This window comes from Ranitomeya imitator, chromosome 2, assembly GCF_032444005.1.
Source record: "Ranitomeya imitator isolate aRanImi1 chromosome 2, aRanImi1.pri, whole genome shotgun sequence".
In the NCBI taxonomy this organism is placed as follows: Eukaryota; Metazoa; Chordata; class Amphibia; order Anura; family Dendrobatidae; genus Ranitomeya; species Ranitomeya imitator.
Window position 1 is genome coordinate 828,838,913 of NC_091283.1, and position 72,089 is coordinate 828,911,001.

General features: G+C 46.9%; 1 protein-coding gene across 1 annotated transcript; it reads right to left on the reverse strand.

Annotated features, from left to right (window-relative positions):
• Positions 1–16,110: 16,110 nt before the first annotated feature.
• On the reverse strand, positions 16,111–46,217 carry PPRC1 (PPARG related coactivator 1). The gene is made up of 14 exons (XM_069754050.1): positions 46,068–46,217; positions 39,403–39,552; positions 38,913–39,062; positions 38,634–38,714; positions 35,790–38,472; positions 35,097–35,150; positions 34,542–34,599; positions 33,924–33,991; positions 30,453–31,257; positions 19,032–19,211; positions 18,845–18,902; positions 18,292–18,413; positions 17,267–17,418; positions 16,111–16,547 (listed from the first exon to the last, which is right to left on the reverse strand). The coding sequence occupies exons 1-14, from the start codon at positions 46,146–46,148 to the stop codon at positions 16,444–16,446; spliced, it is 4,746 nt and encodes a 1,581-aa protein (XP_069610151.1). The 5' UTR covers positions 46,149–46,217; the 3' UTR covers positions 16,111–16,443.
• Positions 46,218–72,089: the final 25,872 nt, after the last annotated feature.

Here is a 72,089-nt window from a genome sequence, read left to right on the forward strand (position 1 = left end):
TAAAAATAGTCTCAGAGGGGCAGACGCCAATAGGAGAATATGGTGTTCCATTTTTATCTGAGCTATCCGGATTGTTAGAACACCTCTTGTCTTCATCCTTCTAAGATAAGACTCCAGTTAATGAGGGGAGAAGGGGAGACTCAGAGGAGGCTGAAATGGCTCCAAAAAATGTGATCAGAGAATGGATCGCAAAAAGATGGAGGATCGGGTGATACAACGACTGCAGTGATTTTAGTGAGCGAGAAAATGGATGTTGACCTCAGAATTGGGATCTGCCTTTATCAAAGCCATCATGGTTCCCAGAAATCCACAAGGACAGGCAGAGTGAAATTGTGAAGTTTTGCTGAAGTATGTTGACCACTTGCCTTCTGGAGGTCAATTTTTTTTTAGTAGGAAAACCTTTACTGAAAGACTCTCACTCAAAAGAAATTATTTGGGAAGGCGAGAGGAGTCTGGGCAATAGATTATCTGGCTGAAGGAGACAGTTTTTAGTGGACTCTGATGGTTGGAAACCATACTGTTCTCAAGAAGTCCATACAGTAGTGACAGACCCCTTGTAGAGGTGCTTAACCTACATGATGGGATGAACCGACGGGTGCCAATAAGAGGATAGAACAGAAATATTGTTGCATAAGAATTACATTCCTCTGTACTAGTGTAAGGGTTAATCATAGTTTACTGTAGTGTTGAAGATTTGTGATGCAATATATGATCTGGCTATTAGAGGGCAGCGGAGCAAGGCCTGAGTTAGACCACTGGGGTTTTAGCAGTTGGTGAGCGCTTGGGGAGAGCAGAAGAAGAGACCAGAGGGAAGTGGAGCTGCGGTTCCTTGGCGAAAGTCTGAATAAAGTGGCGCAAATCTGGATCTGTTGTTGGTGACACTGGGACGCATTGTTCGGCTTGACATGAGCCAACTTGGAGAGAACAACGAAGTACGCAACATTTTGGGCTAGACCATGAGAAACCACATTTCTAAGGACTTAGGGAAGCACTGCGTTGGAGAGATCGACATTCCCTAAGATCTTCAAAATGGCTTTTCTGATTATTCGAGACTCAGCCCAGCAAGGACCCTTTTACTGTACTTCAGTCTCAGTACATACCAGTACTATTTTACATCTGAATATATATGCGCATACATAAACAGCCTTATATAGGTTTAGTTAAGGTACCGTCACACTAGACGATATCGCTAGCGATCCGTGACGTTGCAGCGTCCTGGCTAGCGATATCGTCCAGTGTGACACGCAGCAGCGATCAGGCCCCTGCTGTGCTGTCGCTGGTCGGGGAAGAAAGTCCAGAACTTTATTTGGTCGCTGGACTCCCCGTAGACATCGCTGAATCGGCGTGTGTGACACCGATTCAGCGATGTCTTCACTGGTAACCAGGGTAAACATCGGGTAACTAAGCGCAGGGCCACGCTTAGTAACCCGATGTTTACCCTGGTTACCATCCTAAAAGTAAAAAAAACCAAACACTACATACTTACATTCCGGTGTCTGTCCTCCAGCGCTGTGCTCTGCACTCCTCCTGCTCTGGCTGTGAGCGTCGGTCAGCCGGAAAGCAGAGCGGTGACGTCACCGCTCTGCTTTCCGGCCGCTGTGCTCACACAGACAGTACAGGAGGAGAGCAGAGCACAGCGCTGGAGGACAGACGGCTGTAGGTAAGTATGTAGTGTTTGTTTTTTTTTACTTTTAGGATGGTAACCAGGGTAAACATCGGGTTACTAAGCGCGGCCCTGCGCTTAGTTACCCGATGTTTACCCTGGTTACCGGCATCGTTGGTCGCTGGAGAGCGGTCTGTGTGACAGCTCTCCAGCGACCAAACAGCGACACTGCAGCGATCCGGATCGTTGTCGGTATCGCTGCAGCGTCACTAAGTGTGACGGTACCTTTAGAGATGGCACCCTAAAGGGCCAAAAATAAGAGATTCCAGTGAAACGTGGACGAGGGACGGCCACAGGACGAGCAGTACAGCAACAATTAGTGGACAAGCACAAAGATTACCTAATATAGTATAAATATTTACTAACCAGTTTAGAAAAACAAAGGAAGGGATGGTAGGAAAACAGCGTATAAGTAACAAATACAATAACAGCAGTTCCTCTCAATAATACTGACAGAGTATAGGCAGATACACTTAAACAGAATTAACAGTTATATGTTAGCAAAATACAACACGATTAACACTTTCTATGCATAAATCAGTAAAATGACAGTGCTGTTATGGGACTTTAGTAATCGCCTATTCAGAGCCGTTTTTAAAATATCTCTTATAGAAGAGGCCTTTTTTCCTAACTAACTAGACCTATATAAGGCTATTTATATATGTGCATATATATTCAGATGTAAGATGTACCAATATGTCCTGAGACTGAAGTACAGTAGAAGGGTCCTTGCTGCGTTGACTCCCGAATAATCAGAAACGCCATTTTGAATCTCTTAGGGAATGCCGATCTCTCTAACGCAGGGCTTCCCTATGTCCTGTGTACTTGGTTGTCCTCATCGAGTCGCCTCATGTCAAGCCGAACAACTCATTCCAGAGTCACCAACAACAGATCCAGAGTCACACCGCCCTATCCGGACTTTCTCAGAGGATCCAAAGCTTCACTTACACCCCAGAATCTCCTTCGACTCCTCCCAACCGTCCACCAGCCGCCAAAAACCCCCGTCCTCCAACTCTGGCCTCTCGCCACTGCTCTCTACTGTCCAGATAATGGATGACATCACAAATCTCCAACAAACAGTAAATTGTCATTAACCCTTACATTCCACCCCACTAACAATTTGATGTCCCAGCAAAAACAGCACCAACCGAGATCTGGCCCCACTTAAAGTCGTTTTGGAGGGACACCCACTAAGGCATGCTCTGACCTACACAAGCCAAGCAGAGTCCAAGGACTCTAGAGGCCCCTCAGCTTCACACTTTACAGATGAGCCTGTGAATTATTGTCAGTCTGGGCCAAGACCTGTGCTCCATTGAGGTGTTCTCTGGACTTCTAAGTCATGGCCCAGACGAGCGCTATTATTTGTTCCTGGCCCCCCTGCTCCTGGGCCAGCACTGCTCCCAATCTGTGAAGCCTTCTGTCCCTATATAGAATGAATGGACAATCATATTGAGCATATGCCAAAACTGGGGCATTGGTCAAGGCTTCTTTCAGCTGATCGAGGTCTTGTTCTTGCGAGGCAGTGGGCCAATTTGTTGGGCCTTTTGTGGTCTCCTTCAGTAACTTGTGAAGAGGCTTGGCTATCTTAGCGAAGTTTGTAATGAAAGATTGTTAATATCCGGTTAGTCCCACAAAGGCTCACAGCTCTCAAAGAGTCCGTGATGGAAGCCAGTTCCTTACAGCTTCTACTTTGCTTCCAGCCGGGCTGACACCATGTGTCCTAGATATTCAATTTCTGTCTGAAACAGATGACACTTTCAGGGCTTTAACTTCAGACCGTGGGCCTGTAGATGGGTCAGCACTTGTCCACTTCGAAGGTGGATGCATGAAGGATGATGTTGTCCAGATAGATCAATATGGATTCAAAATTCAGCTCTCCCAACAGTGCTAACCGCTGAAATGTCCCATGTGCATCGGCGAGCATGAAAGGAATTCTATTGAACTTGTACGGTCCCATTGGTAAAATGAACGCTGTCTGGGGCTTGTCAGATCTGAGGTGGAGAAATACATGGCCTGTCGAAGTGTCATCAGGGACTCTTCTGTTGTGAATTCCGCTCTTGGGCTCCCTCCGGTGGTTGTAAGTGGCACTTTTGTGAGTTCTGCTCTTGGGCCCCCTCCGGTGGTTTTAAGTGGTATGGCTGCTCCTTGGATTTAGCAGTCAGCAGCTGCTTCCACTGATTGTCTATTCTGCTCGGCTATTTAGCCTGGCTCTTTCCTTCAGCTTGTGCCACTTGTCAATGGTTCCTGGTTGGATTCACATCTCTTTGGATTTCCCTGTTATCCTGACCAGTTCAGCAAAGCTAAGTCCTTGCTTGCTCTTTTCTGTCCACAGATGGTGGACTTATCCGTTCTGTGCTTTCTATGTTTGTCCAGCTTGTCAGTATGAATTAATTCAGTTAAGCTGGAAGCTCTGGGAAGCAGATTTACCCTCCACACCTTTAGTCAGGTGTGGAGATTTTTTTGTAAACTCTGCGTGGATATTTTGTAGTGTTTTATACTGACCGCACAGTATTCCATCCTGTCCTATCTATCTAGCTAGACTGGCCTCCTGTGCTCATCCTGGTTTCATTCTGTGTATGTCTTTTCCCTCTCCACTCACAGTCATTACTTGTGGGGGGCTATCTATTCTTTGGGGATTTTCTCTGAGGCAAGATAGTTTTCCTGTTTCTATCTTTAAGGGTAGTTAGCTCTTAGGCTGTGACGAGGTGCCTAGGGAGTGTCCGGAGCATCCCACGGCTACTTCTAGTGTTGTGTTGAGCTTAGGGACTGCGGTCAGTACAGTTACCACTTTCTTCAGAGCTCGTCCCATGTTGCTCCTAAACCACCAGATCATAACACTCTTCCACTCTAGGCAAAGGCTCAGCATCTCGTACGGTTACACTATGCAACTTGCGATAGTTGACACAGAATCTCAAGCTTCCATCCTTCTTTCAGATGAGCACCATCGGTGCGGCCCATGGACTCTGACTCTCCCGCACTACTATACTCAGCATCTGTGATAGCATGGCTTTTATTTCCTGGTGCAGATTAGGGTGAATTTGTCGATATCGCTTATGTATCGGAGGTGTGTCTCCCATCGAAATCTCGTGTTCAGTGCGGGTTGTACATCCAAAATTATCTTTATTTATGGAGAAAGCAGCTTGAAACGCCCACAACAGGTCTATCAGCTGAATTTGTTCAGAGGAGACCTGACTGGTGTCCAGTTGTATTATTTCTAGCATCTTCCGGCCATTCCACTTTGGAGTCAGCTCTGTCGTTAGAGCTTCGGACACTGTAACAGTCCACAGTTCCTGATCCTCAGCAATCAGGGCCAGTTGGACTTATCTCCTCCATACACTTTCAAATCCGCAATTTTCTGACTGCATGAAGCATAACAGGAGACTCATGTACATTGGCAAACCAGACGGCCACTTGTCCTTCCACCACAATTGCCATAGTGCGTGCGATCATCAGATCTTGTCCGGTTCCTGTTGACTTCTGGGGCTAAATAATCACGTCTATTCCATTGAGTCTTTGGTGGCTTCCCACATCTGTACAATCTGCTCCTGACAAGGAGAGAAAATAATTTCACACCCTGGTGGGGAGGTCGCAATCCCCACCACTTCATCTTCGGGAACACTGTAGTGAATCCTACATACCCAGCTAAGGGTACCGTCACACTATAACATTTCGATCGCTACGACGGTACGATTCGTGACGTTCCAGCGATATCGTTACGATATCGCTGTGTCTGACACGCAGCAGCGATCAGGGATCCTGCTGAGAATCGCACGTCGTAGCAGATCGTATGGAACTTTCTTTCATCGCTGGATCTCCCGCTGTCATCGCTAGATCGGTGTGTGTGACACCGATCTAGCGATCTAGCGATGCGATCCAGCGATGCGTTCGCTTGTAACCAGGGTAAACATCGGGTAACTAAGCGCAGGACCGCGCTTAGTTACCCGATGTTTACCCTGGTTACAAGCGTTAAACTAAAAAAAAACAAACAGCACATACTTACATTCTGGTGTCCGTCAGGTCCCTTGCCGTCTCTGCTTCCCGCACTGTGACTGCCGGCCGTAAAGTGAAAGCAGAGCACAGCGGCTGTGCTTTCACTTTCACTTTACGGCCGGCAGTCACTGAGTGCGGGAAGCAGACTGCAAGGGACCTGACGGACACCAGAATGTAAGTATGTGCTGTTTGTTTTTTTTTAGTTTAACGCTTGTAACCAGGGTAAACATCGGGTAACTAAGCGCGGTCCTGCGCTTAGTTACCCGATGTTTACCCTGGTTACCCAGGGACTTCGGCATCGTTGGTCGCTGGAGAGCTGTCTGTGTGACAGCTCCCCAGCGACCACACTACGATTTACCTACGATCACGGCCAGGTCATATCGCTGGTCGTGATCGTAGGTAAATCGTATAGTGTGACGGTACCCTAAGTCTCTGGAACACCTTCTGTGCAGGCCGATGTTTGGTGGCTCTATGCCGGTATCCCGGGCCATTTTTGTGGAACATCAACTGGTCTAGATCACGCAGGTATTTGTTCCTAATATAATTGAGGTTCCTGACCATGAATCCCCATGGACTAGAATGACCCCTTTTTAACCCACATCAGGTCTCCAACCTTCACGCACATCTAAACTATCCCATGGACTGGAATCTTCATCTGGTTAATGGACATCAGCTTAATCAGTTTTCCTAGGTCGGCTTTGATAAAGTGAACGAAGCGGGTCTCAAAGTACTCCAGTGGCATTGCGAAGACTTCAGCTCCTGTATCTACTAAGCCATGCACGGTCTTGTTTTCAATCAGTACATCCGTCACTGGACTTCATGACCCCATATTCTTAGGATTTCAGGCCCTACCTACATGGGCCACTTAACAGGCATGAGACCTTCTTAGCTAGTCCACTTGCTGGGTCAGTTCCTGAATTGCGGTTCTCATCTCAGCCAAAGAGTCGGACTGCTGATTTTCAGCCTGGACTCTCTGTCCTCTGGGGCCCTACATCTGTACAGTTCTGTAGCCCAAATTATCCTCCCCTGCGTGAGCCATAGCTTCTGTGGCAACCTGGGCAAACTGAAGTGTCTCTTTTGCCCATATCTGATGCTGCATTGTCCATCTCAGGGATGAATCCATCAGTCCCTGAACAAACTGTTCTTTCAAGATGGTGTCAGGAACGGTGAAAATAAAGATTTCAACTTTTCATTTTCTTGGCAGGGCTTTAACATTCTCTGGAAAGCATTTATATACTGGGAGATGCTTTTGTCTTCTTGCTGACACCAATTAAAGAAGCGCTTCCAGAGGCTCTCTCCGTAAGCCTCCTGTAATGTGGCCACAATGTCTTCTAGAGTTTCTCATGTTGACGTGGTACGCCACGTCACCATTTCCCGAGCTTCTCCCTCTAGCGCTTGCAGTGTGATGTCAGAGTGCAGCTCCTCAGCTAGGTTGTAAAGTCTGTATGTACTTTGCATACAATTGTCCCATTCTTCGATTGGCATGTTATCGCCATCAAATTTTGCACGTTGTCTCAGTATGGACCCTGCTGACAAGCTCAGGCCCGAAGCGTTTAGAGGGGGCGGTCTACGGGCAGATCTATGATCTATGGGCAGTTAATCTAGCTACTGTTCTTGAAACTCCGGTGGTGCCTAATCCACATACTCTCTTGTCCCAGATACCTCAGGATGCTGCTTGGTTCACAATCATCGACCTTGCCAATGCCTTCTTCAGCATTCCATTACACCCAGATTGCCAGTTTTTGTTTGCATTCACTTATCAGGGATGACAATTGATGCGGACAGTTATGCCACAAGGGGCCCAAAACAGTCGCAATCAGTTTGCAAAAAATGTGGGCGAGTGTATTTTACCCTGGCAGTTAGATCACCCCTATGTCACGCTGCTTCAGTACGTGGATGATCTTTTGTTGTGTGCACGAACAGAGCAGGAAGCCATTGCTGCCACTGTTAGCCTCCTCAAGGATCTGGCAGATCTGAACTGTCGGGTTTCGGCCTCGAAACTTCAGTTCTGCCTTGGTCAAGTGATATTTTTGGGTCAATGTCTCCTTCAGTGTGTCAGACACCTCACAAAAGAAAGAAAAAGAGCTGTCAGCTCCCTTCCTTTTCCGAAAGATGAGACTGAACTCAAGCGTTTTCTTGGACTATGTACTTATTGTCGTCAGTGGATCCTGGACGCATCCCACATAATGCAACCTCTCTACAATATACCCATAGTCCACAATATTACTTATAGTCACTTCGATATACATAAACACATATCCTGGTGTGGTGTCCCATACCAGAAAAGAAGTGAAAGAAAAAGAAATTGTTTTTTTAAAATAACAGAATAAATTTTATTACATAATTTAATAACATAATACAACAATAAAATAAATGAAAAGAAAAAAAAGGAAAAAGGAAAACGGGGGAGTGGTGGAAAAACACCAGACTACCACGGGAGAAAATAGCACCGAGGTCCAGTGCTCCTGGGAGAAATTAGGAGCAAAAATATAAGAGCTATGTAGCAATATAAAACAACACAGCCAAAATGGTTATATGTAGTAAGCTGATGGATTATATCAGGTGATATAGCTTTTAAATCATAATAACTGCAGCCAACTGTGACAGGTACTGAATATAGAGGGTACTTAGTAGAATATAAATCCCCCAGAGGAATGTACTGACTATCTAAGGGTACCGTCACACTATACGATTTACCTACGATCACGACCAGCGATATGACCTGGCCGTGATCATAGGTAAATCGTAGTGTGGTCGCTGGGGAGCTGTCACACAGACAACTCTCCAGCGACCAACGATGCCGAGGTCCCTGGGTAACCAGGGTAAACATCGGGTAACTAAGCGCAGGACCGCGCTTAGTTACCCGATGTTTACCCTGGTTACAAGCGTTAAACTAAAAAAAAACAAACAGCACATACTTACATTCTGGTGTCCGTCAGGTCCCTTGCAGTCTCTGCTTCCCGCACTCATTGACTGCCGGCCGTAAAATGAAAGTGAAAGCACAGCCGCTGTGCTCTGCTTTCACTTTACGGCCGGCAGTCACTGAGTGCGGGAAGCAGAGACGGCAAGGGACCTGACGGACACCAGAATGTAAGTATGTGCTGTTTTTTTTTTTTTAGTTTAACGCTTGTAACCAGGGTAAACATCGGGTAACTAAGCGCGGTCCTGCGCTTAGTTACCCGATGTTTACCCTGGTTACAAGCGAACGCATCGCTGGATCGCATCGCTAGATCGCTAGATCGGTGTCACACACACCGATCTAGCGATGACAGCGGGAGATCCAGCGATGAAAGAAAGTTCCATACGATCTGCTACGACGTACGATTCTCAGCAGGATCCCTGATCGCTGCTGCGTGTCAGACACAGCGATATCGTAACGATATCGCTGGAACGTCACGAATCGTACCGTCGTAGCGATCGAAATGTTATAGTGTGACGGTACCCTAAGAGAGTCAAATAACTAAATATATTAAATATAAGGGCTAACAATGAAAGGCTGATAAGCCAGAGAATGCAACAAGAGTTGCTAATACACCTGGTGTGTGTGCTGAGCACTCACTTTATGCCTACAATGTAATGTGCCCGATGTGGAGGAGATTCCAAAAGGGGAAGTGATGGTTACCTGTAGTGTGGCTGCTTTGTCAATGGAAGGCTGGCTGTGCCGAATGCAGGATGACCGGTGCTATGGTCCCGAGCCAGACAAGCGCCGTTTCGCACAAGCTTCTTCAAATGGGGCGTGTGGAGGAATAGTAAGGCATATCGGATTATATATCGCCGCTGTGTGATTAAACTGGAAGCATTCTAACGGAGTTTGACCTTGCCAATGCCTTCTTCAGCATTCCATTACACCCAGATTGCCAGTTTTTGTTTGCATTCACTTATCAGGGATGACAATTGACGCGGACAGTTATGCCACAAGGGGCCCAAAACAGTCCCAATCAGTTTGCAAAAAATGTGGGCGAGTGTATTTTACCCTGGCAGTTAGATCACCCCTATGTCACGCTGCTTCAGTACGTGGATGATCTTTTGTTGTGTGCACGAACAGAGCAGGAAGCCATTGCTGCCACTGTTAGCCTCCTCAAGGATCTGGCAGATCTGAACTGTCGGGTTTCGGCCTCGAAACTTCAGTTCTGCCTTGGTCAAGTGATATTTTTGGGTCAATGTCTCCTTCAGTGTGTCAGACACCTCACAAAAGAAAGAAAAAGAGCTGTCAGCTCCCTTCCTTTTCCGAAAGATGAGACTGAACTCAAGCGTTTTCTTGGACTATGTACTTATTGTCGTCAGTGGATCCTGGACGCATCCCACATAATGCAACCTCTCTACAATGCCCTGAAAGACGGTATAATGAACAATAAGGAAAGATCACCGGTTTGTATGGAATGCCTTTATCGTGCCTTGTCTGAATTAAAGCGGCTTATTGCTTCCGCCCCTGCCTTGGGCATCCCGGACTATACTCGACCGTTCCATTTGTATGTGTCTGAGAATGAAGGACACGCAGTAGGCATACTCACACAGTCGCATGGCAATAGGCAATGACCAGTGGGCTATTATTTGGCCCGCCTCGACCCCATGGCCCGAACATCACCAAGTTGCATGAGGGCAGTTCACGCCACTCACTCGTTGCTTAACAAGACTGCAGACATAATTCTTGGACATGAACCGCACATTTTTGCCCCCCGCATGATATTACGGCAATACTGACACTCCAACAGCCAAGACATTTGATTGTACAACGACACTTGCGGCTGCAGTGTTCACTCCTTTTGCCTGAATACGTCAAGTTGCATCGCTGTACTACAATCAACCCCGCTACTTTACTGCCGGTCCCCAAGAAAGATGGCAGTGATGAGGATTACGTCCAACATGACTGTTTCCAACTCCTGACTGAAGAGACAGCTACTCCATCAAATGTCAGCGAAAATCCATTTCCAAAACCTGATCTGGTGTTATACACGGGTGGTTCAAGATATGCTGATGAGTTTGGTTTGGTGATTCCACACCGGAAACGCTGTTACTACGGAAGACACTGTAGTGCACGCAGCTGCACTCCCTCCCTCCCTGTCAGCACAAGAAGAACTTCAGGCTCTGGCTACTGCATGTATTTTGGCCAAGGACAGGCAGGCTAATACAGTATATACACGGATTCACAGTATGCATTTGGTATTGCTCATGATTTCGGAGCCCTATGGGCCAATCGAGGGTTTATTACTACCGCCGGGACTCCAGTGAAGAATGCTGAAGCTGTTAAAACCCTCATGGACTCAATCAAATTACCTACCCAGGTGGCCATTATCAAAGTTAAGGCGCACGGTCCTAGGAACAGTCCACAGACTGTTGGTAACGACTTTGCGGATATGCAAGCAAAAGCTGCTGCTCTCCTACTCGTTGAACAGACCATAGCGGCTATGGTGACCATACACTCTCAGCTTAAACAGTTACAAGAAACACTGACTCTACAGGAACCTGATGATCCACGACAGACTGAAGTTTTCTGCCGGACCCCGCGAGACCCCTTAATGACGATGCAGAGAATGTCCCCAAAGGAAGTGAAGCAGTGGAAGCCTGATGGAGCACGTATGGACAAGGGTCTCTGAAAAAAGGACCAACTTGTGTGTCTCCCTAAGCGGATGTACCCTGCTATTGCCACATGGGCACATATGCCCACACATTGAGGAAAAAACCAGGCCCTAGTCCTGGTACAAAAATTCTACTGGGCTCCAGGTATTTCTACAGTCCTGACAGCACTTAATCGTGCATGTAAAATCTGTCAGACCTGCAATCCCGGTCAACTTCAACGTGTACCCCGAAGCACCTTGCTAAGCCCAACTATCCTTTCCAAAGGCTCCAGGTGGACCACATCACGTTGCCTAAGTCTGGAAGGTATGAATATTGTCTGGTGGTTGTCAACATGTTCTCCAGTTGGTCGGAAGCATTCCCCATTACCAACATGACTGCAAAAACTACAGCAAGGAAACTGGTGATGGAAGTTATATGCAGATATGGTGTTCCAGAAGTCGTTGAAATTGACCAAGGCCCGGCCTTTTCTTCTCATGTGTATCAGGTTCTGACAATGCTTGGATCCACTGTAGCCCTCCATACTCCGTACCATCCACAATCCAGTGGGAAAGTTGAGAGGCTGAATGGCACACTGAAGGGACAATTGACCAAAATGATGCAGGAGACTACGGCTCCATGGCCAGAGCTCCCACCTATTGTACTGTACCACATTCATACTACCCCTATTGCAAAACATGGCCTGCCCCTATATGAGATATTGTTTGGTGCCAGGCCCTCAGTTGCAAATTTCCAGCCTCCGCAGTTGTCAGAGGAAACTGACCGTGCTGTTCAAAGTTATTCAGCTTTGTAAAAATCTTGCTAACACCCATGCTCTAGTTACTTCCTCCCTTCCAGATTCAGCAGAAACCGACACTTGTTACAACTTGAATCCTGATGATTTTGTGGTCGTGAAAATTCATGTCAGAAAACACGGACTAGAACCCTTGTTTGACGGTCCCTACCAAGTCCTCCTTATCACTCCTATGTCAGTGAAACTGGAAGGAAGGCCGACGTGGATCCACGCATCGCACTGCAAGCTGGTCAAACAGACTAGTAGCAAATAAGGGGACATGATGATGTTTTTTTCCCTTCAGGGAGACCACACGTAGTAAAGATGGGTATAGCCAATAAAATTGTCAGTTCTATTTTCATTTACCCTACGATTACACAAATGTGGGATAAATTGGTTAGGGCCACAGACTATCTAGATGGTCAAATTTGGGATATATACTTAATACTACTGTTGCTGTCCAAAACCAACTCATCATAGTCACTAATCAACATACTGTAGTACTGGACTACTTAACAGCAGCACAGGGTGGTATGTGTCAGGCTATTGGACCCGCTTGCTGTCATTATATAGATCCCAATAGCACTATGAAGTTAAAGTTAGAGGACATTCAAAGACTCAAAGATCAATATGATAAAGACAATGACCGTAATAAGGACAGTTGGTGGGCAGACACCTTAATCCAGCCAATTGGTTTAAAGGGACACTGTCACCTGAATTTGGAGGGAACAATCTTCAGCCATGGAGGTGGGGTTTTTGGGTGTTTGATTCACCCTTTCCTTACCCGCTGGCTGCAATATTGAAGTTCATTCTCTGTCCTCCGTAGTAGATGCCTGCACAAGGCAATCTTGCCTTGCGCAGGCGTGTACTATGGAGGACAGAGAATGAACTTCAACCTAATATTGCAGCCAGCGGGTAAGGAAAGGGTGAATCAAACACCCAAAAACCCCGCCTCCATGGCTGAAGATTGTTCCCTCCAAATTCAGGTGACAGTGTCCCTTTAAGGGACTTGGGGGCTGGATAGCTGGAATCTTGCAAAGTTTGTAACACATCGCTGCCTTTATCCCTGTCATGTATGTAATACTAAAACTCGTTGTCACCCCTGCTCTTCTCTACACTGATTTCACAAAGTTACCTGATGAAGATGTTGAAGCCAAGAGCATGGCTACCTTCAAAAGACCTCCTCCACCGTCATCAAAAATTGTTATCCGTATATTGTAGCATACAGGGGGGATGGGTGCGCCTCAACAGCCATGGCTGGTAACATGGCACCAGTCATGTGAAGACCGTACCCCTCGAGCTTATAGCTTGGGATAGTACCTCTGACGCTGCATGTTAGTTAACAAAATGTATCTAGGGTGGGAATGTGAAGGGTTAAACTAAGAAAAATTAAAGGCGGCTTCATTTTGTGCTTTACGACTCCATCTTGCTGTTTTGACAAATTCTATTACTAGGCTAAAGTTCATAGTTATGAGACCTTGATTGTTCTAGTTTGAACAAGAGCATGAGACTGAACGTGTATTGACCTTGACGTACAGGCTGTTCTTGCATTCTTATAGGTCAAGTGTTGCAAGTGTGATTTTATACTATTGGTTGAAGTGCAACTTGCTAACATTATGAAAAGTGCTGAGAGATCTGCTCGATCCTCCCAGAGACACACGTCTCCGTCTGGTCATTTTCAGTTGCCGGCAACGCTCTGTGGATCAATTTGAAAATCAGAGTCAACTGTGAAGGGTCACTCCAGATCCTCCCTCAACATGACCACATCAGGAGATGCGTCTTCCAAGAAATCCGCTACCTTCAGATTAGTTGGGAGTCTTGCTAGTAGTTGGTCTCTTGGACACTTGTTCCTAATCTGGCAGTCAAGTTGAAACATAGGAAACATACAAGGCTTCTACAACAATTCACTATCATAACCATACATATGGTATTAAAGCCAGATTACTTGGATGTGCAGGACACACTGCAAAGACCATAGCACCACAGACGGAAACACAGTGTACTAGTCCCAAATGATAAAATATAAATTTTATTAGATATCCATAGAAATACAAAAGGTCAATGACAGCAGAGGCTAAAATTGGCAACCACATCTAGACTGCCTAATGGAGAACAGAGTGGCACAGACATCCCAGTCCTCATGATTACATCTAGTATATTGCCCCAATAGGAATGTCAGTTAATGTATAAAAAAAGAACAATAGAGCATCTACCTGACATTCAAAGAGTATACACAGCAAAAAATATCAGCGGGACATATGTATAACATAACATACCAGGTGGTAGTGATTGATGAGGGCTGCACGCCATCCCCACCCTCCCGACGCACGTTTCGGTTCAACCTTCCTCAAGGGAGGCGTCAGTCAAGTTGGTAGAACGACAAGTGGAGATCTTTCTGTGCATGTGGCCGCTGCTAGTGATGAGTAAAGTTGAGCGAATTTGTTCGGTTGCCGAATCTGAATTTGCTACATTCGTGCCATATTGGTTCCCTATTCGTGCCTAATGTATGTTTGTGGATCGGTTCCGAACATATTCGGTAATTCCTACTCCCATGGATTCTAATGACGTTCGGCTGTTCGACGAATATTCCAAAAACAATATTCGCTGCCGATCATATTTGGAACTGAATCCACACAAATTCGCTCAACTCTAGTGATGAGCGAGCACCCTTGGGAGTTATCAGGGTATCTTAGAAGTGCTCGTATATTATGTTCGAGTCCCTGCGGCTGCATAATTCGCTGCCGTTACACAGTCTGAACACATGTGGCGTTTGCCTTTATGTTAGGGAATTGCCACACATGTTGAGGCTGTATAACAGCAGCAGGAACTCAAACATAATATATATGGACACCCGAGATACTCGGATAACACCAGAGCATGCTTGGATAAGGGTTAGGGTGAAGGGGCAAGGGCCACTTCTATATGCTCAGTGCATAAATTATAATATTCATGGCTTCACATCCTGTGATCTGGATTCCCCGACACAAACTCAAACTTCAATGTTAATCGGCAGCAGCTTTATCTATGAGCTACAGCCCACAATAATGTAGAAAGGAGAATTTAGTAATCTCGAGCTGTATTGCAGGTAGAGAATCCAGAAGCAGATTATGTGTCCCATAGAGATACATGGTATATAAGTGTATATCTATGGTCCCTGAGGTGAAGAAAAAAAAAAAACTCTGATTTCTTTTTTCCCTTAGTTAAATAATAAAAAGCAATTTTTTGGGGGGGTGACGTCTCCCCTGTAATTGAACTCACAACTTTTAACATTACAGGCAGGAACTAAAGCAACCGAGCCACAGGCTCTGGTGGGGTAAAGGGGAAAACTGTGTACTTGATCTGTATTGCAGGCTCTGACTCTATAGGCAGATTATACTGATAGAAATAAACTGCATGTACTTGTATTCTAGATTGAATAAAAGTTTTTTTTTTTTTAAATTACTAAAAAATATTTAGAACCACTTAAAAAGGAGATTTTTGTGTACTCACCGTAAAATCCTTTTCTCCGAGCCAATCATTTTTAATGAGCTTTTTCTTTTTAAATAATTAAAATCACAAATCAAATAACACGGACTTATTTGATGTCCCTGTAATCATAACGACCCGCACAACAGCGCTCAGATTATTTACGGGAATCTGTAAATTACACAATTGATATTTTTTTCCCCTCTATTGAAAAGGGAAACCAGAGTCTGTGTTCACACGTTGCGTAAAATGTTGGATAATTTTTTTCCTGCATGTGTCTGCACCACACAACGCAATAACAATCTATTCTGATTATTGCGCGTTTGCTGGATTTCTTTTAATTGTATTCCCCCTTTTTCAATGTGTTTATGGTGCAGATCTGAATTTGCGTCTTTAATGCCTTATAAACACTGCAGAAAAGATTTGGTTTTGCCCTTAAAAATACAGCAGCTTTTTTTTTTCCATTTTTTTTTTTTTTTTTTTACAGAAGTCTAAAGGCACTATTAAGCCTTTCATATTAAGAAGAGTTATGTTGAACATATTGTTTCAGCCCTCCACAAAAATGAACCTGAATCGCCTGCTGCTGCTATATTCCCAAAAATCACGCCGTCCTCCCCGCACCTAAATGACGACACAAGGACTCCACTGTACGTTATATGTTTATTAGCGATCTGCATAGTGATTCCTCATCAGATCTGGGCAGTGCACACTAAGCGCCAGTTAAATAGGTTAGAAAACCAAAAAAAAAAAAAACAAGTATCAATTCTAAAATAAAATAAAAAATTGTCTTTAAACTTTTTTTTTTTTGATTATTTTTTTTTAATTTAATTAAAAATGAAAAAATAATCCAGCACTTGTCTCCCCCTCCTCTCTGGGATGTTGGGAGTCTCGTGCTCGTATTTAGTGAATGGCCTTCTCTCCAGTGTTTGAGGTAACTTCGTTATACATGATTCTTCTGTACTGACGTCCGGGCGTGGCGTTACCTCCGGTGATTCTTTTGGGCTTGTTTTAATAAGGTATCGAAATCTAAAGATTCATATTTGCTTCTAGCCGGAGTCGGATCAAAGTCGTCACGGTTCGAATCTGCAAAGAAAAAAAAGAAAAAAAATTATGGTAATTGACATTTGACTTCCTGGCTCAATAACGACCCATCGGGTTTCTGATATCGTATCATGGGCAACCAAATGGAGAACGGTTTGAATCGCTTAAAACGCCGAGGTCGCCGATCGTCACAGAATCCCGGTTAAGCTGCTACGACCAGAGCGAGCGCCGATACCGGCGAGTGTCTGCTGTGTTGATTATCCAGCACCCACCAAGGATGGAAAAGGCTCTAAACTTCTTCCGTACATAGACAGCAAGTGTCAGAAGAGGGTGGACGATGGGCACAGGAGGTGCCATGTGACACCCTCTTCCCCAGCTTACGAGCCCTTTAGCAGCTGCACGGCCTGAACTGAGGCTTAAGGGTACTCCAGTCCAAAAATTATCTACTCACTGGATAGGTGATAATTTTTGGATCACCAGAAGAATTGCAATTCCTCCTGACATCATCATCCACAAGTCCCCAGTTTGGGAATTATTACCTATCCAGTGATCAATTTTGGAAACAGGACTACCATGCCCAATACACATGCGAATACGAATGTGCACAAGTCTTGTTGTGCCCCAGCACAGATGAGCTGAGGAAGCGAGGAGCAAAAAAACTCAAATAGAGGTTGTTTTCTGATCACACTGCATTGCAAGGCTGGAATGCAGACATTGCTCGGGGTTTGTGTCCGTCACACCACCAGTAAGAAGGTACTTACCAAGATCAGCATAATTACTTTTACAAAATTGTCTTCTGCCTCCAAAGCAGAGATCGAAAGGCAACTCGTCTGGAAGGCGCAATTTATGGCCATTTTCTATAGCAGCAAAGGCTTCCCTGGTGCAGCGGTACGTCACAAAGCCATAGTTATCACTGGGGGAGAAAAAGAAGAATGCAGATTAATAGAGAGGTAACCAGAGCGCAGGTGGAGCAATGTGTCACACACAGCGTTGTGTGGCTTCTGGAGAAGTGCGCAATTTCTTGGGTTGTCTCCTAGAGTGCACCTTCGGTGGAGGCCGGATGTTGGGCCTTACATGGTTAACAGGGTGGACAAATCCTTCATTAACTCAAGCTGCCGAGACCCTCAGTAATTAGCACAGGAAAATGGCTGGGAGCTTGTAGACTGGAAACGGGGAAGATGGCGGAAGATTGGCAGGAGGTCAGCCATCATAAAGCCACATGAGCTGGTCCATTATGGCGGCTGAGCTCCTGCAGATATTCCGCCATCGTCACTGCTTCGCCATGTAGCAAGTCAGATTAAAAAGCTTTCCTCCCATCGCTGCTGTTGGAAGCAGCTTCTGGCTGTGTAAGGGTCTATTTACAAGGCATCTTTTTCAGTGGATTCCCCCTGGAACCCAACTAAAAAAGTGCTTAAAATAACAGCAATGAGAGTGAACAGCAATGTCACTTGCAGAGCACATGATCGGTCACTTTTTTTTTTTGGAAGCCGCCACTATATTATACACCGCCGGCATTTTCCTGATGAGTCTTCCTATAGTAAAAACAGTGCGGATCGCCTAATGACCTAAATGACCTAAATGACGTCATGTGCACAAATCCCAGCAGAGCGAATGAATCTGGTCCACACACTGGCATATTTGTGTCATACGGCAGAATTCCAGGAATTGGCAAGGAACCACGACATGGAGCCGCAGAGCCATGTGAAAAGCTGTACTGCCCATTATTAAAAGGTGAAAGGGTCTTACACTTTCCGGCTTCCACACCTGCTTCATACTCATCACTTACCCCTCCTCTCTGAAGTGGATGGTGCACTCCTCTATCTCCCCGAAAACAGAGAAGCGGCGACTCAGCTCCGATCTTGTCATGAGACTGTTGATTTTGCCAATGTACACGACCCTCCGCTCCTCCTGAAAAGTCAGATGCAGTCATAGTAACAGCAGATAATGCACACAACCATGATCATCATAAACAGCCGCGACGCGAGAGGGGGGCGCAAGAGCGACGCGAGAGGGGGCGCAAGAGCGACGCGAGAGGGGGCGCAAGAGCGACGCGAGAGGGGGCGCAAGAGCGACGCGAGAGGGGGCGCAAGAGCGACGCGAGAGGGGGCGCAAGAGCGACGCGAGAGGGGGCGCAAGAGCGACGCGAGAGGGGGCGCAAGAGCGACGCGAGAGGGGGCGCAAGAGCGACGCGAGAGGGGGCGCAAGAGCGACGCGAGAGGGGGCGCAAGAGCGACGCGAGAGGGCGCGCAAGAGCGACGCATCTGCAGAAAAAATTTTAAATCTCAATGTACAACAGTCTCACGGGGTCGATGACGAAGGCGCTGGCTGGAAGTACTTACTATGGCTCGCTCCTTGTGAAATATCTTCCTCCTGTTATAACTTTCTCTGGATTCGCACCTGTCAAACAGACGTCACATTAAAAATGGCAGAAATAGGAAAAAATAGGAAAAAAACAAAACAAAAAAACACTACAGCCCACATGTACAACCAAACTGTGCCGCTGCCATATGCAGCACATACATTTACCTCCGACTTCGGCCCCTACATCTGCGCCCGTAGGGTGATCTGGATCGTGACCGAGATCGACTGGAAGAAGGAGTGCATGACCGGGATGAACATGACGAAGATCTCGAGGAGCCGCTAGTGCCATAACTAGATCTGGAGGAGGAGCGAGACCTGCGCCTGCTTCTGGATCTGTACCTGGAGCTTTGAAAAAGAAGAAACAGAACATAAAGCTGCGTGCAACACCGAGGAGAGCGGCCATGACTGTATAACCAGGCGCATACATCCTGCCACTATATTCCACTGGGGAGAGTTTAGACTCTTAACTCTTTATGAAACGATAGAAAGTTTCAGCAGTTTCCTTATAATCAGAGGCCGGATTACAATGACTGTTAACACCTCTGTACACAGTGAATTGATGAAGGTTCGACCACTGTGACTTTCAGTTACCATAGAAACGAGGCCACCAAATGCCCCCGTCAGAATGCAGTGGTGGTCCCGCATGCATGCCACCACCACTTCATTTATTGGTAATAGGCTACTCGGAAAAAGAGGAGTCTGTTATGTTATGATGGTTGCATCTCAATCATCCTCGGCGTCTGATGTGTCAGAGCAGTGGGCGTGATGACGTCATTACAGCGCGTCCACTGTACTGAGATGTGAGGCTGCACAGGAGACCGGAGCATCGGGTGGAACGAGGAGGGGCGAGTATTGTATTTATTTCAAAATCAGTGATTGGTGGCTGTAATACAGTATGGAGGACCATGGGGGCACATTATACTGTCTGGAGGACCATAGGGGGACGCATTATACTGTACCGAGGACCATTGGGGGGCCGACGCATTATACTGTACCAAGGACCATGGGGGGCCGACGCATTATAGCGTACCACGGACCATGCGGGATGCATTATAGCGTACCGAGGATCATGGGGGCTGACATATTATAGCGTACAGAGGACCATGGGGGACGAATTATAGCGTACCGAGGACCATGCGGGAGCCATTATAGCGTACAGAGGACAATGGGGGACGCATTATAGCGTACTGACGATTATGCGGGACACATAGTGTACCGAGGACCATGCGGGACGCATTATAGTGTACAGAGGACATAGGGGACACATTATAGCGTACCAAGAATCATATGGAGCCCATTATACTATATACTGTGCGATGGGCTGTAAGGGTTCTATTATACTGTTTGGAGGGCCAGTGTGGCCATTAAACAGTGTGGAGAGGTTTAGGACCAATATATTGTATGTAAACCCATTATACTGCATGGAGGGCTGTGTTGGGGTCACCATACTTTGCCTTGGGAGTTGTGGTGGGGTACAGTAGGTTCATTATACTGTGCATGTGGGGTTCACCATGGGGGTATCATTGTGTTTGGGGGGCCCTTTTTTTGGCATCATACTTTATGTGGGCAATGAAAGAGGAATTTAGGACTTCAGCAGGAGGAAGTTTTTTTGTGTCAACCAGCCAATTATTTAATTTGTTGTTATTTTCTTATTAGTTATTTTTTCATGGCAGTTAGAACTTCTGCTATGGGGCCTTTTGATTTTTATGTATGCACCTGGGTAATAGACTACAAATAAGACGCTGTAGTCTGATCCTGCAGTCACATTTATTTCCATTTGTCTCCTATTGTAATGTACGTTTTGTAGATTATTTAGAAGTGCTGCTGGACATATAGGAGAGATGATGACTGCCAAATCAGACTACAAACAGTTCCTCTGTAGTCTGTTACCATGGAGACGTAGACTGTTAGGGAGAAGTAGACAAAACTATAGGAAATCGGTTTGCAGGGGTTCAGGGTTCGCATGACAATCACTGGGAGAGAGTGCAGTCACCGCAGGAGAGCACAGGTGATATTTTAAAAGGGGGAAATACACGAATTGATAAGCGGTGGTCCCGAGTGGTAGACGAACACTTTGAATCCCTTTGGCTGCAGCTTTATTCTCCCTCCCCTGGCCAAGGGCCGAGTCTCCCGCTGCTGCTTCCCGATGTTTGTTGCTGTCTGCAGGCAATCACTGAGCTCAGGAGCTTTGCCCAAGCTGATGGATTGGCTGCAGCGATGTTGACGTGACATCAGCACTACAGACAATAACAGACACAAGGAGCAGCGGTGGAGACTAAGAAATGGACCTTGGGAGGGGGGAAAAAAAAACAATCTGCAGTGGGAGAGTGTTTTTTTTCTGAAACTGGGGAAGTTATTAAATATACATATCAATGTGAAGAAAAAAAGACCCAAACATAAGAACGTAAAAATATGCAGAAAAGATGAAGACAAATGATAAAATACAAAGGGGAGAAAAAATAAACCAAATTTAAAAACAACACTTAACCGAAAATGATAATACTTGACAGAACAATTTTCACATTTTAGGAATAAAGAAGTAAATCCCCAAGAAAAAAACAAAATAAAATTTTATAGAGACCAAAAGTAACAAAAAAAAATAAGTCACCACATGTGGAAAATTATTAACTCCTTTCCAACGTCAGGTGTACATTTACGCCGATGTCGGACTCCCTCCTTTTGATGTGGCTCCAGCAGTGAGTTCACATCTTTCGTGGCACATGTCAGCCGTTTTGAACAGCTGACATGTGCCCAATACAGCCACAAGTAGAACCGCGATCCACCCGTGGCTATTAACCCGTTAAATGCCACTGACAAACTGACAGCGTCATTTAATGCACGCTTCCAGCCATCGGGCCGGAAATCCGCTTATTTGTGACCCACGGGTCACCAATGGGTTGGCATGACAACCTGAGGTCTCCTGGAGATCTCTATGATTGTCACTGCTGCATTGCTATGAGTGCCACCTAGTGGTCAGCACTCATACCAAGTCAGCAAATCTGCTAGATACAGTTGATCTGATCATCGCCTCAATGTAGCAGAGCCAATTGGGTTAAGGCAGCTTCTAGTCTCCCATGAAAACTATTGAAGCCTGCCAAAAGTTAAAAAAAAATATATATATATTTATATTAAAGTGCACCTATTTTAATTTTCCTTTTTTTTTTATTTTATCATTGGAAACCATTAGATTGCTGGTTGGGAGAGCTTTGCACAATCTGTAAGGTAACATTTGATGGTGTGTGTGTGTGTATATATGTGTGTGTGTGTATATATGTGTGTGTGTGTGTGTGTGTGTGTGTGTGTGTGTGTGTGTGTGTGTGTGTGTGTGTGTGTGTGTGTGTATTTTTTTTTAAATACTACCCCCCCGTCTTGACCTGTAATCTGTTGGCAATCCTGCGTTGGAAGAGGACAGGGCTGAGATCTGCCCCTTGAGAGAACTAAGGGCGAGACCCAAGTCAAAGCCCGTTTGTAAGAACTCGAGAATGGAAGGGATGGAAAAATGTAGGAGAACGTCCTCAGTCGCTATGCCATGAAAAGAAAGCCTTCCAAGTGCGATGATAGATACGCATAGACGTAGGCTTTCTAGCGCTGATCATGGTAGCTATGACTTCTGGAGAGAAATCTGCCTGGGTTAGGACCCAGGACTCAACGGTCATGCCGTCAAACACAGGGCCTCTGAGTTCTGGTGGTAAAAGGGGCCTTGAGATAGCAGATCTGCACGATTCGGTAATCGCCAGGGAACGTCGGCAACTAGTTGAACTAGTTCCACGTACCACGCCCGGCACGGCCAATCTGGCGCAATCAGGATTACCGGTACCCTCTCCGCTCTGATTTTCTTGATGACTCTCAGCAGGAGAGGAAGCGGGGGAAATATATACGGAAGCCGAAAACATTGCCACGAGAGTACAAGAGCGTCTGTCCCGATGGCTGCCGGATCGTGGGACCGAGCCATGAAGTCGGGAACCTTGGAATTCAGCCGTGAGGCCATCAGATCCACGTCCGGGGTTCCCCAACGACAGCAGATCTGGTGGAAGATCTCCGGATGGAGAGACAACTCCCCGGAGTCGAGGCATTGCCGACTGAGGAAGTCTGCCTCCCAATTGTCCACTCCCGGGATGTGAACCGTAGAGACCATTGAGCGGTTTCCCTCGGCCCATCGGAGGATGTGGCCTACCTCTGTCATGGCCGCCCTGCTGAGGGTTCCCCTTGGCGGTTGATGCATGCCACTGCAGTGTCGTTGTCGGACTGAATCCTGATTAGGCGACCTGCTAGGAAGGGATAGAACTGGAGAAGTGCCAGCTTGATCGCCCGGATTTCCAAGATGTTGATTGGAAGGCGTGATTCCTGGGGGGACCAGTGGCACTGAGCAGTGTGATGAAGGAACACCGCTCCCCAGCCTAGAAGACTGGCATCTGTCATCACAACCAGCCAGTGTAGTGGAAGAAAAGACTTCCCTTGATTCAGGGAGGATTTCAATGTCCACCACCTGAGAGACTGTCTGACTCGCTGGGGAAGGAGGAACCGACGGTCTAGGGAGAACGGGTTCCTGTCCCAAACAGCAAAGAGGGCATGCTGTAGAGGACGGAGACAGTTGGGCAAATGGAACCGCCTCCATAGCTGCTACCATCCTGCCGAGGACTCTCATACTGAAGCTCAGAGTGAGAGCGAGGCTGAGAGAGCTTCTGAGCTTCTCGCTGTAAGGCTGCCGTCACACTATCAGTATTTGGTCAGTATTTTACATCAGTATTTGTAGCCAAAACCAGGAGTGGGTGATAAATGCAGAAGTGGTGCATATGTTTCTGTTATACTTTTCCTCCATTTGTTCCATTCCTGGTTTTGGCTTACAAATACTGATGTAAACTACTGACCAAATACTGCTAGAGTGACGGCAGCCTAAGAGTGAGATCTTTTCCGGGGGAAGAAGAACCAACCCCCGGGACGAGCCAAGTATCATACCTAGAAAGGAAATTCGCTGGGCCGGTACTGGGGAAGATTTTTTTAAGTTTATCTTCCAACCAAGCGAGAAAGGGTATCTATTGTGATGGCCACGGCTTTCTTGCAGGAGCGGAAAGAGGGGCCTTTGATGAGGATATCGTCTAAATACGAGAGCGCCACCATTCCTCGGGTGTGGAGTATGGCCACGGCAGCCGCCATGACCTTGGTGAATACCCTGGGAGCGGTGGCGAGGCCGAAGGGCAGAGCAACGAATTGGAAGTAATCTTCCTGAACTGCGAAGCGAAGAAACCTTTGGTGAGAAGGTAAAATAGGAATATGGAGGTACGCGTTCTGGATGTCTATAGACGCCAGGAACTCGCCTTTTTCCATGAAGGCGATGACAGAACGAAGCGATTCCATCTGGAACCGTCGTACCCTGACGAACTTGTTCAGTAGTTTTAGGTCCAGTATGGGCCGTACTGTACCGTCCTTCTTTGGAACAATGAAAAGGTTTGAATAGAAACCTTGAAACCTTTCGCTTTGAGGGACCGGAATAATAACTCCGTCTTTTCTCAGAGAGCTTATAGCTTTGAAGAACTCTGATGCTTTTGCCCTGGGAGAAGACAGGAAAAAACGGTTTGGAGGACGAGATAAGAGATCTATCTTGTATCCGGAGGATGCTAGATCGCGGACCCACTCGTCGTGAACGACCGAGAGCCACGCAGCACTGAAGGAAAGCAGGCGGCCGTCTACTTTGAGGGTGTCCCCCGGATACCGCAGGGAGTCATTGTGTGGAAGGTCTGCCCGTTCTGGCGCCTCTGGATCCCGGCTGCCTTGGCCTTCTTCTCCATGAAGGGGAAGGCTTAAACGAGGCCTGTGAACCTCTGTCTCCACGTTGTGCCCTGCCGGAATCGGGAGATGTGGAAGTAGAGGGCCAGTTTGAGTTGATATGAAAAAATAAATAAATAAATAAATCGGGACCGAGCCTGCGGTTGCGGGTTCCGAAAGGGCCAGAGGGTCTCTGTTGTGGAAGAAATTTACTCTTCCCTCCAGTGGCGTCAGAAATTAACTGGACGAGCTTTTCGCCAAAAAGGCGACCTCTCTGATATGGGAGAGGAGTCAATGACTTTTTGGAAGTGGAATCCGCACGCCAGTCCCTGAGCCATATGGACCTCCGGATGGTAATGGCATTTGCTGCTTTTGAGAAGCACAGTCGGTGGCATCCAGGGACGCGGTCACTACAAAATCTCCAGCTCTGGCTATCGGAGTAGCGAGGTCTGCTATCTCGGGGGGAAGATTGGTATCCAGTACTGCTGAAGACAAGACGTCAGCCCAGTGGGTCATAGCCTTAGCCATCCACGTAGCGGCAAAAGATGGAAAGAGTGCTGCCGCTGAGGCTTCAAAGGCTGAACGCGCCATATTGTCGATCTGACGATCGGTTGGGTTTTTAATAGAGGCGCCCTCCGAGGAGGATAAAACAGATTTCGTAGCCAGGCGCGATACCGGAGGATCTACTGGGGGAGATTGTGACCAATCTTTTCTTAGATCCAGAGCAAAGGGATATTTGGACTCCATGGGCTTCTGCCCTGTGAATCGTTTATCTGGACGGATTTTGTGAGATTCAACAATTTGCTTAAACTCGGGATGAGTGGCGAACACTCTGTGAGCTCGCTTGGTCCTCTTAAAGGACACGGCATGATCCGTTTTAGATAAAGGTTCCTCCTCAAGTCTCAAAGCCTTATTCACTGACTCAATTAGAGAGTCGAGAGTCTCCTGATCGTGATGATATTCCTGATCTAGGGACATGTCAGAATCGTCCTCAAACAAGTTCTCTACTGGCCCCAATGGAAGGGGAGCGAGAAATGGAGCTCTCAGAACCCGATACCGGGTGATGGTCTGGGGATATGGCACGAGTCCTTTTCCTGGAAGAGCGAGAGCTCCTTGGCAAGGTACGGCCCATGGAGTACGAGGGGTTCTGACCATTGGAAGCGTCATCCGTATTAGTGCCCTGGTTAGAGGAAGGGTCTTGGAACGAGTCTAACGCTTTTGCCAGGGATGCCATAGACCGGGAAAGGGAGGTCACCCACTCAGGGGGCCCAGGCTCACTGGGTTCAGTATTAGCAGCAGGTGGTTCCTGAGCCGTCACCAGTTCACAAGCTGTGCATAATGCAGTATTGTGACCCCGGGGTAGAGATACCTTACAAGTGGTACATGCAGCGAAAAATACAGTGTGGGTTTTCCCAGATTTTTTTGAGACACTTTGGTTGAGACATAGTAAAGCCTGGAGGAAAGCGCTTACTAGCAGGGGAAGGGTTAAGCTATGTGTCTGCAGCTTACCCAGGTCCTGTGTCTTGAGTCCCCAGGGCAGGTCTGCAGTGTAGGCAGAGAAAAACGCTAGTCCTGAGGGCTGTGATCGGAAATGCTGGAGCAGTGCTGCAGCATCAGGGCTGTGGGTGTCCCAAGATGGCCGCCGAGACCAGGAAGTGGGAGCTCATCACAGGGAACGAGAAGCGCCAGGAAAAGTGGATGGAGCCACCTGCCGGTGGGCGTGGCCAAAACGCCAGCCTGTATTGAGGGAAAAAAAAAATTTCCCTTCTTCTGCGGCCTGCAGCGCCGCGACCGCTATTAGCGCCATCATTAGCTGCACTCCTTTGTGGGGTTACCGCACCACGGACACAGGCTTAAGGAGCCGGCCTCCCATACCCCGGGGACCAGGACCCCCCCTTGCGCCTCGGCCCCGCAGGTGTACTCACGGTAGATGCGGTGGGCCGGTGCTCAATCCACCGTCGCTATAGTCAGGGAGGGGGTGGAGAGCTTCTGCCACCTTGCATAATCCGCTATATCAGTGGTGATGCAGTGGGGGGCTGCACAGACGCCATATATATCATGTCCGGCTATGCACCTGGCTCCAGGAGAGGTAGATGGAGGGCTACTCCATGTGGTCGCCTGCTATGGAGGGGGGAGATCGGAACGCGAAGGAACCGTCACCCGTAATATGAGCTCAGGGTTGGCATCCAACGTTGCAGGAAAGGATACAGGAGGAACGCTCCACGTTCTTGCCTGTTGATGGTTCGGGCGAGATCGGAACCTAGAAAAGAACCGTCACCCCCATTCGCTCAGTTAAGGAAAAATAGAATAAAAAGTAAAAAGCTAAAATAAAAACTGGTTCACCGAGAGCCAGCAGGAGGGTGTATACTGCAAGGGGAGGAGCCGAGAGCCAGCAGGAGGGTGTATACTGCAGGGGAGGAGCCGAGAGCCAGCAGGAGGTGTATACTGCAGGGGAGGAGCCGAGAGCCAGCAGGAGGGTGTATACTGCAGGGGAGGAGCCGAGAGCCAGCAGGAGGTGTATACTGCAGGGGAGGAGCCGAGAGCCAGCAGGAGGGTGTATACTGCAGGGGAGGAGCCGAGAGCCAGCAGGAGGTGTATACTGCAGGGGAGGAGCCGAGAGCCAGCAGGAGGGTGTACACTGCAGTGGAGGAGCTGAGAGCCAGCAGGAGGGTGTATACTGCAGGGGAGGAGCTGAGAGCCAGCAGGAGGGTGTATACTGCAGGGGAGGAGCCGAGAGCCAGCAGGAGGGTGTATACTGCAGGGGAGGAGCTGAGAGCCAGCAGGAGGGTGTATACTGCAGGGGAGGAGCTATTCTTTCTGTATTACTTAGTGTCCTCCTAGTGGCAGCAGCATAACACCCATGGTCCTGTGTCCCCCAATGAGGCGTAGGAGAAAGATAAAAGTTGCATCCAGATTTTAAAAAATGCGGTGTGTTTGTCACTGTGCACTCTCTAATAACCAGAAGCCCAGCGCTTTGTTTCACAGCCGAACCAGTCTCCCAGTAAGACCCTGATCTCTGGTCTCTACAGACTGGCAAAGTGAGTGAACAATTAGCCAGCGCAGTCAGCACTTATCCGGGCGCCACGTTGTGTTTTGACACCTCTGCTGCACACGCGGCTTTAATGTGATCATCAGCCAGATACGGTGTCAAAACAACCGACTTGTATCTCAGCAGCACATTAGAAGGGTTTCCCCACATTCTGCAGATAAAGCTCATTCATGCCTTTTCCAGATCTCTGCTTGCAGTCAGTGAACGGAGACCTGTATTGTTTTACCGCTAGAGAGCTTTTGTTTCGAGTGAGACGTGCTCCACGCGGCCAGGACGAGGTCTCCTGGAAGTAAAGCCATGAAGGCACAGATAGACAAGAGCAAAGATCTTGAAAATTGCTATTTGATGCCGACCTAAATGCATGAAGATTTCACCTTGGACCTGTAGGCGGCAGTCATCAGTGCGGTACAAGATGCTGGAACCAAACCTATAACCACAGGCGGCAAATGGCGGGATCAAAGTAGACAACCTCTTAATTACAACGATATGAGGAATATGTATTTTTTGGCTAAAACAATTTTGCAATAGGGTTTCATTAAAAATTGTGTACTACTTTGACTTGTATGTCCCTACACACCCCTGCCCATCCCCCTACGCACCCCCGCTGCCCATCCCCTACGCACCCCCCCGCCCATCCCCTACGCACCCCCTGCCCACCCAACAAGTGTGGGATGATCTTCTGATGGTCTATGACAAGTTGTTGAGAATTGACTCACACGTCCGGATCCATCGGCAGCAATCTGTGGCCATTGGACGGGAGCAATGAGATCTACCACTTTACCTGACATCAGAGACTCTTCTTTTGATTAGCCAGCCTGGAATGACGCACATGATGTTACAACAGGCCAACTAATCAAAAGAAGAGCCGCAGACTGCGTCACAGAAGAGGCGGTACTTGCGACTCCATTGTTTGGTACCAACATCTGCGAGTCCTATCTCTCTTCTCCTGAACTATCCTTAAGCTCATTTACAGTGGGGCAAAAAAGTATTTAGTCAGTCAGCAATAGTGCAAGTTCCACCACTTAAAAAGATGAGAGGCGTCTGTAATTTACATCATAGGTAGACCTCAACTATGGGAGACAAACTGAGAAAAAAAAATCCAGAAAATCACATTGTCTGTTTTTTTAACATTTTATTTGCATATTATGGTGGAAAATAAGTATTTGGTCAGAAACAAAATTTCATCTCAATACTTTGTAATATATCCTTTGTTGGCAATGACAGAGGTCAAACGTTTTCTGTAAGTCTTCACAAGGTTTCCACACACTGTTGTTGGTATATTGGCCCATTCCTCCATGCAGATCTCCTCTAGAGCAGTGATGTTTTTGGCTTTTCGCTTGGCAACACGGACTTTCAACTCCCTCCAAAGATTTTCTATAGGGTTGAGATCTGGAGACTGGCTAGGCCACTCCAGGACCTTGAAATGCTTCTTAAGAAGCCACTCCTTCGTTGCCCTGGCGGTGTGCTTTGGATCATTGTCATGTTGAAAGACCCAGCCACGTTTCATCTTCAATGCCCTTGCTGATGGAAGGAGGTTTGCACTCAAAATCTCACGATACATGGCCCCATTCATTCTTTCATGTACCCGGATCAGTCGTCCTGGCCCCTTTGCAGAGAAACAGCCCCAAAGCATGATGTTTCCACCACCATGCTTTACAGTAGGTATGGTGTTTGATGGATGCAACTCAGTATTCTTTTTCCTCCAAACACGACAAGTTGTGTTTCTACCAAACAGTTCCAGTTTGGTTTCATCAGACCATAGGACATTCTCCCAAAACTCCTCTGGATCATCCAAATGCTCTCTAGCAAACTTCAGACGGGCCCGGACATGTACTGGCTTAAGCAGTGGGACACATCTGGCACTGCAGGATCTGAGTCCATGGTGGCGTAGTGTGTTACTTATGGTAGGCCTTGTTACATTGGTCCCAGCTCTCTGCAGTTCATTCACTAGGTCCCCCCGCGTGGTTCTGGGATTTTTGCTCACCGTTCTTGTGATCATTCTGACCCCACGGGGTGGGATTTTGCATGGAGCCCCAGATCGAGGGAGATTATCAGTGGTCTTGTATGTCTTCCATTTTCTAAGCTGGTTGGCTATTGCAGATTCAGTCTTCCCAGCCTGGTGCAGGGCTACAATTTTGTTTCTGGTGTCCTTTGACAGCTCTTTGGTCTTCACCATAGTGGAGTTTGGAGTCAGACTGTTTGAGGGTGTGCACAGGTGTCTTTTTATACTGATAACAAGTTTAAACAGGTGCCATTACTACAGGTAATGAGTGGAGGAAAGAGGAGACTCTTAAAGAAGAAGTTACAGGTCTGTGAGAGCCAGAAATCTTGATTGTTTGTTTCTGACCAAATACTTCTTTTCCACCATAATATGCAAAAAAAAATGATAAAAAAACAGACAATGTGATTTTCTGGATTTTTTTTATCTCAGTTTGTCTCCCATAGTTGAGGTCTACCTATGATGTAAATTACAGACGCCTCTCATCTTTTTAAGTAGTGGAACTTGCACTATTGCTGACTGACTAAATACTTTTTTGCCCCACTGTATGACCGGTTACAAGTTGAACTTTGATGTGGTCACAAAAGAGCTATAAAGATAACTGTGATAAAGCGAGATAACAGTTAGGCAGTCCCTGCCGTCTGCTATGTACAGTGATAAATAAAGGATGTAGAAACCCAAGTTTGAAAATTCCTAATGAAATCCTTGGATGAAAATGCTTTCCAGCCAATACATGCAAGTCAAAAAAGTAAAAGCCCCTAGAAAAGAAACTTACGTTCTTCTCCGCTTTGATGCAGGTGACCCTGACCGAGACCTTGAGGACGAGGATGAGGATCTTGAGCCTGAGCGACTGCCGCTAGACCGATCTCTCCAGGATTTTTGGGGACTGGGGGAACCCTTGTATTTCCTATAGCAGCGCAGAGCCCTCCGTGCCGAGGCGTCTCCTCTTTTCACATCAGTTCTACTCTCTCCGTTTTCACTACGACAAGGCGAGGAGTCCGGAGACATTAATACTGAAGCTGGTGCACTGGCAACTGCCGATTCGGCCACAACATTAGTCCTGTGGTCCAGGGGGTCTGTGCTAGCTTTTTGTATGCTACCACAAGGTGCAATTGATTTGCTGGGGCCACAGGTGGTGCTTTGGTGGGTGACGGCTGAAGGTGCACTTGGTATAGCAGGCGGCTTTGGGCAAGCTTTGTGCTGCTGCCGTTTGGCGAATTGCACTATGGGTTTTATGGTGATATTTGGATGGTGCTTGACGTTCCAGCGAGAGCCTTCTTCGCAGGGGGCAGGTGGCGGAGCAGTGGTGGCCTTGTTCTCTGCCTCCGGGCTCGGCAAGATGCAGTAATCGTGGTCACCAGAGGCCACGTGGACAGGAGGCACGGCGACAGCGGGTGAAGAGACAACACTGCGGCTTTTTAAGCGGCTTTGTGGCAATGGCTTTGGCTCGATGAGTTTTGCCGTTTTCAGAGGTGAACAAGTCTTTTCCTGGCCATGCAAAGTCCTGGACTTGCCAATACTGGGCCCAGTAACCACGGACTTCCAGAGCTGATGCGGTGGAGTTGCAGGAGGGGTAAGACCTTTAAGAAAAAAAAAAGTTTTTTTTTTTTTATTTAACAACCTGTTACACCTCCTAGAGGAGACCTATAAGAATGCAAAATTTACTGAAGACAGTCAAACATTTCACAGCTTAGATATACATCAGCGTATCATCGAAACTCCCATAACGCAGATCTTCAGCAGCATGATAATCATGGCAGTACAGGGGGCCGCGGGAGATCTGCTTAAGGGGAACCTGTCACCAGGTTTGGCCATTAAGTGGAAAGACCTCCACCTTTTAGGGCGGATAAACAACATTCTATAATGCTGTATATCTGCCCTCAACCTGACCTGAAAGTGTTTTTATTATACTCACCTGCGGGGTGGTCCAGTTCGAGGGGTGTCGCTATTCTTGAGAGGACGCGTCTCTACGTTATCCAATCTGCCTGGCATCGCGCTCCTGTGCAGGCGGTTTTCTCTGCACTATTGAGGGTAGAGTAAAGCAGAGGTCCCCAACTCCAGTCCTCAAGGCCCACCAACAGGTCATGTTTTCAGGATTTCCTTTGCATTGCACAGGTGATGCAATTATTACCTGGGCAAGACTAAGGAAATCCTGAAAACATGACATGTTGGTGGGCCTTGAGGACTGGAGTTGGGGACCTCTGGAGTAAAGTATTGCAGTGAGCAGGCGCCGGGAAAGATCAAAGAGCCCCGGCGCAGTCACACTACAGTACTTTACTCTGCCCTGGTCAGCGCAGACAAGCACACCTGCCCAGGAGCACGATACAGGGGTACACGGTGTGGCTGATGTATGTAGGGAGGCATCATCCACACCAAGCAAAGAAGATGGGAGGCGCAGGACCAAGAGCGACATCCCTCGGACCGGACCGCCCTGCAGACGTGTATAGAGTAGGTCTTCTCTTTCAGGTCAGGTGGGGTTTATATACAGCATTATAGAATGCTGTATATCAGGCCTGAAAGGTGGAAGCTCTATCTCATATTGGCCAAAACCTGGTGACAGGTTCCCTTTCAACTTGTACCTAGCGAGTTCCCCATAGTGGTGGCTGTATACATCAGTATGCAGTGAGCTCCCCCTACTGGCGGCTGTATAAATCTGTATGCAGTGAGCTCCCCCTACTGGCGGCTGTATAAATCTGTATGCAGTGAGCTCCCCCTAATGGCAGCTGTATAAATCTGTATGCAGTGAGCTCCCCCTAATGGTGGCTGCATAAATCTGTATGCAGTGAGCTCCCCCTACTGGCGGCTGTATAAATCTGTATGCAGTGAGCTCCCCCTACTGGCGGCTGTATAAATCTGTATGCAGTGAGCTCCCCCTACTGGCGGCTGTATAAATCTGTATGCAGTGAGCTTCCCCTAATGGCAGCTGTATAAATCTGTATGCAGTGAGCTCCCCCTAATGGTGGCTGCATAAATCTGTATGCAGTGAGCTCCCCCTACTGGCGGCTGTATAAATCTGTATGCAGTGAGCTCCCTTTAGTGGTGGCTGTATAAATCTGTATGCAGTAAGCTCCCCCTAGTGCCAGCTGTATAAATCTGTATGCAGTGAGCTCCCCCTAATGGTGGCTGCATAAATCTGTATGCAGTGAGCTCCCCCTACTGGCGGCTGTATAAATCTGTATGCAGTGAGCTCCCCCTAATGGTGGCTGCATAAATCTGTATGCAGTGAGCTCCCCCTACTGGCGGCTGTATAAATCTGTATCCAGTGAGCTCCCTTTAGTGGTGGCTGTATAAATCTGTATGCAGTAAGCTCCCCCTAGTGCCAGCTGTATACATCTGTATGCAGTGAGCTCCCCCTAATGTTGGCTGCATACATCTGTATGTAGTGAGCTCCCCCCTACTGGCGGCTGTATAAATCTGTATGCAGTGAGCTCCCCCTACTGGCGGCTGTATAAATCTGTATGCAGTGAGCTCCCCCTAATGTTGGCTGCATACATCTGTATGTAGTGAGCTTCCCCCTACTGGCGGCTGTATAAATCTGTATGCAGTGAGCTCCCCCTAATGGTGGCTGTATAAATGTGTATGCAGTGAGCTCCCCCTAATGGTGGCTGTATACATCTGTATGCAGTGAGCTCCCCCTAGTGGCGGCTGTATAAATCTGTATGCAGTGAGCTCCCCCTAATGGTGGCTGTATACATCTCTATACAGTGAGCTCCCTTTAGTGGTGGCTGTATAAATCTGTATGCAGTGAGCTCCCCCTAGTGGCGGCTGTATACATCTGTATGCAGTGAGCTCCCCCTAATGGTGGCTGTATAAATGTGTATGCAGTGAGCTCCCCCTAATGGCGGCTGTATACATCTGTATGCAGTGAGCTCCCCCTAATGGTGGCTGTATACATCTGTATGCAGTGAGCTCCCCCTAATGGTGGCTGTATAAATGTGTATGCAGTGAGCTCCCCCTAATGGTGGCTGTATACATCTCTATACAGTGAGCTCCCTTTAGTGGTGGCTGTATAAATCCGTATGCAGTGAGCTCCCCCTAGTGGCGGCTGTACAGATAAATATGGAGTGAGATACAGCGACTGATAGCTGCAGGCAGACACAATTATAGGATTTAATAGAATGACTGAGTGAAGAGCAGCTGCACAATCAGGAGTGTGACATTACGAGAGCCTTCACCAGAGCTGATCAGCATCATTCGTGTATTTACCGGAGGTGCAAGGTCTATACGTGCGATAGCAGCTACTCACCAGCTGTGTTCAACAACTCCGGTGCCAACTGTTTCTCATGAACTTTCTTCTCCAATGTTTTCCCGCTCCTGCCAAAGAAACAAAAACGCATCACAATGACAATCACCACTACCCAAAATACTCCCAACAAGGACCTTCAAACCAGAACGTGAGGCTTAAGAATGTCGGAAATGAATGTAGCAGAGTTCTCAGACCTCCATCTAAAGTACATGGGGCGCCAAGCTTTAGCAAGATGCCGGGGTGAAGGAAGGATCGGGCTGTTGGGCGATATGTCTGATCCTTTGCTCTTATGGGTAGTGAACCGTACCTCTCTGCACTGAGCCAACACGAAGCTCACAGATAGAGTGCACAGCCAGACAGACTATCCTGTTACTGCTACGCAGAGCGTAAAGGGTTATTACGGCACGGCTCACGTCCACACGGAGAGTAACTTCTGCAGATACCTGCTGACCGTGCACACGTCCCGGCAATGTTGTGAGCAATGAAAAAGTGAGCGGCACCAGAATTGCCGCTGAAAATTGGCTCTGATTGCTGCCAAATAAAAATATTTTTTGGGGGGATATTATGCAGAAACGTCTGCACGCTCGGCCGCAGCTGTAGGGTAACTCCTCTACTTACCCCGAGTTTCCTACAGCCAATCTATCAGGACTCCGAGGGAGCCGCTCCTCCTCTTTAGCTGCAAAGAACCAAATGTGTTAAACTTCTGTAATCAGGACGAGGGTGAGATCGACAGGTCACAAACACAACAAGAACGGAAGATATAAAAGACTACAGCCCGGAACTGGCAGTGCGCCGCTCATCATCGCTGCCAGGACCTATTCTAGGGACTGACCCTGCAGCAGGAAAAACAAGGATTCTGCAAATGTTTTATTAAAATCAGAAGATTCAACACAAATACATTCTTTTTTTTTTCTTAGTAATCTCAAATACTCAAATGGGATGGTATCCACTTGTGCGCCGCAGACTAGGGCTAGGCTGTCATTGTTTGGACATGTCTCCGTTTTACAACCTGATCCCATTAAGTGTTTACCGCAGAGCAAGCCAACCCCAATAAAAGGAGCTGCTCCAGACCAAGCACATTCTCCCCGAGACAAAGGGACGGCACAGCTCCTGTGTGTCAGCGGCAGGGAACCGTCAATAAGTGAAAAGTAAAAAACATGGACCCCTGCTTACCTTCAGACTTCTCAAACTGCTCCAGCAAGCTGGTGAGATCCGTCGCTTCAATGCCTGGAAGAAATAAGAAAGTCAATTCCCATCCATTCGTAGCAGCCTTAGGTAACACTTTACCATTTTCTTCCCACACGACCTTTCATAATTTTTTTTGTGCAATAATTTTGTTTTGTTTTTATCCTCCCCTTTATCCTAGAGCCAAGTCAGACCCTGATGGATACTGGTGACTTATTCTAAGAATATTCTGTTCCCAGAAATCCCCTTAAAGTATCAGTTATAGATGCAGAGAGCTTTTATCATCCTGTAGCATACAGAGCTAGAACTTGGCAAAATGAGCATAAAACTGCATAAGGCACAACTCAAGACCACTACTCAGATGCGCTCCTCGGGGGAGGGGTTATAAAATAGAGATGAGCCAATCAATTAACAAGGCACAGGTCACATTGATAGGACTTTAGTCCAGCGGCCACAGACTGTCACCCTGCCGACATCCTTGGCGCCTCTTCTCTGATTAGTAAGCTTGGCATGATGCCATGTATCACAATGATGGCGCAGAGGATTCTGATAGACAAGGTCGCTTGACCCGGGTCCTGGGAATCGATTGGCGCATTTCTATAAACCACTACATTTCAGGATTTTATTGCCTACTGATCAACGCAAAACCCTTAAAAGTGACGGTGCACCCCAACTTCTTACCCGATTCACAAGTAAAGCTTTTCTCTGGCTCCTTCGGGTCAGATTGGACTGTAGTTTGGAAGCTTTCCTCAGACGTACAGACGGGTCCAGCACGAGGGAGAACGCCAGGCTCTGCAGCTACTGATGCCACCTTATCTTGGGCACCACCCCTTTCTGTGGCTGGAATCTTCTCAATTTTTGTCTTCACGACCTTTGAAGAAACATCTCGTAGGGAAACCGTTTTTTCTTGTGTGGGTAGTATGTTTACGACCTGCATCCTAACATTTGCAGGAACCGTCTGCTTTGGCTGCTCTGGTTTCAACTCCGATACAGACGGTGGCACCTGAATTCCTGGTTGCGCATTGGCAATGTTGGCATTGGGCTTTATTTGGAAGCCTAATTTTTGGGCTTTCTTCAAAATTTCCATTATTTTAAAGACCATTTGGTTGGTAGATTTCATATCGGGAATCAGAATATTTTCCTTCTTGGGTTCTGGGACGAGCACATTTTGGGATTTCTTAGCAGCTTTCATGGAAACCGAGGACGCATCAGACTTTGGGCATTCAGGTTTTGCACCATTTTTGGTCTCTTTTGGCCCTACAAGGTTTTCCGCCTTCATCACTGGTATCTGGTAAGTCTGGGGTCTGCCATCTACAGCTGGGACTGCACGTTCCTTCCTTCCTTCTGGAACTGGTAGCACATGGAGACTGGGTGCACCAAAGGGAACAGACTTTTCAGAAGAGATAAAGGACTGACTTTCAGGTATCGCTTGTACCATTTGTGCATTAGGCCAATATGGTGTTGGTGGCCCTGGTACCCAACCAGTAGGATGCACTGGTGGCACCGCAATAGGTGGAGGTGGAAACGGAGGCCAACTCATGAGAGGTGGTGGTTGTACAGGCATAGTATTTGGATAATAAGGAACTGCAGCCAAGGGTGGCATGCCAGGGTAAAAAGAAGGATGCGGAGGGACTGTTGGCCACACGGGAGGATAAAATGGAGGTGGCAAGTTAGGCTGGGGAGTTATTGCCGGTGGAGCAACATATGTACCAGCTGGACGTGGCACCTCATTTAAGTGGTGGACTTCTTGACTCGTCATAGGTGCAGGAACAGAGGCTAAACTTATTGGACATTCCTGTCCAGAATTGCTAACTTTTTTTGGAGGACATGGTTTCTCTTCTACTGATTGTTTCTTTGATTGTCCAGGTACAATTAAGCAAGGTAGTTCTGCCAACTCTGTCGGGGGCTCGGGGACAGTTGGCCATTTGCTACACGACAGGTTTTCATTTTCTCGGGCAGGATTCGGTTGACGGTGCTGAAGTCGTTTTCTATATTCACTTAAACTCAGCGACTTGGGCTTTGCTTCCTTCATCTGCAAGGAATCACCATCTTGAGCGTCTTCAACCTTCGAGGCTCCAGATTCTTCTCCAATGCAGATATCAGAAGAGACCAAAACGTCTTTGACATTATCCGTATCAGACTGTAAAATTTCAACCGTGGTGACAGGCTCTGAAGTCTCAGCAGAACCAGGATTCTCAATTTTGGGGGTTTGCTCTAAATCTTTGCCAACATTTATTGCACTCTTTGCTTGTTCGCTTTCTTTAGAAACAGCCTTTACTTTTCCGACTGCGACTTTTTTCTCGGCGTTGTAAGCGTCCATGCTTGCACGGGTTCTCACCTTAGCACGGCCGGTCTTGGAGGAGCGGAGCTCCATCTGGGACTCCTTTTTAATCTGGTCTAATGTCTTAACCAAAAAGTCAGATTCCTGCAGAGAGGGGTTGGTTGGACGGCTCGTCGATGGTTGGGCGATGCTTTGCACCGTTACCGGTTCTGGTGCTTCTGGAGGTTTGTCTTCAGCGACAATCTTCGTTTTACTTTTTGACTTTGATTTAGAAGGTTTCTTAGCTCTGCCAGTTCTCCTCACCTTCTGCGGCAGCTCTTCATGAGCAACTATGGGTGCAGCGATAACGGGTGCACTATTATTTTTACCGTCTGAAACCACTTCCTCCGAGTTACGGGAGTCGTCATCATCCGGAGACTTATTAACCATTACGTCAGTCGCTGGAGGTTGAGGGGGTGAATCTCCTAATTTAGACACAACTGTAGCCTCCGTCAGTTCTTGATGGACCCCATCCGCTTCTTTTATGGAATCACTCACTTTTCCATCACTCATTTCTAACTCTGGGACGTCCTTCTCCGACGAGGACAGGTGATTAGGTAGATTTTCCATCTCAACATCCATTCCCGTCATTCCATCTAAAGATTCCGGACATAAGTCTGCCGGCGGCTCCACCACTACCGGGACTTTTATACATTCCCCTTGTTCGGACACAATCTCAAGAAACACTGCATCCTGTAGGTTTTCGTCATCTTCTGACTCTAGGCACATGGTCATGGCAGGTAGGCAGTAAGGATGCATGTACTTAACCAATTCGGTGAGGGCAATTGTTTCTGTATTTATGATACACGGCGTTCCCTGCATTAGGATCTGGTCGGTATCTCTGTCATTATCGTCATGTGTTAGTAAATTGGGGCTTTTATTAGTAACACACAGCAGTTCTTCATCCTCTCCGTCACTTCGTTGGTGGATTTCCTCCGCTTCGGCCCTTCGCGGTAAGCATGCTATCAAGCTTTTAAGTCGGGTGCGTCTCTTTGGTGTGGAGCAGATTGTATCTGGAAACAGTTCCCAGTTTGGCCCAGAAATCTGTAATGAAGCATGAATATCATGAAGACACTTGTCCCGGAAACGGAGCCTCTGCAGGGGGTTGTGCAGCCCCCTTCTCCTCCGCCTTAACGTTATGCATGGAAAGGCAGATGAATCAAAGGGGCTGCACAACCTCTTAAAGAAATGGTAATTTTACTCACTTTGCTGGGAGTAGCTCTTCGCTGGCCATCCAGGGTGAACATGTCGTGATCAGGGGGTGTGCGCGACAAAGCAAACAACTTCTGCCACAAAAGAAGAAAACAGATGCGAGCTTCTAAAAACAGGTAACAGCATTTCCTGCAGACACCCCCCCCCCCCCATACACATGCACGGTCAATTCATCTGAGCATGCATATCAGTGCTGGAAAAAAAGAAATAAGCTGCTGCAGGACACCGGCTATACTTGCTCAAAACCCAAATCTGTCTACATCTGGACTTACAACACCGCCGTCTCGATCCTTCGGTGACACCAGCAGCTCTGCATCCGGAATGGAGTCAAACGGCGACATATTTTCGTCATCTGCATTGTCCAGGATTTCTGTTAGAGCCGTCAAAAGTGACAATTCGTTTTCATCGTTGTAAAGACCTTTCTGTTGGAGAGGGGGGGGGGGGGGGGGGGAGGAGAAAAATAAAATTAAATGGGATGAAAAAAAAAAAAAAAAGAGCAAAACCATGATTGTGGCGCCATATCTGTTCAAAAGGTTGAATGTAGTTAGTATTGCAGGTGGGTGCTGTGGTCATGCTTTTACCGGAGGTATGACCACAAGTCTAGGGGAAGCTAGGTCCTGCCACAAAGGCATCAGTATTAGGGCGGATAGACCAGGGCTGTGGAGTCGGAGTCCATTTTGGTGGAGTCGGTGTTAGAGGTTTACCGACTCCACAGCCCTGGGATAGACAATGCGGGGAGGTGAGAGCCCCTGCGCCTCGTACCTCGGTCTGTGCAGCAGGATCGTCAATGATGGAAATGATCGAGTTGTCGATGTAGCCTTGGAACGTTCCCAGGATCCCTCCTGCGTCCAGGGATGATAGTGTGAGGTCAGAGAGGACATCACAGGTCTCGTCTTCGTCCAGGTCGTGACACTGCAAAACAAAAGGACATGTGAAACACCGCCAGGAACAAGAAGGCTCTAATAACTGCAAGCCGCTTTCAGGCGGGGGGCTATATGGCGACTTTGGCCAATACACATGTCGTGGGGTCATAGAACGCTCTAACATTGTAGTATATCCTTGCACTGTGAGTATACGCATGTCACTGATTATATAGGAAAGGAGGGAGAGAAGAATAGATATGCAAATGGAAGAAAATATAACAATTTGAAAAAAAAAAAAACATTAAAATATAAATTTATATACCTGACCAAAAATAATTATTGGGATAAAGACAGAATAATCTGAAGCCCAAAATTAACTCCGATTTACTAATGGGATATATTTTAGCTTGTGTAATTAAAGACAGCATTATATTTTACATTAGCACCGAGCATATGAATCCCTACAATGGTTGATGGGAATAATGGTATATAACAATATAGTGAATAATCCAGTGCAGTGTCCTATCCTATCAGTAATACAGCTGGATCTATTGTATTAGTAGTTAATTTGCAACATTTGGCCGACTATGTTGCAACTGTAGTATTTACAAGTGAAATACATGGATTAGAGGTTATGTAGCTTTGTTAATCCCCTTTGTGATGTGTTCAGTCCATACAATAGTATGAGGAGATAAACACTGAATAGTTAGTACTCCTTAGTATTCACAGTCTCTGAAGAAATGCATACAAAAGCTGCTAGAGCCAAACACAGAGAGTGAACTAAACAATCAAATAATATATTCTCTCGCCGTGTTATCAGGCAAACTGTGGTGTGATCTGCAGGTACATGACCAGTTACCATGTTGCCCATTTGTGATCTGAAATGGACAAAACATTAGAATCTAGTAATCAACCTGAATTAAAGGGGTTGTGCAGGGCTTGCATAACCTTAACTAGGAGTGCAGACCCTGGCAATGATTGCAACCCATCGGCACCCACAATAGCGTCCCGGGGGCACCGATGAGCGCTCAGGGATTTAACGGTTAACGGCCACAGGAGGAGCTCTGCTCTAAGCTGTTGGTGCTTATAAACTCCCATGGAGGGGAGATGGGAGGAGCTAGCGGAACACAGACATTCCGCTACAAGTTTCCTATAGAATGTTCTGAGCACCGTCATCTCAGTAGTGGGAATGACCAGTCCAGGAGGAGAAAGAAGCAGATTTCTCAGATAAGAAAAGTTACAAAGTTTCTTATTTTCACGTTGACTACGGACGTAAAAAACCTAAAACGATGGTTGCTCTCTAAATATAGCCTGAAACGACGGACAATGATTATTTTCGGTCAACAGTTCAGTGTCGAGGATATTGTTTGTATTGTTTTTAGACAAGTTATGTCATTTTTAAGCAATCTCTACAATAGAAATAGAAAAGAAAGTGAAGGCAACAATTTAGTGGGAACGTCGGGCGACATGGACGCTCAAGATATAGCCCGAGGAGTGATTCTAACCAAAGCCTGACTCAGGGCGTCCTTAAAAACCAAGACAAGAAATACAGGTCTGACGGGAAGCCGGCGAGAGATACAGGAGTAGCAATCTGCTGCACTTTTCCTTTGTAACTCTATTGGTTAATCTCCCCCATGGACTCAATAGCCAAGCCAGCCCCCTTCTCTGTGAATGCATCATCCATGACAGTGAAAAAAAGGATGGTTTAGCTAGTCTACATGAGCACAACTGTGATGGGGACTGGATTGATCATATCAATAGCTGAGCCAGCCCCCTTTACAGCAATACGTCATCCAAAATGGGGAAGGGGGCTGGTTTAGCTATTGCACATGAGCACTGCCATGAAATAAAAACTGTCTGGGTAACTTCACAAGCCCACCCAGCCCTTTTCTTTGACAATTCATCATCCATTCCTGAGAAAGTAGCTAGTCTGGCTACTGTAAGAGAGCAGGGAGCCAGCCCCCTCAACTCACTGCTTTGGCCATGTACAGAAACCGAAACCTATGTATTTTTGTCAAGAACAGGACCAGGAGTGCTGCCGGACCTGAAATGAGAGAGACACTCGGCGCGGGATCCGACGTGACACTCGAAAGACTTAAGCCCAAAAGTGGAACATCTCTACGTAAGCAGCGAAAAAACCAACCTGACAAATAACATAAGAACGAGACGCTGATTCATTCACTGCACTGGCAGCAGTTCATTGTTTCATGTGAAGCAGTAAAACATTACACCAAGTGACTCGAAGCAATTATTACAGTGCCAAAGCGTGGGAAATTCGACTTAAAGGGGCTGCACTGTGTCATGCTTCATGTCTCCTGTGGTGGCGCTGCGGAGGAACTGAACACTTGCACAAGCTAGCGGGTGCAACTACAAGATCAGCAGCGGAAGGTGCGCCGCATTACACTGCCGGGATCGGAGATAGCTCTGATCTCTTCCATTAATTTCCACTCCACCCACAATAATAATAAATATATATATTTGCTCTGCCCGGTTCCGATGTCCTGCCCCCTCCTACATGGCATCCACCGCTCACTAGAAGTGAAGACCGCCAGGTCTGGCTGCATGAAAAACCAGACTAGGAAATAAGTTTTTCTTTTTTTTTTTGCTCAACTTTTAAAATAAGCAACAAATTATAAATACTCCAAAACGGTATCAACAAAACAAAAAATGAGTGGGTTTCACTATATGGTAAAAGCGCACTAAAACCTTAGAGTGCATTCATTAGGTGTCACTTTTTTTTAATAACATGTTAAGTATATAAAAAAATGCAAAAACTATTTTTTAAATTTTAATTTAAATAAATGCTAATAAATAAAACACATTAATTACCACAAACAGCAAAACTGCTAAATAAAATTGGCAGAAAAAAAAAAAAAAAAAAAAAACGCAACAACCCCGACCTTCCGGTAGTTCTGGCACGTCACTAATTAATTTCCATGTCAACATGGGGCAGCTCCACATGTGTCTGCAGCAGGGGGGATGTGTGCACATGGCGGGGTCCTCCCCACTCCACTAACACCAGACACAAAAATCCACACATCAGCAGTCTGGAGTGGACGCCACCCGCCCGATGCCGACACGTGGGACCCCGGCGTCTGCTATGCTACCATATGGAAGGAGCCGGCCGCGCCTGAACCTGCACGAGTCCTCCAGTACCTGTGTATATAAGGCTGCCCCCCGACCACCGCTGGAGGGGACAGGACACCGCACTCCAGAGCACCCCCCCCCCCCCACCACCATAACTCACAGGCAACACTGAACCATCAGTCCTTCACCTGCACCAACATTACAACTCTTAGCATGTCAGGCAGCAAGCTGGGAGTTGTAGTCCTCCGACAGTAAGAGAATATTGCTATAATGCACCAGGGTGGCCAAAGAAGTGACAGAGGAGAATTAAACTAAAATCAATGTCCCCCCCCCCCAAAAAAAAAAAACAGAAGCGTGCCAAATAATGACAAGACTGACCCCCGTGGGGGGAGTTGGAGCGGGGGCGGCGTTTGGGGGTCACCTACACGGCAGAGGGTGAGCACAACAACCGCACATCTTTCTGCCTCTTCCCATCACATTTCCCCAGGTACCAGACTGCTACAAATTTACAGGGAACAGGATGGCTGTGGGGGTGAAAGCTATTATAGGGAGGGAGGAGGGAGGTGCAGCTGCAGGTTATTACTAGTGCAGGATTGGAGGCAGCAGCATCAATAAGAAAAGTTATAAAATCATTATAGACTGGGATAAGAAGGCGGCCGGGGATTATTCCTTCAGTATTAGAGGCAGTTACAATTATTAATAGTTATAACGTTATTATACATGAGGGAGGTGCAGCTGCAGGTTATTACTAGGGCAGGATTAGAGGCAGCGTCATTAATAGGAACTTAATTAGAATTATCAGAGAATTACAGACCGAGGAGGTCCAGACAAATGATATACGGTATTACAGATGTGCAGAGATGATATACGGTATTACAGATGTGCAGAGATGATATACGGTATTACAGATGTGCAGAGATGATATACGGTATTACAGATGTGCAGAGATGATATACGGTATTACAGATGTGCAGAGATGATATACGGTATTACAGATGTGCAGAGATGATATACGGTATTACAGATGTGCAGAGATGATATACGGTATTACAGATGTGCAGAGATGATATACGGTATTACAGATGTGCAGAGATGATATACGGTATTACAGATGTGCAGAGATGATATACGGTATTACAGATGTGCAGAGATGATATACGGTATTACAGATGTGCAGAGATGATATACGATATTACAGATGTGCAAGAGGATATACGGTATTACAGATGTGCAAGAGGATATACGGTATTACAGATGTGCAAGAGGATATACGGTATTACAGATGGGGAAGAGGATATACGGTATTACAGATGGGGAAGAGGATATACGGTATTACAGATGGGGAAGAGGATATACGGTATTACAGATGGGGAAGAGGATATACGGTATTACAGATGGGGAAGAGGATATACGGTATTACAGATGGGGAAGAGGATATACGGTATTACAGATGGGGAAGAGGATATACGGTATTACAGATGGGGCAGATATTATACGGTATTACAGAGGGGGCAGATATTATACGGTATTACAGATGGGGCAGATATTATACGGTATTACAGATGGGGCAGATATTATACGGTATTACAGATGGGGCAGATATTATACGGTATTACAGATGGGGCAGATATTATACGGTATTACAGATGGGCAGATATACGGTATTACAGATGGGCAGATATTATACGGTATTACAGATGGGCAGATATACGGTATTACAGATGGGCAGATATTATACGGTATTACAGATGGGCAGATATAATACGGTATTACAGATGGGGCAGATATTATCCGGTATTACAGAAGTGCAGATATGTTATACGGTATTACAGATGGGGCAGATATTATACGGTATTACAGATGGGCAGATATTATACGGTATTACAGATGGGCAGATATACGGTATTACAGATGGGCAGATATACGGTATTACAGATGGGCAGATATTATACGGTATTACAGATGGGCAGATATTATACGGTATTACAGATGGGCAGATATACGGTATTACAGATGGGCAGATATAATACGGTATTACAGATGGGGCAGATATTATCCGGTATTACAGAAGTGCAGATATGTTATACGGTATTACAGATGGGGCAGAGATATTATACGGTATTACAGATGGGGCAGAGATATTATACGGTATTACAGATGGGGCAGAGATATTATACGGTATTACAGATGGGGCAGAGATATTATACGGTATTACAGATGGGGCAGAGATATTATACGGTATTACAGATGGGGCAGATATATTATACGGTATTACAGATGGGGCAGATATATTATACGGTATTACAGATGGGGCAGATATATTATACGGTATTACAGATGGGGCAGATATATTATACGGTATTACAGATGGGGCAGATATATTATACGGTATTACAGATGGGGCAGATATATTATACGGTATTACAGATGGGGCAGATATATTATACGGTATTACAGATGGGGCAGATATATTATACGGTATTACAGATGGGGCAGATATATTATACGGTATTACAGATGGGGCAGATATATTATACGGTATTACAGATGGGGCAGATATATTATACGGTATTACAGATGGGGCAGATATATTATACGGTATTACAGATGGGGCAGATATATTATACGGTATTACAGATGGGGCAGATATATTATACGGTATTACAGATGGGGCAGATATATTATACGGTATTACAGATGGGGCAGATATATTATACGGTATTACAGATGGGCAGATATATTATACAGTATAACAGATGTGTAGATATTATACGGTATTACAGATGGGGCAGATATATTATACGGTATTACAGATGGGGCAGATATATTATACGGTATTACAGATGGGGCAGATATATTATACGGTATTACAGATGGGCAGATATATTATACAGTATAACAGATGTGTAGATATTATACGGTATTACAGATGGGGCAGATATATTATACGGTATTACAGATGGGCAGATATATTATACAGTATAACAGATGTGTAGATATTATACGGTATTACAGATGGGGCAGATATATTATACGGTATTACAGATGGGGCAGATATATTATACGGTATTACAGATGGGGCAGATATACGGTATTACAGATGGGGCAGATATTATACGGTATTACAGATGTGGGCAGATATTCGGTTTTCCAGGTGTGCGGGGGCTGTTACACACAACACGTGGGGTCTCACACACATTACACGGGTATTACAGACTGCACGGGCCGTATATTCGGTGCACGTTGTGCCGGTCCCGGCTGTTCTCCTCGTGTCACGCCGCCTCCACGTGTTTCCCGGCCGCAGAGAGTCTGAGGAGCCGCGGTCAGAGCAGCGCCCCCCGCCGCCCGGCCCCGGCACACACGCGTCTCTCCCATCCACGTGTCATACACAGCGGCTCCTGCAGCGCCCGCACCTCTCACAGCGGCCGCCCCGGCTCCGGAGCAGCTCGGCCGGACGCCGCCTTCCCAGCACTGTACCTGGAGAGATCCTGCGGCGGTGAAGAGCTCCATTCCTCCGATGGTTAGCGTCCCGTCTCCGGCTCCCCACCGCGCCGCCATCTTGGCCCCACAGCTCCGCTCCTGAGCCGGCAGCAGCAGCAGCACGGCCGCCCTGGAACACGTGGTCCTTGCCGCATGGGAGGGGGCGGAGCCAGGAGTTAGTCACTGCCGGGAACAGAGCGGCTGGGAGGGGAGCGCCGCCATCTTGGTTGTGGCAGAGAATCTCCCAGAATGACGCAGGCGCAGCGGTCTGTGTGTGTTATAATAATGATAATAATCCCATAATGGTGCAGTGGAATTACTGGGAACAGCTACAACTGAACCAAAACATTGTCCTCATAAGAAGGACCTATAACCGCAACCACTGCTGTGCCCCCATAAGAGCAACCGCCACTGTGCCCACATAGGAGCAACCTATAAGAGGAACCGCTGCTGTGCCCCCATAAGAGCAACCGCCACTGTGCCCACATAGGAGCAACCTATAAGAGGAACCGCTTCTGTGCCCCCATAAGAGCAACCGCGACCCATAAGAGCAACCGGCGCAACCATAGGAGCGACCGTGACCCATAAGAGCAGACACCACTGTGCCCCCATAGGAGCGACCTAAAACAGCAACCGCCTCTGTGCCCCCATTGGAGCAAACCAATAAGAGGAACCGCTGGTGTGCCCCCATAAGAGTAACCGCGACCAGAGCCGGACTGGCCATTTGGCAATTCTGGCAAATGCCAGAAGGGCCGGTCTGGTCATGGGCTGCCTTGTCTGCTACGTTGTTAACCGAATCGGTGTTCTCAAGACACCCATACTGTAACAGTTGTGACCGAGCACAAAGCTGATCACTGTGTCACTTACCTCAGCAGGCCGTGGGTATAATTAGAAATATTGGCCTTGTAGTAAATCTTTCTTTCCTCCATCCTGGGTAATATTAGTGATATATCCCATCTGGTTATTGAGAACGAGGACATCATGGGCGTGTGTGATTTCAAATGCCAGAGCTGAATTTCATCCCCAGTCCGTACCTGACCGCGACCCATAAGAGCAACCGCCGCTGCACCCCCCACAAGAGGAACCGCCGCTGTGCCCCATAAGAACAACTGCCACTATGCCCCCATAAGAGCAACAGCTGCTGCGCCCCCATAAGATCAACCGCAGCTGCGCTCCCTGATAACAACTGCCGCTGTGCCTCTATAATAGGGACCCAGAAGAGCGGCAGCCACTGTGAACTCGTAACAGTGACCACTGCAGTTCCCCCATAAGTGACCTATAAGAGTAACCGCCGCCATGCCCCCATAACAGTGACCACAGCCACGCCCCAGAAGAGCATCTGCCGCCGTGCCCCCATGACAACGACCGCCGCAGCGCCACCAGTGTTGTTTGTATAGTGTATGCCCCCACAACGGTGACCTCCGCATTGCCCCCAGAAGAGTGTCCGCCGCTGTGCCCCCAGAAGAGTGTCAGCCATCACCCCCCCCCCCTCCCCCTTGTACATATAACTGGGGTTGACACCATACAGGAGGCAATGCGGCCGGGGCTGAGATCACAGCAGAAAATATCTATGATAAAGTTATCAACTGTAATAAATTAAAAACCCAGAACCGAGAATTACAGAGGGCTGCGTGACTGCTCTGCACAGGGTTGTGACTGCTCTGCACAGTTCTGTGTGACTGCTCTGCACAGGGCTGTGTGACTGCTCTGCACAAGATTGTGACTGCTCTGCACAGTTCTGTGTTACTCCTCTGCACAGTTCTGTGTGACTGCTCTGCACAGGGCTGTGTGACCGCTCTGCACAGGGCTGTGTGACCGCTCTGCACAGGGCTGTGTGACTGCTCTGCACAGGGCTGTGTGACTGCTCTGCACAGGATTGTGACTGCTCTGCACAGTTCTGTGTTACTCCTCTGCACAGTTCTGTGTGACTGCTCTGCACAGTTCTGTGTGACTGCTCTGCACAGTTCTGTGTGACCGCTCTGCACAGGGCTGTGTGACCGCTCTGCACAGGGCTGTGTGATTGCTCTGCACAGGGCTGTGTGACCGCTCTGCACAGGGCTGTGTGACCGCTCTGCACAGGGCTGTGTGACCGCTCTGCACAGGGCTGTGTGACTGCTCTGCACAGGGCTGTGTGACTGCTCTGCACAGGTTTGTGACTGCTCTGCACAGGGCTGTGTGACTGCTCTGCACAGGGCTGTGTGACTGCTCTGCACAGTTCTGTGTGACTGCTCTGCACAGGGCTGTGTGACTGCTCTGCACAGGTTTGTGACTGCTCTGCACAGGGCTGTGTGACTGCTCTGCACAGGTTTGTGACTGCTCTGCACAGGTTTGTGACTGCTCTGCACAGGGCTGTGTGACCGCTCTGCACAGTTCTGTGTGACTGCTCTGCACAGGGCTGTGTGACTGCTCTGCACAGGGTTGTGTGACTGCTCTGCACAGGGTGCGTGACTGCTCTGCACAGTTCTGTGTGACTGCTCTGCACAGGGCTGTGTGACTGCTCTGCACAGGTTTGTGACTGCTCTGCACAGGGTTGTGACTGCTCTGCACAGGGTGCGTGACTGCTCTGCACAGTTCTGTGTGACTGCTCTGCACAGTTCTGTGTGACTGCTCTGCACAGGGCTGTGTGACTGCTCTGCACAGGGCTGTGTGACTGCTCTGCACAGGGTTGTGACTGCTCTGCACAGGGCTGTGTGACTGCTCTGCACAGGGTTGTGACTGCTCTGCACAGGGCTGTGTGACTGCTCTGCACAGGATGTGTGACTGCTCTGCACAGGGTTGTGACTGCTCTGCACAGGGCTGTGTGACTGCTCTGCACAGGGTTGTGACTGCTCTGCACAGGGCTGTGTGACTGCTCTGCACAGGATGTGTGACTGCTCTGCACAGGGTTGTGACTGCTCTGCACAGGGCTGTGTGACTGCTCTGCACAGGGTGCGTGACTGCTCTGCACAGTTCTGTGTGACTGCTCTGCACAGGATGTGTGACTGCTCTGCACAGGGTTGTGACTGCTCTGCACAGGGCTGTGTGACCGCCTGCAGCGCCTCTCTCCCCACCCTGCAGAGCATCTCTGTCCTCTGTGTACAGTCATCCCAGTGACGTCACTTATATGGCGCGAAACCCGAGCTGCGTGCAGAGTCCTCCGCGCGCTGATTGGCTGCAATGTGTAGAGACCACGAACAAAAATATCCATAAACATACTAGTGCTAATCAAAGGGTTCCTCCACCAAGGTAGGAAATCCCACAAGAAGCATATATGGGGCGTGAAGAGCCAGTACTAACCAAAGAGATACAAAGTATCAGAACACACCACTCAAAAATAGTATAAAAAGATAACAACTTTTATTAAGAATACATACATGTTTTAAAAAAAGAAAAGAAAGTAACAGCGATCAATACATAATAAGGGGAAGGATGATACCCGAGTAAGGTGCACACAAACCAGAGAATGAGGAAAAAGTAACAGGGGCATGGGGATGGCAAAGATATCCATACTATACCAGCTTCATAATAACAAGCCTAAAAAGGTTAACCATATTTGCCCAAGATGAAAAGTGCAAGTGCATAGCAGTTGGTAATATTATTAGCAGCACATACCCATGAAATCCACCTGTCCTCAGTCTCGCAAAAAGCCCCGACGCGCGTTTCGCAATCTTGCTTTGTCAAGGGGAAGGCAAGTTGTGCGTGTCATGTCTCTATTATGCCCCTAATATATAAAGCCCATTCATTAGCGCACCCGCCAATGCGGCATCGCGCATGGCACCGCCGCCCCCGGATCCCAGGTGCATCTGTTTCCGGCACTCACAATCGGCGTGCGGGGAGGAAATCCTCCATGACGTCATATCCGCACAGTCGATGGTAAAGAGGCCTTCAACAAAATGGTGGTTCCAGGGTGCGATGCGCATGCGCGTCGCCATCTTGTTAGGGCCCGATCTCAACACCATAGAGAAACAGATGAAAGAAAACAGCCGATCGCGCTGGTATACATAACCCCCAGTCCAGGCGGTAAGGAACGCGTTATAGGAAAAATATATGCGCTATACCATATCCATTTAATCAAAGATGAAACAAAGCCCTCAAACAAAATATTCTTAGTAGTTCCCAGGTAAAGTGCAGATGCGCACCGCCATCTTGTTGGGGCCGAATTTTAACAATATAGATGCAGCTTAAAGGCGCCGATACCAATAATATATGTAACCCCGGGTCCAAATGGTAAATAGCATATTGTGCATAGCAACAAACGCAGTATACCACCACCGCACAAGAAAGCAAAATATAATAGAAATACATTGATTAATATATATTAGATGTCAAAAAAGAGGAGGGGGAGAGAAAACAAATAACAAACAATGGGAAAAAGAATAGAAAGAGAACAATATCCTCATATCATTATCAGACAGAACATATAGATTCAAAAGAAAGTCCTCTTTCAAGATTCTTCAATCATCATTAGTGTGGCTTTTTCTCTACTAAGAGATCCTTGATATGTTCCAATAGTGTCAGACGCCGTAGTGCTGTAGAATGGCAGGTGCTTTAAATCAGGGCATTAATTATGGAGCAATTTTCCGTAATAATTACTAAAACAAAAAATAATAAATAAAAAATAAAGAGGAAAAAACAAACACAAGCATAAGTAAAGACATAAACACAAAATTAAATTAAAAAGCAGAGAACTATAAAAATGGAGCAAAGCTCAGTTTCTCGTTAAGCCCTGCAGGGGACATAGTACCAAGTTCTACAGTCCATCTTGTTTCAGTTTGTGCCAATAGTTGTTTTAAGTTGCCCCCTCTTATCCCCCCATGGATCCTATCAATGCCTTTGACCTTAAGGCCTCGGGGGTCAGAGTTATGATGTAATAAAAAATGTTTTGGCAACGTTTTTAGTGTAGACACATCCTCCACCTCCTTTGCAGCTTGAATATCCCTCACGTGCTCTCTAACTCTAATGCGCAGCTCCCTAGTTGTCAAACCAATATAAATTTTGGAACAGGGGCACTGTGCAAAATATATGACATGTGAGGTAGTGCAAGATATATAATGGACAATATTATATTCTTGTGTACCAGCAGCATTTTTAAAGGTCTTGGCCCTCACAATGTTAGATAGATTGCACGCCATGCAATCCCCACATGGGAAACAGCCCCATCTCTGTTTAGAGTTACCAAAAAAGCTCTTATGTGGGGCCACATAGTGACTCCTCACTAATTGGTCCTTCAAATTTTTGCTTCTTCTTGCAGTGATAAGGGGTCTTATAGAAATTTCTTTATTTAGTATAGGATCGGTTTGAAGAACAGGCCAGTGCTTGGTCAGAATCTGACGCATAGCACCCCACTGACAATTAAACGTTGATATAAATCTAATTTGGGTATCACTTTTGTCAGTCTGAGCGCTAGAATTGCAAAGTAATTTTTGGCGCGGGGTATATTTGGCACGATGGTAGCCATATTTGATGTTTCTTTGGCTATACCCTCTTTCAATAAAGCGATTTTTTAGATCTTTTGCCTGCTCTTCAAACCTGTCTTCCGTGGAGCAAGTACGTTTTGCCCTAAGGAACTGGCCAATGGGGATTGCTTTAATAGTCGAATGAGCATGTCCCGAGGAGGCATGAAGAAAAGAATTAACAGAGGTATCCTTCCTGAAGATGTCAGTATGCACGGACCCTGACTCATCAACAGACAGAGCAATGTCTAAAAAGTCGATCCTGCGTTCATGCCATTTGTATGAAAGTCTAATGTTATAGACATTATCATTCAAAGATGACATAAAACTCTCCAATTCAGGGACCGTTCCCTGCCAGATGATAAGAAGATCGTCAATATACCGAAACCAGCACTGCACATGGTCGGCGGCGCACGCCCCCTCCCCACGAAAAATCTCCCTCTCCCAAAAACCCAGGAAGAGGTTAGCGTAGGCAGGCGCACACGCCGCCCCCATGGCAGTGCCGCGTTTCTGCAGGTAGAAACGGTCCCTGAAACCATCCAAAATCTTTTTGGGAATGAGTCCTTTCTCCCAAGCCTGGATCAGAATGGTATCGAGCAGGTGTGAGAATGCGGTCAGAGGATTCTGAGGAAGCAACAAATAGTAGTTTTTATCCCTGAGTTGTCTGAATGCTTCCTTTTCATATTTTTCTGTCGGCCAGATCACGACATTTCCCCCCTTGTCCGCTGATTTAATAACCACGTCATCTAATGATTTAAGTTGTTTCAAAGCACGTCTATGATCGTGACTGAGGTTATCATATCTTATTTTAGTTGGTATTTTCTTAAAATCCTCAGTCACCAGTCGTGCAAAAATATCAATTTGTGGACAGACGGACAAGGGGGGAAAGGTTCTAGATCTAGGCACGACAGCACTCGGGAACCCGACCGCATTTTCAGAATCCTGCTCACTCAGTAGGCCCTCCAATACCTCCAATGCCTCCAGCTCCGTGTCACCGCGGGCGTCGACATCCCCACCTGACCGATGATGCAGCCTCCTCAGGACAAGCTTCCGACAGAAGAGGTGAAGGTCTTTTACCGCTGTAAAATAATGGAAGTTGTTAGTAGGGGAAAAAGATAAACCAAAACTAAGAACCTCCTGTTGTGCTTGAGATAAGGTGTGTGAGGAGAGATTAATTACCTCCAAGTTATTACGGGCACTGCGAGTTTTCTTATAGTATTGTTGTGGAGGAGTAATTTTCCCTTTATTAAATTTATTGTTCCTCCTGGGATTTCTGGTGCTTGGTGCTGTGATGAGGTTTTCAGCAGATGGGGCACTACTACTGGGTCTTGGTTCGTCGATGGAAGTAAATGATGACATAGACCCTGACCTTGATCTATTTGATCTTCCGGTTTTATTAATTCTCCTCCATCTATATACCATTTTGTTCTGGAAGTCGAGATTGTCACGCTGGAACTTCCGAGATTTTACATTAACAATTTCTTTTTCCCATTTTTGAAAACATGATTCAAGATCTTTGTTAAACTCCTCCAGGGCCGCCCCTGATAGTTCTTTTTTAAGATCATTTTGAACATCTTCAATGTCTTTTTCAATGTCTTTAAGTTTGGCATCATCTATCTGCATCAAAATTTCCATAAAGCCTCTAGAACAACCATCAGCAACTTTTTCCCATTTGTCTTTTAATACTTCATCATTAACTGCAAAAGATGGAAATATCTGCACCCGCAGACCACGTGGGATAAGATTTTTAGACATATAGCGTTCTAAAAACGCACGATTCCACCACACCTTAGTACGCCTATGGAGGAGATCTTTAAGGCAGTTTGTTTGCTCCTGCATGTCTCTGCCATTTAAAATCGGACTCGGATCATCCTTAAATACCTCATTTAATTTATGGAGCCACGTTTGATCACGGGCTCGGTAATCCATATGTTTAGGATCAACAGCTGTGAAAAACACAACAACAATAACATGAACAAAAATATCCATAAACATACTAGTGCTAATCAAAGGGTTCCTCCACCAAGGTAGGAAATCCCACAAGAAGCATATATGGGGCGTGAAGAGCCAGTACTAACCAAAGAGATACAAAGTATCAGAACACACCACTCAAAAATAGTATAAAAAGATAACAACTTTTATTAAGAATACATACATGTTTTAAAAAAAGAAAAGAAAGTAACAGCGATCAATACATAATAAGGGGAAGGATGATACCCGAGTAAGGTGCACACAAACCAGAGAATGAGGAAAAAGTAACAGGGGCATGGGGATGGCAAAGATATCCATACTATACCAGCTTCATAATAACAAGCCTAAAAAGGTTAACCATATTTGCCCAAGATGAAAAGTGCAAGTGCATAGCAGTTGGTAATATTATTAGCAGCACATACCCATGAAATCCACCTGTCCTCAGTCTCGCAAAAAGCCCCGACGCGCGTTTCGCAATCTTGCTTTGTCAAGGGGAAGGCAAGTTGTGCGTGTCATGTCTCTATTATGCCCCTAATATATAAAGCCCATTCATTAGCGCACCCGCCAATGCGGCATCGCGCATGGCACCGCCGCCCCCGGATCCCAGGTGCATCTGTTTCCGGCACTCACAATCGGCGTGCGGGGAGGAAATCCTCCATGACGTCATATCCGCACAGTCGATGGTAAAGAGGCCTTCAACAAAATGGTGGTTCCAGGGTGCGATGCGCATGCGCGTCGCCATCTTGTTAGGGCCCGATCTCAACACCATAGAGAAACAGATGAAAGAAAACAGCCGATCGCGCTGGTATACATAACCCCCAGTCCAGGCGGTAAGGAACGCGTTATAGGAAAAATATATGCGCTATACCATATCCATTTAATCAAAGTGTGACCCTGTGTGTAAATTTATTGATTATTACCTGAAACCCTTGGTCGAAACGCTGCCCTCCTATGTCAGGGACTCCGTGGACGTCCTGGTTAGGGTTGATGGTCTTTGCCTGGATCCAGATATGCTCCTTGTCACCGCGGACGTCGAGTCCCTTTATACGTGTATTGACCACCAACATGGTCTAGAGGCCGTACGATACTTCCTGGAGATGAGCAATTTGGACGGACCCTTTGTCGATCTTTTGTTAGAATTATTGCAATTTGTATTGTACCATAACTTCTTCACTTTCAGGGACCGTTTCTACCTGCAGAAACGCGGCACTGCCATGGGGGCGGCGTGTGCGCCTGCCTACGCTAACCTCTTCCTGGGTTTTTGGGAGAGGGAGATTTTTCGTGGGGAGGGGGCGTGCGCCGCCGACCATGTGCAGTGCTGGTTTCGGTATATTGACGATCTTCTTATCATCTGGCAGGGAACGGTCCCTGAATTGGAGAGTTTTATGTCATCTTTGAATGATAATGTCTATAACATTAGACTTTCATACAAATGGCATGAACGCAGGATCGACTTTTTAGACATTGCTCTGTCTGTTGATGAGTCAGGGTCCGTGCATACTGACATCTTCAGGAAGGATACCTCTGTTAATTCTTTTCTTCATGCCTCCTCGGGACATGCTCATTCGACTATTAAAGCAATCCCCATTGGCCAGTTCCTTAGGGCAAAACGTACTTGCTCCACGGAAGACAGGTTTGAAGAGCAGGCAAAAGATCTAAAAAATCGCTTTATTGAAAGAGGGTATAGCCAAAGAAACATCAAATATGGCTACCATCGTGCCAAATATACCCCGCGCCAAAAATTACTTTGCAATTCTAGCGCTCAGACTGACAAAAGTGATACCCAAATTAGATTTATATCAACGTTTAATTGTCAGTGGGGTGCTATGCGTCAGATTCTGACCAAGCACTGGCCTGTTCTTCAAACCGATCCTATACTAAATAAAGAAATTTCTATAAGACCCCTTATCACTGCAAGAAGAAGCAAAAATTTGAAGGACCAATTAGTGAGGAGTCACTATGTGGCCCCACATAAGAGCTTTTTTGGTAACTCTAAACAGAGATGGGGCTGTTTCCCATGTGGGGATTGCATGGCGTGCAATCTATCTAACATTGTGAGGGCCAAGACCTTTAAAAATGCTGCTGGTACACAAGAATATAATATTGTCCATTATATATCTTGCACTACCTCACATGTCATATATTTTGCACAGTGCCCCTGTTCCAAAATTTATATTGGTTTGACAACTAGGGAGCTGCGCATTAGAGTTAGAGAGCACGTGAGGGATATTCAAGCTGCAAAGGAGGTGGAGGATGTGTCTACACTAAAAACGTTGCCAAAACATTTTTTATTACATCATAACTCTGACCCCCGAGGCCTTAAGGTCAAAGGCATTGATAGGATCCATGGGGGGATAAGAGGGGGCAACTTAAAACAACTATTGGCACAAACTGAAACAAGATGGACTGTAGAACTTGGTACTATGTCCCCTGCAGGGCTTAACGAGAAACTGAGCTTTGCTCCATTTTTATAGTTCTCTGCTTTTTAATTTAATTTTGTGTTTATGTCTTTACTTATGCTTGTGTTTGTTTTTTCCTCTTTATTTTTTATTTATTATTTTTTGTTTTAGTAATTATTACGGAAAATTGCTCCATAATTAATGCCCTGATTTAAAGCACCTGCCATTCTACAGCACTACGGCGTCTGACACTATTGGAACATATCAAGGATCTCTTAGTAGAGAAAAAGCCACACTAATGATGATTGAAGAATCTTGAAAGAGGACTTTCTTTTGAATCTATATGTTCTGTCTGATAATGATATGAGGATATTGTTCTCTTTCTATTCTTTTTCCCATTGTTTGTTATTTGTTTTCTCTCCCCCTCCTCTTTTTTGACATCTAATATATATTAATCAATGTATTTCTATTATATTTTGCTTTCTTGTGCGGTGGTGGTATACTGCGTTTGTTGCTATGCACAATATGCTATTTACCATTTGGACCCGGGGTTACATATATTATTGGTATCGGCGCCTTTAAGCTGCATCTATATTGTTAAAATTCGGCCCCAACAAGATGGCGGTGCGCATCTGCACTTTACCTGGGAACTACTAAGAATATTTTGTTTGAGGGCTTTGTTTCATCTTTGATTAAATGGATATGGTATAGCGCATATATTTTTCCTATAACGCGTTCCTTACCGCCTGGACTGGGGGTTATGTATACCAGCGCGATCGGCTGTTTTCTTTCATCTGTTTCTCTATGGTGTTGAGATCGGGCCCTAACAAGATGGCGACGCGCATGCGCATCGCACCCTGGAACCACCATTTTGTTGAAGGCCTCTTTACCATCGACTGTGCGGATATGACGTCATGGAGGATTTCCTCCCCGCACGCCGATTGTGAGTGCCGGAAACAGATGCACCTGGGATCCGGGGGCGGCGGTGCCATGCGCGATGCCGCATTGGCGGGTGCGCTAATGAATGGGCTTTATATATTAGGGGCATAATAGAGACATGACACGCACAACTTGCCTTCCCCTTGACAAAGCAAGATTGCGAAACGCGCGTCGGGGCTTTTTGCGAGACTGAGGACAGGTGGATTTCATGGGTATGTGCTGCTAATAATATTACCAACTGCTATGCACTTGCACTTTTCATCTTGGGCAAATATGGTTAACCTTTTTAGGCTTGTTATTATGAAGCTGGTATAGTATGGATATCTTTGCCATCCCCATGCCCCTGTTACTTTTTCCTCATTCTCTGGTTTGTGTGCACCTTACTCGGGTATCATCCTTCCCCTTATTATGTATTGATCGCTGTTACTTTCTTTTCTTTTTTTAAAACATGTATGTATTCTTAATAAAAGTTGTTATCTTTTTATACTATTTTTGAGTGGTGTGTTCTGATACTTTGTATCTCTTTGGTTAGTAATGTGTAGAGACCACGCCCAGACGCTTGTTTTCCCGCGAAATCAGGGCGCAGCGAGGTTTTTTTTTCCCGGGACTGGAGCGGTCCACGTGGTCGTGCAGAGGAGGAAGTGACGGGGAGGGGAGGGGCTGAGCACTGGGGCTGGGCGGGGCCAACGGCCAGACTGCTGGAGTGTACTGGGCTGACACCCTTTCATGCCTGGATGCTATCAGTAGTTCTGTTTTTGCGCATGCTCTGTTGTTCTCTGCTCCCTGTCCAGTGTTATTTTCCTTCCACTTCCTCTTCTGAGAGATATAACTTTATCCCTAATTAGCCAATTTCAGGGCTGTTGATGCATTTTACCATCTAATGTGCTGAGCAATGGTGGAAAAAATGGTAATTAAGGCAAAAACCCTGCACTTCCATCATTGGTTTTTTCTGCATTTAGTTTTTGCAGCATTGTGGTAAAAATGACCCGGTAATGTGAGACTCTGGGTCCGGGACAAACTTGGAAACATTTTTTTAGGCTTTTAATGGTTAAAAAGTTTAGAACTCTGTAAAAAAAAAAAAAAAAAAAAACACTGTAAAAAAACCGGTAATGTTTTGGAGGTTTTTTTCTGTGAATGGAGCCATTTTTTTTCCTGTACACTGTTTATGGATTTTTAATACAGTAGTATATTTCCATAAATGTTATTTTTTTTATATGTGTTTTTGACTGGGGTGCTCCAAGATTTTCTGCTTTATTTTAATTTGTTTAAAATACATTTTTCTTTTACATTTGACATTAATCTTCTGCGCTATAAACTGCAGCTCTACAGCATCGCAGCACAGAGTCAAAGTAACCATCTCCTGTATAGGTGTACCAAGATGGCGGCGACGGGGGTCATCGCAGCACAGAGTCAAAGTAACCATCTCCTGAATAGGTGTACCAAGATGGCGGCGACGGGGGTGTTCAGAAATCGGCACCCGGTGATTGTGCCGCAGGGGAGACTGCTCGGCCACCACACTGTAAAGCAGCCATGGAAACGCCGCTGATAAGAGAGTGACGGCGCCATCTATAGGGTCACACAGCAGCGATCAGAGCGCGCGCCGGACAGTCTCGTTAGTGCGACCTTAGCCTAATGATTGTCAGCAGGAACAGCGACGCACGGTGGAGGCTCCTGAGCATTTGTGGCTGCATTTCAGGACATGGAATTGGGGATTTGGTAAGAATTAAAGGGAATCTGTCACCCCCAAAATCAAAGATGAGCTAAACTCACCGGCATTAGGGGCTTATCTACACATTCTGTAATGGATTCTGTAATGCTGTAGATAAGCCCCCGATGTATCCTGAAAGATGAGAAAAAGAGGTTAGATTATACTCACCCAGGGTCGGTCCCGCTGCGGCCTGGTCCGATGGGCGTTGCGGTCCGGGGCCTCCCATCTTCATACGATGACGTCCTCTTCTTGTCTTCCTGCTCCGACGCAGGCGTACTTTGTCGACCCTGTTGAGGGCAGAGCAAAGTACTGCAGTGCGCAGGCGCCGGGAAAGGTCAGAGAGGCCCAGCGCCTGCGCACTGCAGTACTTTGCTCTGCCCTCAACAGGGCAGATGAAACAAAAGCCTATTAAAAATGGCAGAAACAAAGTCAAGTAAAAATGATGGCGTTTCTATGTGTGTTTTTGCGTAAAAAGTGCTGTCTAAAGCTGAGTGTGTATTTTCTTATCAGAACTGGTAATTCGAAACATAAGGCATATGTGGCCCTGCACACCATGGATAGCTGAAGGCCAAATGATAGTTTGGCTGATCAGTCAGCAGCTATCTCTCTTGGCTCCTCTGTATGTAGGAGCGCTCAGTTCTCCTGTGCTTTCAATGTGAGAGCTGCTGTCAGACTCCTCAGGGGACGGCCTACTGTGCTCTCTATGAGAGAACTGTCAGACTCCTCAGGGGACGGCCTACTGTGCTCTCTATGCGAGAGCTGTCAGACTCCTCAGGGGACGGCCTACTGTGCTCTCTATGTGAGAACTGTCAGACTCAGGGGACGGCCTACTGTGCTCTCTATGTGAGAACTGTCAGACTCCAGAGGGGACGGCCTACTGTGCTCTCTATGTGAGAGCTGCTGTCAGACTCCTCAGGGGACGGCCTACTGTGCTCTCTATGAGAGAACTGTCAGACTCCTCAGGGGACGGCCTACTGTGCTCTCTATGCGAGAGCTGTCAGACTCCTCAGGGGACGGCCTACTGTGCTCTCTATGTGAGAACTGTCAGACTCAGGGGACGGCCTACTGTGCTCTCTATGTGAGAACTGTCAGACTCCAGAGGGGACGGCCTACTGTGCTCTCTATGTGAGAGCTGCTGTCAGACTCCTCAGGGGACGGCCTACTGTGCTCTCTATGAGAGAACTGTCAGACTCCTCAGGGGACGGCCTACTGTGCTCTCTATGCGAGAGCTGTCAGACTCAGGGGACGGCCTACTGTGCTCTCTATGTGAGAACTGTCAGACTCCAGAGGGGACGGCCTACTGTGCTCTCTATGTGAGAACTGTCAGACTCCAGAGGGGACGGCCTACTGTGCTCTCTATGTGAGAACTGTCAGACTCCAGAGGGGACGGCCTACTGTGCTCTCTATGCGAGAGCTGCTGTCAGACTCCTCAGGGGACGGCCTACTGTGCTCTCTATGCGAGAGCTGCTGTCAGACTCCTCAGGGGACGGCCTACTGTGCTCTCTATGTGAGAACTGTCAGACTCCTCAGGGGACGGCCTACTGTGCTCTCTATGAGAGAACTGTCAGACTCCTCAGGGGACGGCCTACTGTGCTCTCTATGTGAGAACTGTCAGACTCCAGAGGGGACGGCCTACTGTGCTCTCTATGCGAGAGCTGCTGTCAGACTCCTCAGGGGACGGCCTACTGTGCTCTCTATGTGAGAACTGTCAGACTCCTCAGGGGACGGCCTACTGTGCTCTCTATGAGAGAACTGTCAGACTCCTCAGGGGACGGCCTACTGTGCTCTCTATGTGAGAACTGTCAGACTCCAGAGGGGACGGCCTACTGTGCTCTCTATGTGAGAGCTGCTGTCAGACTCCTCAGGGGACAGCCTACTCTGTTGTCTATGCGAGAGCTGCTGTTAGACTCCTCGGGGGGCGACTCATCTTACAGAAAACAAAAAATTGGCCATTGAAACTGGACACCTCTGATTCTTATCTCCCCCAAAATCATCTGTCTTAGGACAGTTCGGGCCCCCATACAGAAAAACAGCAGAAAATATATTGAGGGCCATACTTAGGCCAGTTTCACACGTCAGTGGCTCCGGTATATGAGGTGACAGTTTCCTCACGTACCGGAGACACTGACTCACGTAGACACATTAAAATCAATGTGTCTCTGCACATGTCAGCGTGTTTTCACGGACCGTGTGTCCGTTTGAAAAACACGGAGACATGTCAGTGTTCGTGGGAGCGCACGGATTACACGGAACCATTAAAGTCAATGGGTCCGTGTAAAACACGTACCATACACGGATGCTGTCCGTGTGCAGTCCGTGTGCCGTGCAGGAGACAGTGCTACAGTAAGCGCTGTCCCCCCAGCGTGGTGCTGAAGCCGCCATTCATGTCTTCTCTCCAGCAGAGTTCGCTGGAGAGAAGGAATGAAAAATCTTTTTTTTTTGTTTGGTGTTTAAACCTAGGGGTGGAGCCGCATATTCATCACTGTAATGGGCAGCACCACGTGACCGCTCATACCGGAGAAGCTGCGGCGATGAGAGGAAGCAGCGAGGGAGCCGGGTAAGTATTTTATTAACAGCGGGGGGGGGGGGGGGGGGGGGCGCACAGGGGGTGGGAGGGGGTTGGGGACAGGGATCTTTTTTTTAAACACCAAAAAAAAAAAAAGATTTTTCATATCTTCTCTCCAGCGAACGCTTAACTGTAGCGCTGTCTCCTGCACGGTGCGTGTGGTACCCAGTCGGCACACGGGCGGCACACGGATGCTGCACGTGTGCCACACTGATGTGCCACGTGAGCACACGGACACACGGACACGGATAATTCCGGTACCGGAATTATCTGGACGTGTGGGACAGGCCTTAAGGAAATTTTGATACTCCAAGTTATCTAAAATAGTGAATGATTTTGGTAAAAAAAAAATAAGGAATAGACACAATCCAGAACTAACAAACACACCAACAAATGCAAAAGGATAAATAATAACAATAATCTTTATATAGCGCTAACATATTCCGCAGCGCTTTACAGTTTGCACACATTATCATCGCTGTCCCCGTTGGGGCTCACAATCTAAATTCCCTATCAGTATGTCTTTGGTATGTGGGAGGAAACCGGAGAACCCGGAGGAAACCCACGCAAACACGGAGAGAACATACAAACTCTTTGCAGATGTTGTCCTTGGTGGGATTTGAACCCAGGACTCCAGCGCTGCAAGGCTGCAGTGCTAGTATGAATCTAATTATATAAAAAATCCTGTCAACTCTTCAAGCATTAAATGCATTAGTGTAAAAATTATGCACATAGAAAAATTAATGTGCATTAAAAAAATGAATCTGAAAAACATTAAAAATCAGCTGGTCATTGGCCAATGATAAATCAAAAACAGTAGCAAAAATTAATATTTTGCATTTAGTAAATAGCTGCATCTAAAAATGTATAAATTAGCCGACTTTAGTGTTTAAACCGCTAGGAGCTGAAATAGTCACCAACTATGCAATAAATGTAATCATGCAAACTGTGCACAGACATAGGGGGTAAGGGGTGTAAATATCTGAATCAGCATTCAAAGAGTTTAATCCTGGAAGTGAGTGAAGGGGGAGTTTTTGAACAAAAGACCTTGGTTTGATGACATTATGCTGTTGTGTGCACATGGGGACTTGTATGCTAATCAGATGCACTGACCACTAGGGTTGAGCGAAACGGGTCGAACATTTTCAAAAGTCGCCGACTTTTGGCTAAGTCGGGGTTTCATGAAACCCGATCCGACCCCTGTGCGGGGTCGGCCATGCGGTACGCGACTTTCGCGCCAAAGTCGCGTTTCAATGACGCGAAAAGCGCCATTTCTCAGCCAATGAAGGTAAACGCAGAGTGTGGGCAGCGTGATGACATAGGTCCTGGTCCCCACCATCTTAGAGAAGGGCATTGCAGTGATTGGCTTGCTGTCTGCGACGTCACAGGGGCTATAAAGAGGCGTTCCCGCCGACCGCCATCTTACTGCTGCTGATCTGAGCTTAGGGAGAGGTTGCTGCCGCTTTGTCAGAAGCAGGGATAGCGTTAGGCAGGGTCCATTAACCACAAAACCGCTTGTGCTGTAGCGATTTGCACTGTCCAACACCACCCTCGGTGTGCAGGGACAGTGGAAGTTTTTTTTTTTTTTTTCCCCTCAGCGCTGTAGCTCATTGGGCTGCCCTAGAAGGCTCCCTGATAGCTGCATTGCTGTGTGTACGCCGCTGTGCAAACCAACTGCTTTTTTCAAAGCACAAATCCTCTTGTTCCTTCCTTTCTGCACAGCTATCTTTTTTGTTTGTCCACACTTTTTATTTCATTTGTGCATCAGTCCACTCCTTATTGCTGCCTGCCATACCTGGCTGAGATTACTGCAGGCAGGGAGATAGTAGCTGCCTGCCATACCTGGCTGAGATTACTGCAGGCAGGGAGATAGTAATTGTAGGACATTCCCTGTTTTTTTTTTTTTTTGGTGGGAGATTAAGATTGGCAATTTGGCATTTCTGCTAGAGTGCCATCCCTGTGTGTGCCATCTCTCTCACATAGTGGGCCATAGAAAGCCTTTTCATTTTTCTGTATTTTTTTTTGTGGGGTGTATAAATTCTCCCTGATAAAAATACAGTGGGAGATTAATATTGGCCTTTGGGCTTGTGTGCCAGTCCTGAGTGTGCCATCTCTCTCACAAATAGTGGGCCATAGAAAGCCTATTTTATTTTTTTTTGGGTTTTATAAATTCTCCCTGAAAAAAAGGGAGATTAATATTGGCCTCTGGGCTTGTGTGCCAGTCCTGAGCGTGCCATCTGTGCCAGCCCTGAGCGTGCCATCTCTCTCACAAATAGTGGGCCATAGAAAGCCTATTTAATTTTTTTTTTGGTTTTATAAATTCTCCCTGAAAAAAAGGGAGATTAATATTGGCCTCTGGGCTTGTGTGCCAGTTGTGAGCGTGCCATCTGTGCCAGTCCTGAGCGTGCCATCTCTCTCACAAATAGTGGGCCATAGAAAGCCTATTTAATTTTTTTTTTGTTTTATAAATTTTCCCTGAAAAAAGGGAGATTAATATTGGCCTCTGGGCTTGTGTGCCAGTTGTGAGCGTGCCATCTGTGCCAGTCCTGAGCGTGCCATCTCTCTCACAAATAGTGGGCCATAGAAAGCCTATTTAATTTTTTTTTTTGTTTTATAAATTTTCCCTGAAAAAAGGGAGATTAATCTTGGCCTCTGGGCTTGTGTGCCAGTTGTGAGCGTGCCATCTGTGCCAGTCCTGAGCGTGCCATCTCTCTCACAAATAGTGGGCCATAGAAAGCCTATTTAATTTTTTTTTTGGTTTTATAAATTCTCCCTGAAAAAAAGGGAGATTAATATTGGCCTCTGGGCTTGTGTGCCAGTTGTGAGCGTGCCATCTGTGCCAGTCCTGAGCGTCCCATCTCTCTCACAAATAGTGGGCCATAGAAAGCCTATTTTTTTTTTTTTTTTGGGTTTTAGAAATTCTCCCTGGAAAAAAAAAGGGAGATTAATATTGCCCTTTGGGCTTGTGTGCCAGTACTAAGCGTGCCATCTCTCTCTCTCTCTCTCTCAGTCAGTGGGCCATAGAACGCCTATTTTTGGTTTTATTTGTTTTCTAAATTCTCCCTGAAAAAATCATTTTATTTTATTTGGTTTCTAAATTCTTCCTGATAAAATCATATTTTTTTTATTATTTTTTTTTCTAAAGTCTCCCTGAAAAAAAAAAAAAAAAAAAAAACAGTGGGAGATTAATATTGGCCTTTCTGCTTGTGTGCCAGTCTTGACTCCTGGGTGCGTCATCTCTCAGTCAGTGGGCCATAGAACGCCTATTTTTGGTTTTATTTGTTTTATAAATTCTCCCTGAAAAAATCATTTTATTTTATTTGGTTTCTAAATTCTTCCTGATAAAATCATATTTTTTTTATTATTTTTTTTTCTAAAGTCTCCCTGAAAAAAAAAAAAAAAACAACCAAAAAAAACAGTGGGAGATTAATATTGGCCTTTCTGCTTGTGTGCCAGTCTTGACTCCTGGGTGTGCCATCTCTCTCTCTCTCTCTCTCTCTCTCTCTCCAATTGTGGTCCATAGAAAGCCTATATTTTTTTTCCTTGATTTGGGTTCCAAAATCTACCAGAGAAAATAACTCCATCAATCATTGGTAGAAAAATATTGGCCTCTGGGCTTGTGTGCCACTCCTGATTCCTGTGTGCGTCATCTCTCACTCAGTGGCCCATAGAAAGCATATAGTTTGTTACATTTGTTTTCTAAATTCTCCCTGCAAAAATCTATTTTTTTTTTTTGGGGGGGTTTCTAAAGTGTTCCTGAAAAAAATAAAAATAAAAAAAAAATAATAGTGTGACATTAATATTAACATTTGTGCTTCAGTGACAGTCCTGCGTGTGGGGCATCTCTCTAATTTGCAGCCACCAAAAAAAGAGTGTGTAACATTGGGCCTGATTTTCGCTGTGGTCTCACCAACCTGTAAAGGGGTAGCTAAATCATACTGAAGTTATAGCTCACCGTGTAAGTTGTGTGACTGCAACAAATAACGTTAGTTTGGTTACGTTTTTAAAACAATGAGGAAGTCTAGTGGAAGAGGTCGTGGCCGGGGGCGTTCATTGTCAGCTGGTAATGAGGGTAGTGGTAGTGGTGGAGCATCAGGTGGTCGTGGGGAAAAAAATATTGCACCTAAGTCTGGAGCTGTGGAGCCAGGTTCATCGTCCGGCTACACAAGGCCTCGAACGCTCCCTTTTCTGGGATTAGGAAAACCGCTTTTAAAGCCGGAGCAGCAAGAGCAAGTTTTGGCTTATCTTGCTGACTCAGCCTCTAGCTCTTTTGCCTCATCTCGTGAAACTGGTAAAAGTAAAAGCAGCGCGTCGTTAGTGGATGTTCACGGTCAGGGACAAGTCACTTCCTTGTCCTCTTCAGCAAAAACAACAACAGAGAAGAATGCAGCAGGCGACACAACGGGTTACTCCATGGAGCTCTTTACACATACCGTCCCTGGCTTAGAAAGTGAAGCAGTTAACAGTCCATGCCCATTACAAATTGAATCTGACATGGAGTGCACTGACGCACAGCCACAGCCAGACTACTATGCTGGTCCTTTGACTCAGACCACAACATTGCCCTCGCAGGGTGCTGATCAAGAATCAGACCCTGATGAGACTATGTTGCCCCATCACGAACGCTATACCACCGAACGACACGGTGACACAGACGAAGTTGCGCAGAAGGTACAAGAAGAGTTATTAGATGACCCAGTTCTTGACCCCGATTGGCAGCCATTGGGGGAACAGGGTGCAGGCGGCAGCAGTTCTGAAGCAGAGGAGGAGGAGGGGCCGCAGCAGGCATCAACATCGCCACAGGTTCCATCTGCCGGGCCCGTATCTTGCCCAAAACGCGTGGCAAAGCCAAAACCTGGTGGAGGACAGCGTGGCCATCCGGTTAAAGCTCAGTCTGCAATGCCTGAAAAGGTATCCGATGCTAGAAAGAGTGCAGTCTGGCATTTTTTTAAACAACATCCAATTGATCAGCGCAAAGTCATCTGTCAAAAATGTTCTACTTCCTTGAGCAGAGGTCAGAATCTGAAAAGTCTCAATACTAGTTGCATGCATAGACATTTAACCACCATGCATTTGAAAGCTTGGACTAACTACCAAACGTCCCTTAAGGTTGTTGCACCCTCGGCCAATGAAGCTAGTCATCAACGCAACATCCCTTCCGGCAGTGTAGGACCACCATTTAGCGCACCACCTGCTGTATCTGTGCAGGTATCTTTGCCAGGCCAAAGCAGTCAGGGTCAGGGAATCACCAGTTTCGTAGTAGGAAACACTGCATCTAGGGCACCGGCGGCAACAATACCATCTCCCACCGTCTCTCAGTCTGCCATGTCCACCGGCACCCCCGCTAGTTCCACGATCTCCAGCTCTCCAGTCCAGCTCACCCTACATGAGACTATGGTTAGAAAAAGGAAATACTTAGCCTCGCATCCGCGTACACAGGGTTTGAACGCCCACATAGCTAGACTAATCTCGTTAGAGATGATGCCCTACCGGTTAGTTGAAAGCGAAGCTTTCAAAGACCTGATGGACTACGCTGTACCACGCTACGAGCTACCCAGTCGACACTTTTTTTCCAGAAAAGCCATCCCAGCCCTCCACCAGCATGTTAAAGAGCGCATCGTCCATGCACTCAGGCAATCTGTGAGCACAAAGGTGCACCTGACAACAGATGCATGGACCAGTAGGCATGGCCAGGGACGTTACGTGTCCATCACGGCACACTGGGTAAATGTGGTGGATTCAGGGTCCACAGGGGACAGCAAGTTTGGGACAGTTCTGCCTAGCCCACGGTCTAGTAAACAGTTGTCTGTAGCCGTTCGCACCCCCTCCTCCTCCTCCTCCTCCTCGTCCTCCTGCAGAAGCAAGAGCTCGTCCACAGACCGCAGTCGCACAAACACTCCATCCGCACCTGCCACTGTTGCACACCAGGTCTCCCATTATGGGGCAGCTACTGGCATACGTCAGCAGGCTGTATTGGCTATGAAGTGTTTGGGCGACAATAGACACACCGCGGAAGTTCTGTCCGAGTTCTTGCAGCAAGAAACGCAGTCGTGGCTGGGCACTGTAGATCTTGAGGCAGGCAAGGTAGTGAGTGATAACGGAAGGAATTTCATGGCTGCCATCTCCCTTTCCCAACTGAAACACATTCCTTGCCTGGCTCACACCTTAAACCTGGTGGTGCAGTGCTTCCTGAAAAGTTATCCGGGGTTATCCGACCTGCTCCTCAAAGTGCGTGGACTTTGCGCACATATCCGCCGTTCGCCTGTACACTCCAGCCGTATGCAGACCTATCAGCGTTCTTTGAACCTTCCCCAGCATCGCCTAATCATAGACGTTGCAACAAGGTGGAACTCAACACTGCACATGCTTCAGAGACTGTGCGAACAGAGGCGGGCTGTTATGTTTTTGTGGGAGGATACACATACACGGGCAGGCAGTAGGATGGCAGACATGGAGTTGTCAGGTGTGCAGTGGTCGAAGATTCAAGACATGTGTCAAGTCCTTCAGTGTTTTGAGGAATGCACACGGCTGGTTAGTGCAGACAACGCCATAATAAGCATGAGCATCCCCCTAATGCGTCTGCTGATGCAAAGTTTGACGCACATAAAGGATCAGGCGTCTGCACCAGAGGAAGAGGAAAGCCTTGATGACAGTCAGCGATTGTCTGGTCAGGGCAGTGTACATGACGAGGTACCGGGCGAAGAGGAGGTGGAGGATGAGGAGGATGATGGGGATGAGTATATTTTTAATGAGGAAGCTTTCCCGGGGGCACGGGAAATTGGTGGCGTGGCAAGGCCGGGTTCTGGTTTTTTGAGGGACACAAGTGACGTAGATTTGCCTGCAACTGCCCCTCAACCAAGCACAACCGCAGATTTGACAACGGGAACTTTGGCCCACATGGCGGATTATGCCTTGCGTATCCTCAAAAGGGACACACGCATTACAAAAATGATGAACGATGACGATTACTGGTTGGCCTGCCTCCTTGATCCTCGCTATAAAGGCAAATTGCAAAATATTATGCCACATGAGAACTTGGAACTAATATTAGCAACAAAACAATCAACTCTTGTTGACCGTTTGCTTCTGGCATTCCCTGCACACAGCGCCCGTGATCGTTCTCACACGAGCTCCAGGGGCCAGCAGACCAGAGGTGTTAGAGGGGCAGAAATCAGAAGTGGCGTTGGCCAGAGGGGTTTTCTGACCAGGTTGTGGAGTGATTTTTCTATGACCGCAGACAGGACAGGTACTGCAGCATCAATTCAAAGTGACAGGAGACAACATTTGTCCAGTATGGTTACAAACTATTTTTCATCCCTTATCGACGTTCTCCCTCAACCGTCATTCCCATTTGATTACTGGGCATCCAAATTAGACACCTGGCCAGAATTGGCAGAATATGCATTGCAGGAGCTTGCTTGCCCGGCAGCTAGTGTCCTATCAGAAAGAGTATTCAGTGCTGCAGGTTCAATACTAACAGAAAAAAGGACTCGTCTGGCTACCCAAAATGTAGATGATCTAACCTTCATTAAAATGAACCACAACTGGATTTCAAAATCTTTTGCCCCACCCTGCCCGGCTGACACCTAGCTTTCCTATGAAAAGGTCTTGCCTGTGGACTATTCTGAATGACTTTTCCAATCTCGTAATTTTCTTCACCTGATTGTCCAGCATACGACATGTTTCCACCTCACGAAATGGCCAAACTCCCCACACGGGGCCGTGCTATCGCCACTTTGCGCTTGGACCCTTGAGAGTGCTGTTTGTCTGAAGAGGTGGGTGTGGCCGCTTTTGGTCGACGGCACTGCCACTGGGTCCCTCATAGTACAATAAAGTGTCTCTGGCGGTGGTGGTGCGCACCCAACGTCAGACACACCGTTGTAATATGAGGGGCCCTGTGCCTGTACCGCCGGCCACAAGACAGTTCCCCCCCCCAGCTCAAACAGTGCTCTACCACTAGCAAAATTATCTCTCACAGCTTCACCAATGTGTAGTCTAGGCGCTGACATCCTTCAATGCCTGGCACTGACAATACCATTGTTTTGACATTTTTGTTATGTTAGGCCTTCGAAGCCTGTCTGCGGTCCCTTCTTTCTACAACTACTACACTGACCAGGCCACTGCTGGCCGTGTTACCCTGGAACCAATTTAAAAGTGCCTACAGTCAGCCCAATTTTGTTATGTTAGGCCTTCGAAGACTGTCTGCCGTCACTCCTTCCACTAGACTTCCACTGACCATACACTGCTGCCCATGTACCCCTGGAACCAATTTAAAGTGCCTACAGCCAGCCCAATTTTGTTATGTTAGGCCTTCGAAGCCTGTCTGCGGTCACTCCTTCCACTAGACTTCCACTGACCAGACCACTGCTGCCCGTGTACCCCTGCAACCAATTTAAAAGTGCCTACAGCCAGCCCAAGTTTGTTATGTTAGGCCTTGGAAGCCTGTCTGCGGTCACTCCTTCCACTAGACTTCCACTGACCAGACCACTGCTGCCCGTGTACCCCTGGAACCAATTTAAAAGTGCCTACAGCCAGCCCAAGTTTGTTATGTTAGGCCTTCGAAGCCTGTCTGCGGTCACTCCTTCCACTAGACTTCCACAGACCAGACCACTGCTGCCCGTGTACCCCTGGAACCAATTTAAAAGTGCCTACAGCCAGCCCAAGTTTGTTATGTTAGGCCTTCGAAGCCTGTCTGCGGTCACTCCTTCCACTAGACTTCCACAGACCAGACCACTGCTGCCCGTGTACCCCTGGAACCAATTTAAAAGTGCCTACAGCCAGCCCAAGTTTGTTATGTTAGGCCTTCGAAGCCTGTCTGCGGTCACTCCTTCCACTAGACTTCCACTGACCAGACCACTGCTGCCCGTGTACCCCTGGAACCAATTTAAAAGTGCCTACAGCCAGCCCAAGTTTGTTATGTTAGGCCTTGGAAGCCTGTCTGCGGTCACTCCTTCCACTAGACTTCCACTGACCAGACCACTGCTGCCCGTGTACCCCTGGAACCAATTTAAAAGTGCCTACAGCCAGCCCAAGTTTGTTATGTTAGGCCTTCGAAGCCTGTCTGCGGTCACTCCTTCCACTAGACTTCCACAGACCAGACCACTGCTGCCCGTGTACCCCTGGAACCAATTTAAAAGTGCCTACAGCCAGCCCAAGTTTGTTATGTTAGGCCTTGGAAGCCTGTCTGCGGTCACTCCTTCCACTAGACTTCCACTGACCAGACCACTGCTGCCCGTGTACCCCTGGAACCAATTTAAAAGTGCCTACAGCCAGCCCAAGTTTGTTATGTTAGGCCTTGGAAGCCTGTCTGCGGTCACTCCTTCCACTAGACTTCCACTGACCATACACTGCTGCCCATGTACCCCTGGAACAAATTTAAAAGTGCCTACAGCCAGCCCAAGTTTGTTATGTTAGGCCTTCGAAGCCTGTCTGCGTCCCGTTCTTTCAACTACAACTACACTGACCAGGCCACTGATGGCCGTGTTCCCTTGGAACCAATTTTAACTTGCCTACAGCCAGCCCTATGTTATTATGTTAGGCCTTCGAAGCCTGTCTGCGGTCACTCCTTCCACTAGACTTCCACAGACCAGACCACTGCTGCCCGTGTACCCCTGGAACCAATTTAAAAGTGCCTACAGCCAGCCCAAGTTTGTTATGTTAGGCCTTGGAAGCCTGTCTGCGGTCACTCCTTCCACTAGACTTCCACTGACCAGACCACTGCTGCCCGTGTACCCCTGGAACCAATTTAAAAGTGCCTACAGCCAGCCCAAGTTTGTTATGTTAGGCCTTCGAAGCCTGTCTGCGGTCACTCCTTCCACTAGACTTCCACAGACCAGACCACTGCTGCCCGTGTACCCCTGGAACCAATTTAAAAGTGCCTACAGCCAGCCCAAGTTTGTTATGTTAGGCCTTGGAAGCCTGTCTGCGGTCACTCCTTCCACTAGACTTCCACTGACCAGACCACTGCTGCCCGTGTACCCCTGGAACCAATTTAAAAGTGCCTACAGCCAGCCCAAGTTTGTTATGTTAGGCCTTGGAAGCCTGTCTGCGGTCACTCCTTCCACTAGACTTCCACTGACCATACACTGCTGCCCATGTACCCCTGGAACAAATTTAAAAGTGCCTACAGCCAGCCCAAGTTTGTTATGTTAGGCCTTCGAAGCCTGTCTGCGTCCCGTTCTTTCAACTACAACTACACTGACCAGGCCACTGATGGCCGTGTTCCCTTGGAACCAATTTTAACTTGCCTACAGCCAGCCCTATGTTATTATGTTAGGCCTTCGAAGCCTGTCTGCGTCCCGTTCTTTCAACTACAACTACACTGACCAGGCCACTGATGGCCGTGTTCCCCTGGAACCAATTTTAACTTGCCTACAGCCAGCCCAATGTTAGGCCTTTGATGCCTGTCTGCCGTCACTCCTTCCACTAGGCCTCCACTGACCTGTCTATTGCTGCCCGTGTACCCCTTGAACCAACATCATTAAATATAAAAAAAATTAATTTGATTATAAAAAATAAGATCGTGTTGAGATCTCAAATGCAGACATTTTAACAATCAAAACAAACACACAACAAATATCTGGAACTGTACTACAAAGGTCCAACAGCTACAATTTCTTTCTCCTGCAAGAAGTTAACTGAAAGTTTTTTGGAGTTGTTAACACAGATATGGCATCCACCGAGTGTTGTCCTGTCGCGTCTCCTTTAAATTATTTCCAATAAGATGTTAAACTATTAATTTAATAAAATCAATAATTAAAAAAATAATTGAGTAAGTCAAAAGCACATTGCAAATAAACATTAATTACAAATCAAGAAGCATGGCGCGTCCGAGGGTGAGTAGATACCGAATAAGAATATAATCACCCTCGGACGCGCAATGCTTATTTACAACAGCCTTCCTTCCTAAGAATCAGCCCTTTCGTGGTGTAGAGAGAGGTTGTGTTACACTCCAAGGTGTTCCCCGGGTTGCCTTTCATGAGCTTCGATCTTCCGGCTCTCGTT

Excerpts from the sequence above, each read along its gene's own strand:
- PPRC1 (XM_069754050.1), bottom strand. The coding sequence starts at position 46,148 with ATGGCGGCGCGGTGGGGAGCCGGAGACGGGACGCTAACCATCGGAGGA. Across the intron at positions 38,715-38,912 it reads AGGATCGAGACGGCGGTGTT|AAGTTGTTTGCTTTGTCGCG; the intron begins GTAAGTCCAGAT and ends CTTTTGTGGCAG. Across the intron at positions 16,548-17,266 it reads AAGTAATTATGCTGATCTTG|ATTCGAACCGTGACGACTTT; the intron begins GTAAGTACCTTC and ends TTTTCTTTGCAG.